The sequence below is a fragment of the Lathyrus oleraceus genome, chromosome 7 (genome assembly GCF_024323335.1).
Source record: "Lathyrus oleraceus cultivar Zhongwan6 chromosome 7, CAAS_Psat_ZW6_1.0, whole genome shotgun sequence".
NCBI lineage: Eukaryota > Viridiplantae > Streptophyta > Magnoliopsida > Fabales > Fabaceae > Lathyrus > Lathyrus oleraceus.
Genome location: NC_066585.1, coordinates 173941957 through 174002904, shown reverse-complemented (window position 1 = coordinate 174002904; position 60948 = coordinate 173941957). Strand labels below are relative to the sequence as shown.

The following is a 60948-nucleotide window of genomic DNA, read 5'->3' as shown; positions in this document are numbered from 1 at the left end:
AAGAGGAGAAAGGCACTTGAGTTCCAAGAGGGAGATCATGTGTTCTTGAGAGTTACTCCGACGACAGGTGTGGGTAGAGCTTTAAAGTCTAAAAAGCTTACTCCGAGGTTTGTGGGTCCGTATCAGATTTTGAAAAGGGTTGGGGAAGTGGCGTATCGGATAGCTTTACCGCCGTCGCTTTCTAATCTGCATGATGTGTTTCATGTATCTCAGTTGAGAAAATATATTGCGGATCCTTCGCATGTTGTTCAGTTGGATGATATCCAGGTGAGGGATAATTTGACCGTTGAGGTGTTGCCAATTCGGATAGATGACCGAGAAGAGAAGACCCTGAGAGGTAAGAAGATTGCTCTAGTGAAAGTTGTTTGGGGAGGTCCAGCTGGTGAGAGCTTGACTTGGGAGCGTGAAGATCAGATGAAGGAGTCGTATCCGGCTCTATTTGCTTGAGGTATGTTTTCGAGGACGAAAACTTCTAAAGTGGGGGAGAGTTGTAACACCCCGAATATTGTTAGATTAATTTAAATATTATTTTAATATGATTATTTGAAGGTAAAATGAATTATTAAATAATATTGGGAATTATTATTATTATTATAGATGTTATTTATTTTAATAATAATTAAATAAATAAAATAAATGGAATCTGAAGAGTGGAAGGGTAAAAGTGGAATTTGATAAAAGAGGCCAAAGTGAGAACTCAGAGTGTTTTTCACGTATTTTTGCCTCAGAGTCAGAGAAAGGGAGAAACGCTGAAGAGAAAGAGAAGGAAGAGGAAAAGGCCAAAGATTGCTCAGAACTTCCTTCAATCCAAAGAGGTAAGGGGTCTGAACCTTATTAAACGATAATATGCGAGCAAATTCATGATATATGTTGGATTGTTGATGGATTTTGGGGATTTTAGGGAGATTGGGAAAGTTGGGGTTTTGATGGAAATTCTCCGATCTGTGAGTTTTGTTGAGTTATATGCATTATAATCGAAGTATGTTGTGTATATATGACTATTAAATGTTGATATTGGGTTGTTAGCTGTGGGGTATGAGTTATGGCGAGTAGAGAAGCAAAGCTGCGCTGGTTTCCGTAGCAGATGGCTTCTGTTCGCGCGCGATTCGCGGCGCGAAGCCCAGTTCGCGGCGCGAACTGGGCAGGATTCAGAGGAGTTTTGTAACGCATCGTTCGCGGCGCGAACCCTGCTGCGCGGCGCGTACTGAAGCGAATTAATTGTTCGCGACGCGATCCTTCGTTCGCGGCGCGTCCTGGAGTGATGGAGGAGTTCGCGGCGCGTCCCTATGTTGGCGGCGCGAACTGTGCTGTGAAGCTAATGTTGGTGAGTTTTTGAGTACGTTGAGTTGCGAGACTCTTAGTAAGTCGCTGTAATTGTATTATAAACAATTAACAGTGATTATATGATTGTGTATGAGGTGTTTATGATGATGAGATGTTGAATTTACGTGTTTAGTTATAAATGTGTTATGTAACGATGTGATATCGTTGTAATGTTGTTGTTGTTTTATTGAGTTGTATGTCATGCTATTAATGATGATGATAACATGACTATATGATGCTGTGGTTGCTATGTTGATTATGATGCATGTTTGGTGTGCATGCATTCATGAAAGGCCGATGCCTAGTGATGAACGGACTGAGTTCCAATGATGTTGTTGACTCCGGGCTTGTTGAGAGGCTTGGTTCCTTGCGGGGAACTCGGATTCTATGGTGATGAATCTGGGAGTGGTGATCCTGTAGTTGGTCACAAAATGGGTATACCGAGTCGTGTTGAGTCATGCATGGGTGTGTGCATTGCATTTGATATGTTGTTTTGTTGATGTTCATGAGTATGTTGATTATGATGATTATGATGAGCTGTGTTGGCATATGTGAAATATATTTATGTTTATATTTCTGTCGTTATATTATTATTTAATAATGTAATTCTCACCCCTTCTGCATGTGTTTATGTTCATCTATGATGAGCAATGTGCAGATAAAGAGGAGTAGCTATTGTTGAGGTTTGAAGAATAAGTGTAGAGTTATTCTACAGAGTCGAGTCAAATGCTCTGGTCATGTGACACCGGGGTTATGGGATTCGATAGATAATTGGTTATTATTTACATTGTTTATGATGACTAATATGTTGAGATGCTTTGTTGAGATAATGTTGAAACATTATTATGAATTGTTATATGATGAATGATAATATTTGTGTTGTTGTCCGCTGCGAAGTTTTAATAAAATAAATAATATGTTTTATGTTGTGATGCGATAAGTGTTATGTTGTAACAAATGTAAACTCTTCTACATGTTGTACTCTGATAATCTATTTAAATATGTCGTTTGGGTAGAAGGGTGTTACAGTGCCCGTTTTCAAGAATCCTGAGAGAGTGGTGATTCAATACGACAACAATAACAGTAACAGCGTCAGCAACAGATCAGTATCATCGTTGGTCATACGGCTAGCGGGGTCCAGTCCCGTATTCATCTGATAAAGTTGTTCCGTATCCGTATAATGCTACCATGATGAATGATGGTCAAGAGGTACCATTGCCTACGACCAGTTCTGTAGTGACCATTGTTGATGTTACCAAGGTGACCCGCAGTGGTCGTGTGTTTGGGCCGGTGTTCCCAAAAGATAAAGGAGAATCAGTTGTCAGTAAGAAGGTAGAAGTGCTTATTGTGGATCCAGTTAGTGCTTCAAAGGGTAAGTCTAGTGAATCCAGCGATTTGAAGACTAATGATGATGATGAGGTACTCCGGTTAGTAAAGAAGAGTGAGTTTAGTATGGTGGAGCAACTGCTCTAAACCCCCTCAAAGATTTCAGTGTTGTCTCTGCTAATGAATTCAGAAGCGCACAGAGAAGCACTGCAAAAAGTTCTTGAGCAAGCCTTTGTGGAACATGATGTTACGGTGGATCAGTTTGATCATATAATAGCTAATATCACTTCCTGCAACAATCTCAACTTTTGTGATGAAGAACTCCCTAAGGAGGGTAGGAATCATAATTTGCCTTTGCATATCTCCATGAATTGCAAAGAGGATGCATTGTGTGTTGCTTGATTCTAAATGTCCAAGGGAATTTGGGTTTCTATATGACATTCTTGTCTATTGGATTGCTACCCATTGGTCAGATCTTTTCAACTCTTAACTTTTAATTTTTTGCATAAGATTAGTCTCTTCATATCTTCCCCATTTCTTTAATTTCAAAATCTCTCCCTCCTTTTAAAAATCTACTTTCATTGAACTCATTTTGTTCTAAACTTTGACCACTTTGCAAACTAGAAACTTTAACCTTATGCCATTGCATTTTTAAACTTCTTTTCTTAATCAAACTTGTAAATAGATTTAATTATACTTGACTTAAACTTTCAAAAAGCCAAAAAGAACTAACTCATTCAAACCATTTTTAGGCCTTTGTGCCTTTCAAACTTAATTTTTTGATTAAAAGCAATGCCTCCACTTTGAAATTTGTATCACGAACTACGAGGTTTTGATCCCTCATTTTTATGTTGGTATGTAGGCACCAGTCCGAAGGTCTTGTCAAACACAAAAATATAATTAATGAATTCTTTTCTCATCCCCCCATTCTATTTGTTTGTATACATCCTTTTGTACAAAATACATATGCATACAAGAAAGGGCTCCCTAGGAATACCTAAGACACTTTGGGTTCTAACACCTTCCCTCTGTGTAACCAACCCCCTTATCTGAAATCTCTGACATTTTATTAGTTTTGCTTTGAAAACTTCTTACTTTTGGGTTATGTTCGTACTTTTCCCTTTTCCCTTGGAAATAATAAAAGCGCAGTGGTGACTCTGGTTTTATTGATCTCTAACTCATCCATAGCTTGATGATCATGAATTTACCGCTACATGAGGAACTTAAGCAGAATTCCCTCAGGAGTTTTCTTAAACAACTATGAACCTAAAAGAACACAACTCAATGCTCATTAGCTGGTTTTTCAATCAGTAGACGTTGTTGGATTCTGCAGATACACCACTATTGGCCTTTTCCAGTCTTCATCTGCCAAATTGTCTATTGCCAATATTTCGAAATTTCCTTCATCAGCATACCCTAGCTTCGTGTTTTCTAAATCTAATTGCGTTAATATGGTTTCCACGAATTTTCCCCTGACTTCAACGACTTTGTGCAACTTTTCCTTTAAAATTTTGTACCCGGATGCAATCTGAGTTAAATCGTTAGCTACCTTGTTTTCTATTCGCGGTATATGTCGAATATAAACCATTTCGAAATTTTTTAATAGTCGACTGGTGATTATGAAATACATGATCAAATTCTCCTTAACACATCTATATTCCTTTATGATCTGTTTTATGACCAAATCCAAGTCTCCCATTATCTCAACTCGAGTTGCCCCTAATTCCATCAACATTTCAAGTCCTGTTATGAGGGCTTCGTATTCAGCCTCATTATTTGAACAAGTACCTTCTACTTTGTACTGGAATTTTGTTAGAATTTTATTAGGAGAAATAATTACAACCCCGATGCCCGTTCCATCTTTTTGACTAGATCCGTTGAAGTACAACTTCCGCGGTCGCAATTCGACATAGTTCAATGCGTTGGCGTCAATGGAGTGATCGACTATGAAGTCCGTTACCACTTGTCCTTTAACAGCTCTTAATGGCATGCATGTTAAATAGAGTCCAGTTAATGCTAATGCACGTTTCCCAATTCGACTATGCAAAGTTGGTTGGATAACATATGTTTAATAACGTCATAATAAGATGAAACATACACGTCAACAAGTTTGATATAATGTTTCAACTTTGTACAAGAGAAATATAAGCATAAACATAATTTTTTGATCATGCTATACCTAGTTTCTACATCGTTTAAAACTCTACTAAGGTAGTAAATGGCTATTTTGACACCATTATCATCCTCCTGGGCTAACATGCTCCCTAAGGTTTTGTCAGATACAGATATGTACAATCTCATACTTTTATTTCTGCAAGGTGGTGTTAAGATTGATGGATGGCTCAAGTATGCTTTAATCTTATCGAACGCTTCTTGTTGAGTCTGCCCCCATTCAAACACTTCATTGTTGAGTCGAAGCAAAGGTGAGAATGCTTGCGTCTTCCCACTAAGGTTTGAGATGAACCTCCTTAGGAAATTGATCTTGCCTAGCAGCGACTGCAAACCTTTCTTCGTCGATGGCCCTTTCACTTCCATGATGGCCTTGGTCTTATTCTGGTTTATTTCGATCCCCTTTTTGTGGACGACGAAACCTAGAAAATCCCCATCCTGCACACAAAAAACGCATTTTACAGGGTTCATGTTAGACCATATTTCTCATTCTCTCGAAAGTTACTCGAAGATGGTCTACATGACTCCTCGCTGAAACAGACTTAACAACAATATCGCCTATATAAAATTGCATAAAAGTTTCTATGAAATCATGGAAGATCGAGTTCATCGCTCTTTGGTAGGTCGCCCCGGCATTTTTCAAACCCAAAGGCATCATTACCCATTCGTAGGTGCCTAAGGCTCCGGGGCAACGAAATGCTATTTTTGGGACATCCTCTTCGGCAATAAATATTTGATTATACCCAGAATACCCATCAAGCATACTTAAATATTCATAGCCTGCAGCAGAATCGACTAACATTTCCGCCACTGGCATCGAATATTCATCTTTTGGGGTTGCAGTATTTAAATCTCTAAAATCTATGCAAACTCTTAAAGTACCATTCTTCTTTAGAACTGGCACAATGTTAACTAACCATTCGACATACCTGGCCGTGCGAATGAAATTACAATGGAGAAGCCTTTCAACCTCCTCTTTGATCTTCAGCAGTATTGCTGGAACAAATTGTCTTGGGTTCTGCTTCACAGGCTTCTTTCCAGGCTTGACCGGCAGTTTCAATTTGACCAGCTCCCTGCTTAAACCAGGCATTTCGTCATAGTCCCATGCGAAACAGTCTTTAAACTCTCTCAGCAACTGGACCACTTCAATCTTGAGTTGAGGATGAATGTTGGCACTGATGTAAGTCGGCCTTTTTATTACCCCCTCTCCCAAGTCCACTTCTTCAAGGGGATCCTGAGCTAGCATCTTAATGTTTGTTGCTACCAGATCCTTCTCAAAACTAAAGGTTCATCGTCGTATATCGAATCGAGCCTCTGGTCTTGCCCTTCATCCTGACATTTATCAGGTGGCATTGGGTCAAAGTCCTTCCCGGGACCTATTGATGAAGAAATTTTACTAGTTTCAACAGCTATATTTTTGACCTCGGTCTCTAAGGCCAATTGTTTCTTGCTTTCAGCTATGTAAGCTGAAATCCTCTTTAAAGTTGTAAACTCAATCATTATTACTGAATTCACTTCCCCATCCTGTGGGGTAGACTCAAGATACTCCCAAACATTTGAAGTTATCTTCACCTATTATCTCTCTATCCCACCGAAAACCATAGTAAGGGTGTAATGACAAGGAACAATAGGCGTTTTCATTAGGGGTAAACGCAAACTCAGCCGAGTCACAAGGAGCTTTAGTGGCTAAGTTTTTGTCAAACTGGCGCCTATCGACATGATTGATAGGGGTTTTAAAGTACCCCTGATCCGCCTCAATATTTTCGACGATGCCACCTGGGCGCCAAATTATTATCCTCTGGTGCATTGAAGATGGGACAACCCCGACCCCATGGATCCATTCTCTTCCAATCAAAAGATTGTAGTTAGCCTTTGTTTCCACAATCATAAACATTATGGACATAGTGATTGTCCCCACGGTTAATTCCACTTGGATAGCCCCTAGGGTGGAACCTACTTTACCTTCGTAGTTGGTTAACAGCATATTATGAGGTTTGGAAATAGTATCATATTTGCCAATTTTCCTCAGCATGATGTGAGGCATCAAGTTCACAATCATTCCATAATCCACCAATATTTTATTAACCGGGATGTCTTCGAATTTTCCAGTGATGGAGAGGAGTTTCAGGTGGCTCTTCATGGCTTCACCGGGCCTTTTGAAAAAAGCATTTTGCTCTTCAGCACAGCCGTTGTTCATTACATAGTAACATACTAGCTTGTGAGCAGCCATCTCCTTCTCGGTGATAATGTCATTGTCTTCGACTTCAGTACATATACCATTCCGACTAAGATGTATAAGGAAGCCTCCGAACCAGAGTCGAAGTTGTCAGTCAACAACTCATCTTCGGCGGCCACCTGATTGTATTTTTCTCCGGCCGTCTTACCTGAAATATTGGGATTTATTTTAGTGAAGTTTGGGCCATCTCTTTTCTTCACAATCACGTTGGTACTCGACTCAGCCTTATCCCTCTCACCAGCTTCTCTTTAGGCTTTTCGCCTTCTTTGTTCTATTCTCCATTGAGATCTCGTCATAGGGGTTTTCCCTTATAATTCTCGGACACATGTGAGGTCCTTTTGTTGGACCGAAATTCTTGGTGGTAAGCCAGCGACGAACCTCTTTCAACCTCGAAGTTCTGCCACTTTCCATGATCGCGTTTCTTTCCATCAGTTTGCTTGACCCAATTTCCATTTGATCCCTCGATGCTTGGCTTGAAGGTCATGGGTTTGTAATTTTGCCCTGCTTGCTTGGTTTCGCTTAGCTTCACCATGGGGTGTATAGGATCAAGATATCTCCTGGGATCAAAAGCCCTTTCTGGCTTACCCATTTGATGAATTTGGATGGCTTTATGGCCATCGTGGTGTTTTACTCTCCTAACCCCTTCAAGATTCTGAGTTTCCTTCTTGTCGAAAACAACACTACACCTAGGGCATAACATAACTTCTGACTTCTTTTTCTAACACCTTTGGAGGAAGTCTGACAATGTTTCTTCATCTAGAGGGAAAGCGACCTTGTTATACTTCTCCTGTCGACATTCATCATCGACCTCCATAGAGGTTTCTTGAGATAACTCCACCATATTAACCTCCATGTGGATATCCTCAGTAATATCCAACCTTTGGAATTATTTTTGAAGGCCATAAGTGGCCTTGTCCATCTGGACGAAATTATCAGTGGTTTCTTTAGTAATCATCATTAACTTTGAACTCCCAGCGTCTCGACATTTGAGACTTCAAGGTTTTCCTTTTTGACATCCCCTGTATCCTTTTGGGAGAAATCATCAAAAGGTGCTTGCTCGAAGTACTCATGAACCCTAGCCATAACAGGTCCATTGACAAAGTCTTCAGTGACTTCGGTCATGTAGAAATCATCAGCGACTTCAATAAGGTTCACTTTCTCTGGCTCAGTATAATGAGCATCAACTATCTATAGAGGATCAGAGTCAATCTTCATCTGGCTCCGTGTTTTGTCTCTGAACTTAAGTCTTCCTTCCTAGATGGCACTCTGCACAAGGTCCCTTAAAAGAAAACATTGAGACGTCTTATAACCCAAAAAACCATGGTATTTGCAAAATCCTCTTTTCTTTCTTTGTTCTAAAAGGGGTACTTTGCACCCGAAGGTACTATCATCTGACCATCTTTGACTAGTAGGTCAAAAACTTCATCACATTTTGAAACGTCGAACGTATATGTTTTCTTTGGAAATCTATCATTCTTTTCAGGTTCGACATGATTTTTTCCGTTTGAAGGGGCTAAAACTTTGCACGCATATGGTGTCCCTTGTGTCAATTCAGCAAGTTCGATCTCATTATCGTCGAAGTTTGAAACTTCATGACATGAACCTTCGTCAACATTCCTGAAATTGACATAGGCTACCCTTTTACCTTTGTTCACCCTAGCCTTTTCTTCCTTTAAACGTTCTAACTATCGAACTCTGTCAGCCAATTGGGCCATATCCCTTAGGTATTGAGTATATAATTTCTTTCTAATCGAATAGTCAAGGCCCCAAGTGGCCATTTCGACCAGTTCATGCTCTGGTATTTGCGTAAAACACCTGGCTTTGAGTAGTCGAAATCTGTTCAGATACTCATCAATTGGCTCAGTGAACTTTCGTCTGACACTAGCCAAATCTTTCAAACTTATCTTCGTTTGACCCATATAGAACTACTCATGGAACATTCTTTCCAGTTGGTTCCATGTCTGGATCAAATTTTGGGGCAAGGTTGTGAACGATGTGAAAGCATTCTTTGTGAGAGAACTTGGAAAAAAATTCATCCTAAGGCTCTCGTTATTTGACATATCTCCAGCCTCAATTAAATATCTCGACACGTGTTCAACAGTAGACTCAGTAGTATCCCTGACAAACTTGGTGAATTTGGGGATTTTGGTCCTGAGGGGTGCTTCCGCTTGTAAGATATATTCTTCTAAAGGCGACGTATAGTTTGGCCTTCTAAGGCCAAAATTTACCCCGTTTCGAACCATAACTATTTCGACTATAGCTACTAGGTTATTGTCTGCTGCCACATAATCATGTCGAACTTGACGTATGATATCATCACCATTTTGGTTTCTATTTACCATTAACAGCCTCGGTTCCCTGGGTTACATGTGGTTCGATCCTAGGGGGTACTACTACTCCCCCTTAGTTTTGTGGGATGTGGTTAATGGTGAGGTCTTCCTCAAACGTGGCCTATTAATTATCTCTTACCCAATCCCTAGGAAGAGAATGCTGGTGCTGAGGTATACCAAGAAACTTAGACATTTGAGCCACCCGTGTTTTTATCTGTTGATTTGACTGAGTCGTATTCTGGATCAGAGGATTTAGCACAGTGGTCAAAGTCTGAGTCAACATTTAGACCATTTCATGATTGCTTTCGCCCATCTGTTGCCTTCATACCTCCGCAGAGTTATTAGCAAGCGTAGGTGGTTGTGTTAGGTGTCTCAAACCTATAGATTGGTTGGTTCGACCCATGTTAATCCCAGACCCTTGCACTGGCGAATTTATGTTGACCACCGGTTCCGAAAAAGTAGAACCCGTATTCTGCAGATTAGCCATCACTGAAGTTGGCATTCCATATGGCTGCTCTGGAATACCAAATAGTATTGAGAAACCGGGGGGTACCAATGACTTATTCGGAATATCTCTAATTGGTGAGGGAGTGTGAGGAGGTCCCCTAGGCCCAATGTAGGTTAAAATTGGTTCAGTATGGGAGATCGAATGCGTAGGCATCGAACTCACCATACACTGAACTACTTCGAACGCATGCGTTGTAGCTGTGTTTGCCCCTATCAAAGTAGGAAGGGGCGTTATGTTACTAGTCGATGGGTTTTGAGAGTTTTAGATGTCTGGCGGATTCACATTCTCCATTCTCGTATGAGATTCTCTCCCTGTTCTTCGTTCGTCATTTATGGCTATTTTACCACTTCTTAAAAGCATACAACGAATCTTCCCCCAAACAAAAATTTAACAACCCGAGCTACACTCAATACATAACGTTAGCACTGGTCCCACTGGGCGTGCCAATTTGTTTACCTAAAAAATTGGTAAACAACCGCTGATCTTCCAAATTTCTAAATTTGGTTACTCGTAGGATCGATCAGATTGATCCTAGGACATGTGCTAAGTGTTTTAGAAATGTGGTAGTAACGAATAGTCAAGGCTAAGCATAAAATCAGAGTTTAAAAGAACACTAACAACAAAGGATTAGTCAAATGAAAGAAATCTTAAATCAACGTTTGAAAACTAACAAAAAAGAGTGAAGTAAACGACATAAATCATAAGGGATTTAGAAATGACAAAGTAAATTTTGTAAGTACAGGAATCTTAAGACTGTAAAGTAAGTGTTGAATGTAGGGAAAGAACGAAGAAATCTTAAAACTGCAAATGACAAAGTAAAAGGAAGGTGTTTGAAAGGAAGAAGTGAGAAGTATATTTCTGGAAAAAGTAAAGACAACTTTATATTGCTTTGAAATAACCAACAATGGTGTAGGCAACGTACATTTTGTGCTTTACAATTCTTCTTCACACGAATACTTAGTAAATTTACAGGTTTTGCACACAATTTGACACACACTTTTCTAACATTAAGACCCTATATTTATACTGGATCGAGATAACCGCTTTGATGGTTCTTCAATCATGTCGAGACACATGGCACCTTGTATGCGCGCATTCATTCACCATGCTACACGTGTGTTCTCACGGTTTCTGACAAAGGCGAAATTGCCTCCTTTATTTAAATTTTGAATCTTTGATCGAAAACCGTTTTCAACCGCTTCTCTACAGAACCGCTCTGAAGTCTCAGCTGTGAACTTGATCTTTATCCCCTTAGCCAAGTCGACTCACCTCCAGCTGGTTGAATACTACTTTTTGTTCGAAACCTGCTCTGCATATTTTTTTTTCCAATTTTTGAAATTCTTGATGGGCGTCGAAAATATGAGCTAGCAGACACGTATACTATCTCACCAGTACTAAAAGAACAAGTTCATGGATGTACAAGATAAAATAAAATAAAATGTTGTAGTCTCACATCGAGCATAATAAAGTTAGACTTGTCAACTTCCTTTGTATTGCAAATTGGTTGAGAGAAAAACTTCATCGTCCGAGTCCACTATTTCATTACCCTTCCTTAAAAAAAACTAATAATAAATAACTAATGTATACTTAACTCTCTTATATCAGCTAAGAAAATCTTTAATTTGAGTTGGTATTTTCAATAGTTTTCACTTTCATTAATGTGATAATGACCTCTCCATAATTAAGGAAATAGTTAAAAGAGATAGCCTCAGGTATATGTTCAATCAGATCAGTTGGGAGCAGTTCTCAGTTGATAGACAAGACACCTACGAGAATATCACCTTAGAGTTCCCCAATTCCATCTATTATTTTCCTCACATAAGAGTAGGCAAGGACAGAGATGGGACTATCTTTATACTATTTGGGCATGATTACACTTTCAATCATAATGAGATAGGAAAGATGTTAGGATTTCATACCAGCCAAGATGCCTTTACTAAAGTTCCAGGAGATAAGTTTATGCAGTATGAACTCAATAGTTTCTGGGATAACATTACAATTGAAACCCCACCTAACTATGGGAGGATAAATGCTACCATCATCCATAATCCAGCAATCAGATACTTCCATATGGTCCTAGCACAAACTTTCTTCAGAAAGAGTGAAGCCACTGACATGTTAGTAAAGAAGAATTGTTCATCATGTTTAGTGTCTTCCAATTCCATCCAATTCATTCTGCAACATTACAGCTTGCTAACCTGAATACTATAGCTAATTCAGTAAGATGATACATTCATGTTGGCGGGATCGTCACCTCCATAGCCATTATTTTGGGACTCCAGAACCAAGTGACTCATCTAACCCCGAATCGTAAGCAAACTAGCATCCACAACCGTGAAAACTGGCTGTACAGATTAGAGGGCCAATGAGAGACACCTCAGACCCCTTCCAAGTTTGAATGCTTCTCCATCAAATATATATTCATCATCCTCTTCTGCAGGTCTTCCTAATCAACAAGAGCGTAATATTGACTATGAGCTTAACACCCTTAGACATGAAGTCACAACTATTCTCTAGACACTTCAAGATCAAACTGACAGAATGGCAGAGCAAATGGATCACCTATTTCAAGAGATTTATTCTTTACGTAGAGCAATAGGTCCTACAACTAGGTACCGTGGTACCTGATAATTTTCATTTGTCTATCCTTTCCTACCTCTTTCAATGAAACATTGAGGCCAATGTTTTGTTTAAGTGTAGGGGATGATATATTTTCTTCTTGTTAATTTTATTTCATTTTATGCAATTACATTTCAACTTTTAGTTATCGAGTTCTCAACGTTAAACAAAGCACTGCGTGGGAGGTAACCCATAGAAATTTTATCATTCTTTCAAATCAATTCAATTTAAAAGTTTTATTCATATAAGTCTTGAGTTATTTTTCACTTTTTATTAGTTTATCCATTTAATTTGTTTTCCAAATTATGCTCTTTTAACCCTTAAGTAGGTCCAAAATTATTTAAATGCCCCAAATATGACTATAAAAACGTAGCAAATTGGTCCATGGCGTTCCCCATGTACTCATGGCGTTCCCCATGGCCTTCAAAAGTGTATAATCCCAATTATAAACCTCATGGCATTCGTCACACACCTCATGGCGTTCACCACAAATCTAAAACGCACAGAAGTTAGAATTTAACCCTTTTTTGCCTTTCAAACTTCATTTTCTCATCTTCTAGCTACCCATTTTCATTATTTCATTACTCCACTCACATTTACTACTTCCTATTCCCAAAAAAAGACTTCAAACTTCATCTTTCCCTTTTCTAAGCTTCACTCACCCATTCTTATATAAAACTCATCTCATAATAAACTTCTACCTCCACCATTCTTACTTACAGTTTTGTGCATGAAAAGTTCCTACTTATGTTAGACTAACTTTAGAATTTCTTAGCTCTCTGGTGTACACCTCATAGAGTTGGACTGCTAGCACTGTTAGTTTCTGCATGTTTAACAAAGAATATCAGTTTAATCTGAATCAAATTGCTGAGTTGTTACAATTTCCGTATGGTGAGGGTGTTATTTGTGAGACCCATTTAGACACTGATTGGGTGCACGAGTTTGGTCAATTATGGAAGCAATTAACTGGAAACCTTGCTGATAACTTTGAGGGTAATAATGTGACTCATGTCCATAACCCGACCACATGTTATTTTCTCCAATTTTTGACACACACTATTTTTAGTTAGGAGAACAAGAGTAGAATTAATTCTAAAAAGTTATTTTATATCCATTCCGTTTTTTAGTCTACACGGGTTAATTCAACCTCATTCATGTTGGCCCACATGCAAGAGGTGGCTCAAGGAGGTGTTGACTTTAATGGTATTATGTTTCGGGACGGGAGAGACGGTGAAAAATAGAGAAGGAAACGTGAAGCTCTTTTGAACCGGGAAATTGTCCCGATAAGGTACACAAATTATTATTGTTTACGTACTTTAGAACTGTAGGAAAGTGTGCATCGGATGCTAGGAAGGTTAGGTTTGACACATTTTTGTGCACGAAGAGACCCTACTTATGTTAGATTAACTTTAGAATTTCTTAGCTCTCTAGTTTACACAACACAAAGTTGGACTGCTAGCACTATTAGTTTTTACATGTTTAATAAAGAATACCAGTTTAATCTGAAACGAAGTGCTGAGTTGTTACAATTTCTGTATGGTGAGGGTGTTATTTGTGAGACCCCTTTAGACACTGATTGGGTGCACGAGTTTCAAACCTAACCTTCCTAGCATCCAATTCACACTGTCATACAGTCCTAAAGTACATAAACAAGAATCAACTGCGTACCTTTTCGGGACAATTTCCCGGTTCAGAAGAGCTTCATATTTCCTTCTTTGTTTTTCACCGTCTCTTCCGTCCCGAAACACAATGTCATTAAAGTCAGCACCTGCTTGAGCCTTTGTTGAGAAATTGGAGAAATATAAAGTGTATTCAAAAAAGGGATTGAGTTTGTGTAAGTAAGAATGATGGAGATGGAGGTTTATTATGAGATGGGTTTTATATAAGAGTGGGTGAGTGGAGTTTGGAAGAGGGAAAGATGAAGTTTAAAGGTTTTTTTTGGGGGGGAATAAGAAGTAGTAAATGCGAGTGGAGTAATGAAAGAACGAAAGTAGGTAGTTAGAAGTTGAGAAGATAAAGTTTGAAAGACAAAAAGGGGTTAAATTTTCACTTCTGCACGTTTTAGGTTCGTGGCGAACATCATGAGGTTTGGAATTGGGCTTCTACACTTTTGAAGCCCATGGGAAACACCATGAGTACATGGGGAACGCCATGGCCCTACATTTTATAGTGATATTTGGGGCATTTAAATATTTTTGGACCTACTTAAGGGTTAAAAGAGCATAATTTGGAAAAAAATTAAACGGATAAATTAATATAAAGTGAAACATAACTCAAGACTTAAATGAATAAATTTTTTAAATTGAATTGATATGAAAGAATGATAAAATTTCAATGGGTTGCCTCCCGCGCACCACTTTGTTTGACGCCGATAGCTCGATAACTGAAAGTTGAAATGTAATTGCATAAAACGAACTAAAATGACATGCATATCGAGTCGGAAACGTGATACATTTCATGGTTATTAAACTCCCTCATACTCGAATCTTTATTTGTCCTCAAGCAAGCTGCTACACACATGCAAAGCTTTGAAAAATGAAGCATTTCTAATGTAAAGACAAAAAAATAATGGCATTCAATTACTCATACTTGGCTACAAACTCTATTTTGGTTAAGATCGCCTTGATATGTACTAATTTTGCCCAGTAAGGGCATCGTAAGACACGATTCCACAATTGTGCGGTCAAAAGCCTCCCTCTTACACAAATCAATCCAGATCATGCAATTATGCTCAAGTCTAACTTACTCATTCTCTTTTTCATCCTTTTTCATTCTAGCGCAATCACAGTAAGTCTGTTATCCTTTCACACTCATAGTAGGAAAATCTGTTAGTGACTATAATCTTATTTTTTACATTATCTTTTTCGCACATTTTGGTTCTAATTATTAACAAATAGAAGGATTATATATTGTTGGACTAAATGACCGGGTGAAGGTCATCTAACTTAGAAGGAAAACTCTTTTTTATTATTTTTTTCTTTCAAGCTCATGATCATTCACTTATTTGCATCAACTTCCCTACGTAGTGTGTACTTAGGATGATGTTAACTACTAGATAAACTACTTAAGGACTATTAAAGAATGGGAATTCAAGAATATGAGCATAATAAGTACTCAAAATTGATCTCCATATTCATGAAATTTTAGATGTTAAAACGATATCGATCTTATTTACACTCTACATGTCTTTCCAAGACAACCTTAAAGATCTTCTACCTAAAAAGGTGAACAACAATAACTTTGAAAATATAATTTTTAAATTAAAGATAATAGGGAGAGTCTTGTAAAAACTACAATTTTTTTGTATTTATTAATTTGTATATATCCACACCTTTAGTAAATTAATCAATTTTTTTAGGCTAGAATAATCTATATGTTGAAATGAATGCTTGTAGATTATTTCTACATTAACATATATTATTCATAGTTTACAAAATGGTTTCTCTTCGGACAAAATTAATCGTAGGATATTATGCCGTTATTTTATGCATACTGTTGTGGGAAATAATATATTTTTGTTTATCCTAGCCTATTTGTAATAGAGATTAATTACTATACACTGTTAGTGTAAAATATTTTACACAATCGATTCATCACCATCACCCGTTTGCATTACTTTTTAGATTTTTAAAATAAAAGTCAAATTTGTTTCAATATTACTTTTTAAATATTGACGATATAGTCATATGAGCTAATGAGAAGCCAACAAGTCTAACCACAAAATGCTTTAGTCAAAGTGAAACATGGGAAGTTGAACCAACTAAATTTTCTCCAAACTACCCTCCATCAAATCTCTCTTACCCTATATAAGACCATTGATCATCCCTTTGTTCCTCATCAAATACCAAAGCAACTTCTCTCAATATAGAAAGTTATCAATGGCATCAACCAAATCCTTTGTTACTGCTTTACTTCTTGTTGCAACAATGTCAAGCACGATCCTAGAAGCTCGCCAACTTTTGCAAACAACCTCACAACAACCTAATTTTCCTACCATTCCCTCTTTACCAACAACATTACCACCTTTGCCTTCAATTCCAACATTGCCTAAAGCAAGTCTTCCTCCATTGCCTACTAACATTCCATCTCTTCCTAAACTCACCATACCACCTCTTCCTAGCATTCCTACAAATATTCCAACTCTCAACATTCCACCACCATTGCCAACAATCACTTCACTTCCCAACATTCCCACCTCAATCCCGACCACTTTCCCCTCCATCCCATTTCTCACCCCACCACCTTCTTCAGCCTCTAGCCCTTAAACACTTCTTTATAAGCTACATAATGTAATCAACTAAATATTTGCATTATGGACATTATTGTTTCATTTTTTTTATTGTGCGTGATGAAATAGTAGGAGGTTATAATGATAGTAGTATCTTTGTTGTATAGTATTGTATGTTGTGAAAAAGTCTTTGTATTTTCTCTTCTTTTTTTTATCAGTTTGGCACTATATATGTTTTGTATTTTTGAATTTAATTGATGTTGGATTACACATTTAGATACAACTATGATGACTTCTTTCTTCTTTTAATTAACGTTCGGATTCTTATCATCTTTTCTTAATTTCATAATAACTGAGAAACGAGTTAGTCACCTTAATTTCATATAGTTGTACACCTCTACTCTATCATTAGTACTAGAATATAAAATAAAATTAAATCAAATTAAAACCTACTTGGAGTGAAGGTGGTATACGCTGAAGTCAATATCATGAAAGATAGGTTAGAATTCTTCAACTTCCGACATGTTGTTGGTCCTCTACTCCCCATCTAAGAACTGTGCTAATTCCTGATATTGGTGGTGAGTGAATGCCTCTCTATTGTGCCGAACTGCTCATAGATGGAGGTGGGCTGTGTTGACGTTGTTGTTGAGCTGCCTGCCTGCCTGATAGCTGAGTCATGATCGATATATAAATTGGAAAAGTGCCGAGAAAGAATGACATATTGTGGTTCATCTAGCTCAGTGGTTCATCTAACAATGACATCCATAAGAAATAGAAAACTACTCTACATAATATTTTAAAATAGATAACAATATAGTTTGTAAGAAAATTACACTTAAGAAAAAACAAATTTATACCTCTCAAATAATTTGAGATGGAAAATTTTGGAGATGACGAATTTGTCTCTAAATACCGTCTCCAATTTCCAATATTTAGTTTCGGTCTCACATTGTTATATTCCATCTCAATTTCCGTTTCTGCTTGAAAATGAATAATTTCCATCTTTAAATTTCGTTAGTATTTTAGGTTTTTTTTAGGAGTGTCTATAAAGGGTGAATTTAGAATTGTGTCAGGTTATCACGAGTGAGAAGCATTCACGTTGTGTCGAACACTCACCTGAAAGTCAAAGACTCATCCAAACAAGTGAGAAAGACATCATATATTCACCAAAAATCTTAAGGTGATAGGTGTATGTGTATGTGTCTTCTAACTTATAAAATGTTCAACCTCCACTTTTTTAAGTAATGTGGAAGAATAAACCACAGTCGTGTCAAACAACAACCAAGTAATAACACTATGTGAAAATAGTTATAACACATTATATACCCTCAACCTCCCATAGTCCCCAGTACACCGACACTCCCCCAAAATTAATATTTAACTACATCTCACAACACTTTAACATAAGAGCACGAGAGAAAAGAAAAAGTCAAATACAAACTTAAAGTGTTTTTTACTGGTGCATCTTGTAATGAAGAAATTGAATCCGATATTAGTCTTTGACTCCCTCTTCCTTCACAAAACTAAGCGATGTGGAACTTTGAAGAACTTGAATCCTATATATAGCCTTGTAATCCCTCTTCCTTCACAAAATTAAGCGATGTGGGACTTCTTCAACATGTATATTTTCAACCAACCCCAACAATCTCCACATTGATTGAAAATAATACATTAACTTTTATTGACTTAACCGACAATCATACTCCACCACAAGGTGTATTGCCACTTGAAGCTACTTAAGTACAAGAATTTTCACCTTGTCTTCACCGACAATCCTACTCCCCCACAATGAGTATAGTCACTTGAATCTACATCATTCCAAGAATTTTCATATTGTCTTCAACGAAAATCATAGTTCAAAAATTTTCATACTCCACCATGAAAAATGTATTTTACTTGAAGATAAATCACTCCAAGAATTTTACCTTGTCAACACCAATAATTATATATTCTATCATGAAAAATATATTTCACTTGAAGCTAAACTACTCCTTGAACTTGACATGTCGACAACCAGGTTTAAAATTTATGGGGGAACTTCCATGTTTTCAGGAAGCTCTTCAACCACTGATATAATCTCACACCTTATATAATCTTGATTGTATCAACACATCTCTAACTTGGACTTTTCACATGTCAAAAACAATTCTTCCATTAATTTTCTCTATCCCAAACTACACAACAGAATTTGTGACTGCAACTCAACACCTCTTTCACAACACCGTCATTATTTTTTATGATGTGGAAGATCAAACAAAACTATACTAAGAACTCTTATCTCCAGATCAAACTAAATACTAGTTGTTGGGAAACACAAAGCATGGAGAAAAAAGATGAACATAATAACAACATAAGAGATTAACGTGGAAACTCCAAAATAGCAGAAAAAAACCACGGTCGTTGTCAAATGACAACCAGAGAATAATATTATGGAAAAATTGTTACAACACATAATATATCCTCAACCACCCCACACCATAGATGTATAAGTGTTGTCCCTTCTCTCGCGGGTAGGCGTTTGAGAAAAACTCCATTGTGGAACTTGATTGGAATATTTGATTAGACCATTAAGATGATCCCAACCACGTCTACACAACTCTTAAGTGATTTTGGGAGAATGAAACTCCTAAAACCCAAGCCTCTTTCATCATTAAACTTGTATTTTAGGAAATACTTATAATCACTACGCCAAAAACTGGAATAGACAGCGCCCCTTAGAGGGCGCTTTATTACAAAAGCGCACTCTAAAGTGAAGAGAAAAAATAAGGAGCGAACAACTTGAATAGACAGCGCACTTTAGAGGGCGCTTTTGTAACAAAGCGCCCTCTAAAGTGAAGCGAAAAAATAATGAGGAAATGAAGGGACACCAATAGAGGACGCTTTATTGAAAGCGCCCTCTAAGGGTAACCTTAGAGGGCGCTTCTAAAAAAGCGCTCTCTATGTCCATGTACATTTCCAGTTTATAAGGCGCTTTTTGGAAAGCCTTAGAGAGCGCTTTTAGAAGCGCCCTCTTAGGCCCCCTTTAGAGGGCGCTTTTGTCACTAAGCGCCCTCTAAAGTGAAGCCAAAAAAAAAATGGAGGGACAACAATAGAGGGCGCTTTTGTGAAAGTGCCCTCTAAGGTTACCCTTAGAGGGCGCTTTTGAAAAAGCGCTCTCTAAGTCCATGTACATTTCCAGTTTAGAAGGCGCTTTTGGAAAGCCTTAGAGAGCGCTTTCAGAAGCGCCCTCTTAGGCCCCCTTTAGAGGGCGCTTTTTTTAAAAAAGCGCCCTCTAAGGTCCCCTTTAGTAAACATTAAAATTATAACATATACTGCATGTCTCTTTATTTTCCCTCTCTATAAGCTATTTCGTTTACGTAACTGGGTTTTCTCTCAACTGCGATTACTCTCTACTGCGATTACTCTCGTCCTCCGTTCGTTCTCCCTCCCTCACCGTCATCGTCGCCGTTCGTTCTCCCTCCCTCACCGTTCACGTTCACTGCGTTAACCTCTTCCACCGTCACTGTTCACTTTCTTCTCCATCGTTACCGTCACCTTTAAGGTATTTCTCTTCTCCATCGTTACCGTTCACTTTCTTCATGTGTTTGATTAGGGCATTTTCTAAACTTAGTTTTTCATTTTGTGCATTATGTTGATTAATGTTGTTTAGGGCAAACTGAGTTTTTTATTTCTGATTGAAAACTGATATATTTGAAGTGTGTTTGAGCTTGTGCTTGGAAGTTTGATGATTATGGATGCAAGTTTGTTCATGTTCCAAACACCATAAGTTTGCATTGGTCTTTTGCATGCAGTAGGTGTGTGTGAGTAAATGTGTATGCAGTAAGTTTGTGCATGCAGTAAATGTGTTCACGTATTGAATCATTGTCTTACTTGGGTCTTATTGAATCATTTCTATATTACAGATAAAATGGCTAACCAAGACGATACCCATGCCGCGAATGAATCACGTAATAATGTTGAAAAAGAAATCAAACGAGGATTGACTGTTATGAAGTCAATCATTCGTGCAAGAGACAAGGGTGTAAAATTTGAAGTACATTGGAGTGCTGAAGACCAACTAATTGAGCCTAACGGTTCAATGTTGGCAAGTTACATTGGTTTCCTTGTTCGCCAACATATTCCGATTACATGTGATAATTGGAGAAGTCCGGACTTGAAGGTTGGCAAGGAAAAAATATGGTCGGAGATACAGGTACTTACCATATATTGTTATATGTTTTTTTTGTTGACTATTTGTTAACCATATATTGTTATAATATTACTTTATAATAACACACTCCATTTGTATGTTTTTTAGAGATCCTTTCACATCGATGAAAGCCGGCAAAAATATTGTATTCAATTGGCCGGAAAAAGACTCCGAGGATTTCGATCCTTTTTGTGCAACAAATTTCTCAAGGATGAGGAAGGAAAATTTGTTGAAGGAGAACGGCCAATGAAGTATGCCGAGATTATTTCAGCCGATGAATGGGATAACTTTGTCGCCAAACGAAGAAACGAAAAATTCCATGTAATGTCTATTAATTATGGTATTATACAATTGTTAAGTTACTTGGTTCTAATATGCCTTAAACTTTTTGATCCAGGAAATAAGCGACATAAATAGGAAAAGGGCATCAAAACCCGCGTATCCGTACAAAAAAGGGCGTACGGGTTATGCACGGTTACAACAAAGAATTGTGAGTATATTCAAATGCTATGAGCTTATACATTGTCACAATATGTTATAATTGATGATCTTATAATCTAATTCAATGTGTAGCTAGCCGAGGAGAAAAGTGACGCAACATCTCTTCCGGACCACGTATTATGGAAGGCTGCTCGGGTTGGGAAGGATGGGGCTGTCGTTGAAGCGGTCCAAAATGTTTATGACGAATGTGTAAGTATATGTAACATTATTTCTTTAATTATATCGAAAATTTTGTTAGACATATAATTCATTTTTAATCTCCTCTAATAATATTTCAGGAGACTTTATCCCAAACCCCTTCAACCGAGGTCCAGGATTGCAGGAGCGTACTTAGTCGAGTACTAAATGTTCCTGAGTATTCCGGTCGTGTGAGGGGTAAGGGTTTTGGTGTGACTCCGTCGTCATTTTATAAAAAAAACAAAAACAAAAAATCCTACCAACAAAGAGGTGATGGAGACCTTGGCGGAGTTAAGGGCACAAGTACTCCAACTGCAAAACGAGAATGCAAGGTATAGAGAGGAAAGGTGCGCTTCCGAGGCAAAAGATACTAGTGACCGAGCTAGTATCAATCATCAACCGAAATTTCCCGAGGTAATTATATATGTTATTATGAAATTAAAATAGCACTTTTTTACTTGACACATATACAAGTTAACAATAACATTTATTATTGGTTTAGGGCATTTCACCTTGTCAGCTGTATCTATCGTCACCAACTTATCGCATGGTTGGCAAGGGAAAAGTGCACAATACTTCGGGTGAATTACTTCACCATAATCCCCTCCCGGTGGGATTTATGAAAGTTTCGGTTGACCTCGTATTAGATACGGACGCCCGTCTACCATTACCCGACGTTGTTTCAGAGACAACGTTGATGCGAGATGCAGTCGGATCCTTTGTTGGTTGGCCGTCAGATCTAATTTTCCCTGATGCCGAGGTATATATGTTCTAAATGATTATGAATATTTAGAATTCACATTTCAATTTAGCTACAATTATGATATTTAATCAATCCTTATTACATGGTAATGTTAGACTCCTACAAGACCCACCCCTAAAGCTGGTAAAGGGATTTCAAGACGCATCGAGTCGGTTGCATCTCAAAAAGAGGTACAAATATATATACCCATTGAATTATATACACAACGATTCTTTTGCATCACAAAAAGTAATGATTTATTTTATATGAATTTTTAGGTTCCCGGTCGAAAGTTGAAAAGCGATGGTAAGGATATTCCAACGAAGGATATTCCAACGAAGGATATTCCAACGAAGGATATTCCAACGACGGCCGGGACAAAATCTCAAATTATGATGCGTCTTGAGAAAATGGTGGAAGAGTCCGATATTATGGACGGGTCCATTCGTAGTATAGATTTTGATGAAGGTGTTTTCGGAAAAGCTCATTTCGAAATAATTGGAAAGGAGGACATGCAACAACTTTTTGAGCACGACGAATTGGGCATCGCTATCATTCATACATACATATGGTACTCCGATCAATCTATAATTTACTTAGTTGAACAATTTATTTACACATTTCAATGAGTAGTCTAATATTTATTATGTTTCTATTTAAGGTATATGTATGACAAATTGATGCGGGGAACTGAATTGTGTAACCGTTTCAATTTTATTGCTGCTTCCCGTGTCAACGCAACGTTAATATCGAAAAATCCAACATCCGTAAAGAATGATCTAGTCGATAGATTCATGGCGGCCGGCGATAATACTACACGCAGTTTGTTTTTTTTACCGTTTAATTCTGGCAACGGGTTAGATTTTCTTTCTAATAATTTCATTCTAATCTATGTATATCTTTTACGTAGAAAATTTTCATTCATCTAAATTTTTGTTTTATTTTACAGTGGCCACTGGGTGTTGGTTGCTATGGATCTTTCGAGACTAATAGTGTATTATCTCGATTCGTTATCGGGTGATTGGAGTAAATATCCGGGTTTGAAGAAGACGGTTGACACGTAAGTGAAATTCCCCTAAATATTCCTGTGTATTTCTATATTTAATTATGTCTGTCAGATTGATCTCAATATACGTTTTTATTTTGTTAGGGCAATACTAAAATTTAGATCGAAAAAGAATTACCGCATTAGGAAGGACATTACCTGGGTCAGAGTTCAGGTATATATTAAGTATCTTATTTTTGCTTATAATAGTGTTTGTTTTTTTGCTTATAATAGTGTTTGTAAGAAATTAACTATATATATATTGTTTGTTTTTCTATGTAGTGTCCTCAGCAAAATAATTCGGTCGATTGCGGATTTTTTGTATTGAGATTTATGAGAGATATCATTGCATTGAATCGTATAGACATCCCAAAAATGGTATGGAATAATAACTTAGGGTTTATTTTAATATTATCGGATAACTAATCTAATTTGTTACTAAATCATGAATATGTTTTATTCTCTTAATTGTAGTACTTTGAGGAATACAAATCTTACTCAAGAGCTCATTTGGATGAAATGAAGGATGAATTGTGTCAATTCATTGTTGATCAAAGAATCATATAGCTAGGTTGTATATTGTTGTACATATATGTATGGAATGTTGTTGTCGTATGCTGTTGTTGTATATATGTTGTATATTGTTGTTGTACTTTTACTAAATCATGAATATGTTGTTGTATATTGTTGATCAAAGAATCATATATTAATGTTGTATATATGGAGGATTAATGTTGTATATAAATGGATTCATGTTGTATATATCAATGGATTAATGGTGTATAACATTGGATTAAAGGATGAAATCAATATGAATTTTACACTTTTGCAGCATGCGAACAGGTTACCAATTAAATATCCACTGTTTTTCAAACAAATTTTTTTAAAATAACTAACACTTTAGAGGGCGCTTTCTGTAGGAAGCGCCCTCTAAACACTTTACATTGAGAACTTTAGAGGGCGCTTTGTCCAGAAAGCGCCCTCTAAACACTTTACATTGACAACTTTAGAGGGCGCTTTCTGCAGAAAGCGCCCTCTAAAGTGTTAGTTATTTTAAAAAAATAAGCGCCCTCTAAACACTTTACATTGACAACTTTAGAGGGCGCTTTTTCCAGAAAGCGCCCTCTAAACACTTTACATTGACAACTTTAGAGGGCGCTTTTTCCAGAAAGCGCCCTCTAAACACTTTACATTGACAACTTTAGAGGGCGCTTTTTCCAGAAAGCGCCCTCTAAGGTGTCCCTTTATGGACCACTCCAGAGGGCGCTTTTTTCATAAAGCGCACTATAATGTGGGTCTTTAGACAGCGCTTTCTCCAGGAAAACAAAGCGCTGTCTTTACCTATGCCAGCGCCAGATTAGAGGGCGCTTAAAAGCGCTGTTATAGGCCAAAATAAGCGCCCTCTTTTCCCTTATTTGGCGTAGTGAATGCTTGTAGTACAGCAAACTAATGAACCTGATTGGTTCAAATAATGCACTTTAAGGATGTTTGGCATTGAGTGGTGATTCTCGAGACTGATAACGTGAAACTATATCGTTTATTTAACTCGATTCAAATTCACTTTAGTATAATTATTTGTACATTTTTATTGTATTATGTTGGTGTTGTTGCCATGTTTCAAGTACTTGTCAATGCAGAACTCACGTGTGAGAAAGAGATAAAGAAAAGAGAAGAAATGAAGAAAACGACTGAAATTATAGGTTCTGGGTCTGTGGCGTTCTCCACGCCCCCCTGCCACGTCCCTTCAAAGTTTAAGTACCATGGTGTTCGCCACAAATCATTGTTTTTCACATCATCTTTTTAATATGATTTATAGTCATTTGAGTTGATTTTTACTCGTAACTCATTTTTTTTAAGGATTTAATAAAGATTTCTAAGTGTGGAAAAGACCAATTTAAGCCTAAATCATTATAACCATACAAATTTTATGGTATATTACCGTGTAAGTTTTGATGACAAGCAATGAGAGAACTACTACACGAGAAATGAAAGGAAAAGAAAAGAAATTAGAAAAAGAATCAAAGAACATGTCATTAATGAGGATGTTAGCTATGAAAAATTGGAGTGAGACCAATTAAATTCTAAATGATGTATAGTTCAGGATCAAAAAACTGGTTTTTAAAATGGAGGTTTAAAAGTTAAAAACTATCAAAGTAAGGAGACCAAAAATGCACTTAAACCGTGTTTTTTTAGTGCAATTATTACAACTTAAAAGAGTAAAAAATAAAGTGTAATATGCATATCTAGTGTTAAAGTAAAGTTTATGGTTAAGGCTAGGGGTGTTCGAGGTGAAGTTTGAGCAGTTTTGAAGATAAAAATCATCTGAACCGCAAGAGAAAAAACACGCAGTTTCGTTTGATTTCGTTGACTTTTAGAAATAAAACCAAACCAAAACAATACGGTTTGGGTTGGTTCGGTTGGTTTAGTTTTTTACAAAAAATTTATTGTGTCATTTATGCACCTGTAGAGAAGAACATAACTTTGTGTTTAGTTATTCATACATTACCAAATAACATCAAAACTCATCATATTTAAACAAAATTTTCTCATTCAATATACAAAAAATAGACTAGAAAAAAAAGTGGAATAAAAAACATAAAATAGTAGCATAAAATAATATCAAAGACATTATAATAAAACATAAAAAATAAATGAGAAGAGAAATTAGAGAAGAAGAAGAAGAAAAAAGAATAGAAGAGATGCGTGATTAAAGAAGAAAAGTGTGATAAAAACATAATTGGAAGAGAAAACAGTAGCATAAAAATGATAAGATGAAAAAGAAAGAACATAAGAGATGAAAGATTAGAGTAGAAAAGGCGAGACGTAGATGACAAAGAAGATGAGAAGAATACGCGATACTACTATGAGAGATTGGAAAAGCTTGAAACTGAAATCCAAAATGCGAGTAAGAGAAAATTGTTCGTAATTGTAAGGTTAAGACATGATAGCTTTGAGTTTTGGGTTGGATGGAATAAGTGAAGTTTAGGTTGTAACATAAAGCGGTTTGGTTTGGTTTATTTCGGTTTGCAAAATACAAGCCACAAACCCAACCGAACCGCACAGTTTTGTTAAAAAATGACCCAAATAAATTTGAACCAAATGTGGTTTTTATAGGTTTCGATTTGGTTTGATTTGGTTTGTGATTTTCTATTGGGTTGGTTTGATTTTGAACACCCCTAGTTAAGGCATGACGCATATGTAAACTTATACACTTAAAAATATGGGTGACAAAACGGGCCATGGCCTACCAAACCGGCTCGCGCACTCGCCAAAAAAGACAGGTTGAGTTAGAATTTTGTGCTGCCTACCCGCTCCATCCGCCCCACCGTAAACCCGCTAAAAAAGAGGGCGTGTTGGTCCGCCAGTCCGCCAACCTAGTTATCAAACATTCAAAATATTTATTTTGGTTGATTGAACATTAATATTTGAACTATAATTTTGATATACTTGTTGATGAATCTATTTTATATATTTATTTATAAAGATACGGAATTTTTTTTTTAATTAAATTTTAAAATAATAAAATTTTATTGTGATAATAAATCTATTACTAGCGTATCCTATAACCTAGGGCAAAACATAGTGATCTTATTTGCCCTTCATATATGTCTTTCCAAAAACAAGCTTATAGATCTTCTACCTAAAAAGTGGAACAATAAAAACTTTTAAAAATAACTTTTAAATTGAAGATGATAGATATTTGTTCACTAGTTTAATGGAGAGTCTTTGTATTTAATTTAATTTACTATTTTTTTTTATATTATTAATTTATATTCAGACCTTCATATTGTCTTCAACGAAAATCATAGTTCAAAAATTTTCATACTCCACCATGAAAAATGTATTTTACTTGAAGATAAATCACTCCAAGAATTTTACATTGTCAACACCAATAATCATATACTCTATCATGAAGAATATATTTCACTTGAAGCTAAACTACTCCTTGAACTTGACATGTCAAAAACCAGGTTTAAAATTTATGGGGCAACTTCCATGTTTCCAGGAAGCTCTTCAACCACTAATATAATCTCACACCTTATATAATCTTGACTGTATTAACACATCTCTGACTTGGACTTTTCACAGGTCAAAAACAATTCTTCCATCAATTTTCTCTATCCTAAACTGCACAACAGAATTTGTGACTGCAACTCAACACCTCTTTCACAACACCGTCATTATTTTTTATGATGTGTAAGATCAAACAAAACTATACTAAGAACTCTTATCTCCATATCAAACTAAAATCTCTAATACTAGTTGTTTGGAAACACAAAGCATGGAGAAAAAAGATGGACATAATAACAACACAAGAGATTAACGTGGAAACTCCAAAATAGCAGGGAAAAAACCATGGTCGTTGTCAAATGACAACCAGAGAATAATATTATGGAAAAATTGTTACAACACATAATATATCTTCAACTACCCCACACCATAGATGTATACGTGTTGTCCCTTCTCTCACGGGTAGGCGTTTGAGAAAAACTCCATTGTGGAACTTGATTGGAATATTTGATTAGACCATTAAGATGATCCCAACCACGTCTACACAACTCTTAAGTGATTTTGGGAGAATGAAACTCTTAAAACCAAAGCCTCTTTCATCATTAAACTTGTATTTTAGGAAATACTTATAATGCTTGTAGTACCACTACGCCAAATAAGGGAAAAGAGGGCGCTTTTTTTGGCCTATAACAGCGCTTTAAAGCGCCCTCTAATCTGGCGCTGGCATAGGTAAAGACATCGCTTTTTTTCCTGGTGAAAGCGCTCTCTAAAGTGGCTCTTTAAGCCCTTTAAGGGCCACTTTAGAGGGCGCTTTTTAAAGAAAGCGTCCTCTAAAGTGGAAACTTTTAAGGGTTTAGAGGGCGCTTTTACTGGAAAGCGCCCTCTAAAGTGGAAACTTTTAAGGGTTTAGAGGGCGCTTTTACTGGAAAGCGCCCTCTAAAGTGGAAATTTAAAGGGTTTAGAGGGCGCTTATTTTGGAAAGCGCCCTCTAAAGTGGGTGGTTATTTAAATTTTTTTTTTAAAAAGCGCTATATTTTTTTATTTATTTTAGACAACCTGTATATTGAAGCAGTACACCTAAAACTGTATAATTTGAAGCCCTTTTTCACACATTGCATTCTACAAGCCTTATATACAACAATCCATACATATACAACAATCCACTGATATATAATCGTTTAACTTCTAAAGATTCAAAATATACAACCAATTCATAACTTAAAAAGAAATAAAACTAAGTAGCAAAGGCATCTCTGAGATGTATGTTTTTTTTTGCTAGCCGCAGTCTTCTTAGCAACAACCTCTTTTTGTTCAATATCAATAGCATGAACCTAAAATATCATAAAATTAGTTAGGTGAAGTATAAGATCAAGAATTAACATTTTCTATGCATAAATATCATATAATTGTGTTTATACCTTTTTTTTTGATGCAACTGACTCGATTTGCTGTAATAAAAGCCATTTTACCTGTAATAAAGAAAACAATTAAAATCATTTGACCTGTACCTTTTTCACTAAGTTCTCTTTCTTTTCTTGGTTGGAATATGTTCTACATGTCTCTTAACAACACGGACGGTTGGATTGATCCAAATACCCTCATTATGATCATTTCTAATATATGAATCATTTGATATAATATTCTCATCTTGATCATTTATGGTAAACGATTCAATCTCAACATCAATATCACCTTGATCTCCAGTGTTTTCATCAATTACTTTGTTGGAAAAAAGAACTATAGACCATTTCGTACTTTTCGGATCATTGACATAGAACACTTGTCTAGCTTGAGAGGCTAGAATAAAAGACTCATCTTTGTATCCCACCCTATTAAGATCCACTTGCAAAAATCCTGACTTATCCATTTGAATGTCGTTATTATTTTCAACCCAGTTGCAACCATTTAGGACACTCATTTAACGATGCATACTCATTTCGAAACAAAACACAATCGTTTGGACATGCATGTATCTTATCATAGCTCATGCCAATAGAGCACAACATCTTTTTGGTCTCATATGTTCGATTGGGAAGAACATTATCCTCAGGAAGCATATCTTTCAAAAGGGCTAATAACTCTGTGAAACTTTTATCCGACCATCCATTGCCCGCCTTTAAGTTGTACAACTTTAATACCGCAGACAATCCTGTGAATTTAGTGCAACCATCATACAAAGGTTTCTCTGCATCACTTACCAACCTCTCAAACATTTCGGGACAATCCTTAAGATCTCCTTCAAGTGCTTCTGCAATCTCTTCAACTTGATCACAATCGTATGTATCTGCGCCACTATAGTTTGAGGCATAGGTCGTACTATCCCCCGATTCAACATTCTCGTTACTTTTCTCACCATGCAAATTCCAACATGTATAACTTCGATCAATTCCATGCCTCATTAGATGCGATGTCAACTGAACTGCGTCAACCCGTTTCCCATAACAACAACCCAAGCAAGGACATATCATTCTACTGGGGTCTTCGGCGTGCGCAACGACAAACTTAACAAATTCTGATACCCCATTCTCGTACTCTCTCGACAATCGATTGGAAGACATCCATGTATTATCCATTACTAATTAGAATAAACAAAAAACAATTTCAGAAGAGAAACCAAAAATGGGATGAGACAAAACAATTTCGCTTTATTGAGTTAGTCTCTGTGCAAGGCATTCATGTCTCCAACAACAACCCAAAACCAAAACAATTTTGGTTTATTGAGTTAGTTTCTCAACATTTTCAGATATCTCTGACTTCAATAGCATGAGAATGTATGAACCATGCATTAAGCATTAGTGGTATGCACTAATTTGTAGCATAGTTATATATCATCATATAGTTTTTACAAAAGATAAACATTGACTAGAAAATATATATGTAGAATTGTATAATGGTCTAACTGAAAGCTAACAGAAGAATAGTCGACTCTAATTTACTCTATCAAATACCATCCATACCTAAACTTCTTAAGTTACTAGCTACGCTATGTATGCTAGAATAAATACACTCATAAGCTGCATAGTGTACCTTTGATTGGTAGAAGGTGTTTTAGATATTGCTGCCTCCTTTTTCTACATCGAGAAACAAATGGAACAGTTGGTGAAATTTAACCCATAATGCCTAGTCTCCATTGCTAGCATTGCAACACAATAATTATTGTTGAGAATACTCAATAAATGTATGAACCAAGAAAAATGAAACCAAAAATGAACAATAGCGAACATTAGAAGAGAAACCAAGTAATATGAAGATTAGAAAAATACCTATGGTGTCAAAATCGAATAGCTAACAACAAATTAATAGAAGGAGGAAACGTCGTAGATCTAACAGAGGTGGAAGGAGAACGCCTTAGAAGTAGCGAAAATCGTAGCAGTGAGAACCCTAACGTGAAAAAGAACGAAAATAACAGAGAGTGAAATAACAAAACGCGCAGTATGTTATAATTTTAATGTTTACTAAAGGGGACCTTAGAGGGCGCTTGTGGAAAAAAAGCGCCCTCTAAAGGGGGCCTAAGAGGGCGCTTATGAAAGCGCTCTCTAAGGCTTTCCAAAAGCGCTTTATAAACTGGAAATGCACATGGACTTATAGAGCACTTTTTTAAAAGCGCCCTCTAAGGGTAACCTTAGAGGGCGCTTTCTAAAAAGCGCCCTGTATTGTTGTCCCTCTATCTCCTCCTTATTTTTTCGCTTCACCTTAGAGGGCGCTTTATTACAAAAGCGCCCTCTAAAGTGCGCTGTCTATTCCAGTTGTTCGCTCCTTATTTTTTCGCTTCACTTTAGAGTGCGCTTTTGTAATAAAGCGCCCTCTAAGGTGCGCTGTCTATTCCAGTTTTTGGCGTAGTGTACAACAAACTAATGAACCTGATGGTTCAAATAATGCACTTTAAGGATGTTTGGCATTGAATGGTGATTCTCTTGACTGATAACGTGAAACTATATCGTTTATTTGACTCGATTCAAATGCACTTTATTATAATTTTTTGTACGTTTTTATTGTATTATGCTGGTGTTGTTGCCCTGGTTCAAGTACTTGTCAATGCAGAACTCACGTGTGAGAAAGAGAAAGAAAAGAGAAGAAATGAAGAAAACGACTGAAATTGCAGGTTCTAGGTCTGTGGCGTTCTCCACGTCCCTTCAAAGTTTAAGTACCATGGCGTTCACCATAGCTCTGTGGCGTTCGCCATAAGCACCCAGTGCATTTTTTCAGGAACTGCACAAAGCGTGGTCAAGAGCTCCCCTATATTTCCCCAACCTCTTCTACATGATTTTAGGGAAGTTCAACTCCTTTTACCGGTATAAGAAGGTAGTTTCAAAGATAAAAAAAGGCATTCAAGTTTTATCGTATAATTTTAATTCTTAGTCTTAAGAAGAAATACCTTAAAAGTGATAGTTATTCCACATCGGGAAGCTATTGCACCTTAGTTCTTAAGTTTACTTGTTGCTTGGATCAAGCGTGTCGATATCTTTATATTTCCAGTTTGTTATTTGTACTCGAAGAATTCTCCGAAGTTTAATCCAGTTTTTTATTCATCAGGTTCTTTTAATTGCATATTCCTTTAGTTTTCATTTTCATTTGGCCTAATTGCATAATATTATTTGTATGTTTGAAATTCTGAATTTTAATGATGATTATCTGTATGTTCAATAATTATAACTGCATGATTAAGTTTAAAATTATGTATGGCTAAACTTTTTGACATCGGTATGTAAGGACCGTCGTTCCGGCAGGATTCAGTAATAATTAATGTTAATTTTTATAATTTATTTTTCTGGTTGTGGTTTGCAATTCTAAATAAAAAAAAAGTTTTTGCACGAGATTGAAAAGTCATTAAGGTTATAAATCAACAGAGTGAGAGTTTGAGATTTTAATCGGGTAGTGGTTTCTAGGCATTAATCCTAAACACAGTGAGAGCGTTTTAGGATTAATTAGGATTTATCAATTTCCAAAAATTACTTTTAATTCAGGTGAGTGAGCGAGAGCAAAATATTTTGGTTTAAGAGTATAACCTAAGTCAATAACACGAGAGTGTGAGACAAAGTCTTTTAATTTGGTATTTCCTACTGAAAAGTAATTTACCTTATTTCATGTTAATTATTTACCGAATCCTCGAAGAATGATATGATTTACATACAAATGTCTCTTTATTGAATATTTTCATTATATTATTATTTCTCGTTCAATTTTATTTCAAGTTTCCCATAATCTTAAAAAGAAAACAATCATTGGCCTTAACTTTACATAGTAACTTTAGATAACGATAGTTTGATTTTTGGTCATTTAGGTTCAATATCTTTTTACAACTACGTGATACGATTGTACACTTGCAGTTAGTCATTTCGATAGACACACTAAGTCACGATCATACACCTTTGGAATTTGCCCATGATACAATTGCAATGTAAAATTATAAAATATAAGTATGAAAAGTAGAAAATAAGATGGAATGAGAAAAAAATTATACCGCGATCACTAATTTATAGAAAACAAGAAAATGCACTATGATGATTGTTCTTCACATCATCTTTTTAATATGATTTATAGTCATATGAGTTGATTTTTACTCGTAACTCATTTTTTTAAAGGATTTAATAAAGATTTCTAAGTGTGGAAAAGACCAATTTAAGCCTAAATCAATATAACCATACAAATATTATGGTATATTAGCGTGTAAGTTTTGATGACAAAGCAATGAGAGAACTACTACACGAGAAATGAAAGGAAAAGAAAAGAAATTAGAAAAAGAATCAAAGAACATGTCATTAATGAGGATGTTAGCTATGAAAAATTGGAGTGAGACCAATTAAATTCTAAATGATGTATAGTTCAGGATCAAAAAACTGGTTTTTAAAATGGAGGTTTAAAAGTTAAAAACTATCAAAGTAAGGAGATCAAAAATGCATTTAAACTGTATTTTTCGAGGTGAAGTTTGAGCAGTTTTGAAGATAAAAATCATCTGTACCGCAAGAGAAAAACATGCGGTTTCATTTGATTTCGTTGACTTTTAGAAATAAAACCAAATCAAAACAATACGGTTTGGGTTGGTTCAGTTATTTACAAAAAACTTATTGAGTCATTTATACACCTATAGAGAACAACATAACTTTGTGTTTAGTTATTCATACATTACCAAATAACATCAAAACTCATCATATTTAAACAAAAAATTCTCATTCAATATACAAAAAATAGACTAGAAAAAAAGTGAAATAAAAAACATAAAATAGTAGCATAAAATAATATCAAAGACATTATAATAAAACATAAAAAATAAATGAGAAGAGAAATCAGAGAAGAAGAAGAAAAAAGAATAGAAGAGATGCGTGATTAAAGAAGAAAAGTGTGATAAAAACATAATTGGAAGAGAAAACAGTACCATAAAAATGATAAGATGAAAAAGAAAGAACATAAGAGATGAAAGATTAGAGTAGAAAAGACGAGACGTAGATGACAAAGAAGATGAGAAGAATACGCGATACTACTATGAGAGATTGAAGAAGTTTGAAACTGAAATCCAAAAAGCGAGTAAGAGAAAATTGTTCGTAATTGTAAGGTTAAGTCATGATAGATTTGAGTTTTGGGTTGGATGGGATAAGTGAAGTTTATGTTGTAACATAAAGCGGTTTGGTTTGGTTTATTTCGGTTTGCAAAATACAAACCACAAACCCAACCGAACCGCACAGTTTTGTTAAAAAATAACCCAAATACATTTGAACCAAATGTGGTTTTTTTCGGTTTCGATTTGGTTTGATTTGGTTTGTAATTTTCTATTGGGTTGATTCGATTTTGAACACCCTAGTTAAGGCATGACGCATATGTAAACTACTACACTTAAAAATATGGGTGACAAAAGGGGTCATGGCCCGCCAAACCGGCTCGCGCACTCGCCGAAAAAGACAGGTTGAGTTGGAATTTTGTGTCGCCCTACCCACTCTATCCGCCCCGCTTTAAGTCCGCCCACCTTAAACCCACTAAAAAAGGGGGCGAGTTGGTCCGCAAATCCGCCATCCTAGTTATCAAGCATTCAAAATATTTATTTTGGTTGGTTGAACATTATAATATTTGAACTATAATTTTGATATACTTATTGATGAATCTATTATATATATTTACTTATAATCATACGCAATATTTTTTTTAATTAAATTTTAAAAATAAAATTTTATTGTGATAATAAATCTATTCCTAGCCTATCCTATAACCTAGGGCAAAACATAGTGATCTTATTTGCCCTTTATATATGTCTTTCCAAAACAAACTTATAGATCTTCTACCTAAAACGTGGAACAATAAAAACTTTTAAAAATAGCTTTTAAATTGAAGATGATAGATATTTGTTCACTAATTTAATGGAGAGTCTTTGTATTTAATTTAATTTTACTAATTTTTTTGATATTATTAATTTATATTCAGACCTTCAGTAAACTAATCAAATATTTTTTAGAATAATCTATACTTAGAAATCAACGCTTGTACATTATTTATACATTAGCATATATTATTCAGATTTTACAAAATGGTTTCTCTTGGGACAAAATTGATCATAGGACATTATGCCGTTATTTTATGCATATACTATTGAACGAAACTATATTTATTTATTCAGCCTATTTGTAATATTGATGTATGTTGTTTATTATTTGTAGAGTATCTTGCTGTGGATATTAATTAAGGATTGTGGTAGATCACCTAAATTATCGTTTGAGCATGTTGAAAGGATTTATAGGTGCCTTGAAAGTACCAACAACAATCAACATATTTTAGTTGTTTAAATATTGACGGTATAGTCATGAGATAATTGAGAAGTCAAGTCTAACCACAAAATGCATTAGTCAAAATAAAACATTGGAAGTTCAACTAACTAAATACTCCCCTCCATCGAATTTCTCTTACTCTGTATAAGACCATCAATCATCCCTTTGTTCCTCATCAAATATCAAACCAACTTCTCTCAATACAGAAAGTTATCAATGGCATCAACCAAATCAATCATCACTGCTTTATTTCTTGTTGTAACAATGTCAAGCATGATCCTGGAAGCTCGCCAACTTTTACAAACAACCACACAACCAAATTTTCCCGGCATTCCAATTTTCCCAAAGCCAACAACATTGCCACCTCTGCCTTCAATTCCAACATTTTCTCAAGCAAGTCTTCCTCCATTACCTACTACCATTCCATCTCTTCCTAAACTCACTATGCCACCACTTCCTCCCTTTCCTACCAATATTCCAACTCTCAACATTCCACCATTGCCAACCGTCACTTCACTTTCCAATATTCCCACCTCAATCCCAACCACTTTCCCCTCCATCCCATTTCTCTCCCCACCACCTTCTTCAACCTCTAGCCCTTAAACATTTCTTTACAAGTTGCATAATGTAATCAGCTAAATGTTTGCAATATGGACATTATTGCTTCATTTCTTTATTGTGCGTGATGAAATAATAGGAGGTTATAATATAGCAATATCGTATGGTGTGAAAAAGTCTTTGTATTTTCTCTTTTCTTTTACGAGTTTAGCACTATATATGTTTTGTATTTTTGAATTTAATTGATGTTGGACCACACATTTAGATACAACTATGATGATTTCTTTCTTATATCTATTATCGTTCAGATTCTAATTAACTTTTCATAATTTCATAATAAGTGATAAAAGTATTTCAGTTAAGAAAGAGTGATGTTTAATGTTCATCCTAAAGAAAAACGTTAATAAACTTGTTTATTCTCTACGGTTTTGCCCAACAAATCCTATCCGACTTTTAGAAATGGATCACATGAGGATCCGACCTATGGAGGTCGATCTTTACCATATGGTTAGATTAACATTTTGTTGTTTGGCCTGGGTTTCATCCAAAACCTCGGATTGAACCTTTTTCTAAACTTGCAGTAAATTTCGCAAGTATACCTGCGCATTTTCCTAGTATTTCTTAAAATGATTATAGTGTTAAGAAAAAACTCGATAGAAATACCTGCGGATTTTGCTGCATAAATCACATTTTCAACCTGCAAATGTTGCAGCAGAAATCACATTTTCAATCTGCAGATGTTGCTGCAGAAATCACATTTTCAACCAAACTAATCTCCGTTATGAAATCTAAGGAAATTCCGCATGAAACTTATCTGTGGATTTTCTTATATATAAAAATAAAATAATATTTTTTATTTTAAAATAAAAGAATTTTTTTATAAAATAAATACAAATATTTTCTAAAAATAATAATAATCTTTGTTTAAAATTTACCAACAATTATTTTTTATTGATTTTTTAGTTTTAAATTGGATGCGGCACATTAATTTTCTCAAAGTGAATTGCAATTATGATGAAATGATCTTCTCAGACGACTCTACCCTCTTATAACCGGTCTGACTAACGATTAAGATCGAGTTTTAAAACACGGATAAAAACTACTTTCTACATTTTGGAACATTAAGATTCTATTTGTTTCAACTTTAAAAAAACTGAATTTTTTCTTTGTATTTTTAAAAATGAATTTTATAAAATTGTTTTTCAAAATATTATAAATTTTATATATTCGTTTTTTGTAAATTTAAAAATTAATTTTGAAATTACTAAAGTTCGACCATCTTCTATTTCTTCTAAGAGTTTTATTGATATTTTTCCCTTACTTCTTTAGAATAAATAAGGTTCGGTGACACCTCTGTTCAATCATTCTGCGATCTCGTGAACGCTCGCGAGATTGTATTTTTTGAGATGCGAAATAATGCAAGAACAACCTCAATCTATTGAATCTCAAACTGATATTGATCCTGAGTCTGAAATGCTTGTTGCAAATCTTGCAGCAGCATATGAGGCAACACAACCTTAACCAAATGTGAATGATGTTACATCGCAAACTGCTTAAACTACACTTGTCCCAACTGCTCAAACTGCATCTGTTCTAATTGCTCAATTTGAATATGTTTCTACTGGTGCACATGACTCTGGTATAACTCGTTCTGCACTTGATTATATGTTATCCGCACCTGTTCCAACTATTGAACATGATGTACCTGACGTAGTTGTTTCTGTAACTCCTCCAACTCTTAAACCATTTGAGTTTCTTAAACCAGTTAAGCTCTTCCAATTATTATATCAAAATGTTCCTCTAATATTTTAGTGTCTGTGTTATGCAGAAAAAGAAAACCAAACCAAAAGTTGCTTGGAAATTGAAGTTAAGGAGAGTGATAAAACAATGGTCCTCAAATGCAAAAACCTCAAGGGAGAAGGAATTGATCCAACACAACCTTTGGATTTTTAGACATTAAACATCCTAGTGAATTTTTCTTATGGTTTGGTTATGATGTACTTTGAGACTTTGTTATGCCTTTTGGATTTGTAGACATGAACCAACCTATTGATTTAGTTATGATGTATTTTTGTTGTAGTTTTACACATAACAAAGTTGTATTTTAAGACTAGTTCATATGCCTTTTGGGCTACATGTATTTTGGTTATTTAAGAATACGTTATTAGTTTGTTTAAATCTCGATTTTAGTTCATTAAGACACATGGATAAAAACAAAAAAAAAATCACAAACTTACAGGGATGAAAATCATTAAATTCAAAACTTCGTCTTCATTCATTAAGTAACCATGACAAGGAAGGAAGTCATAAATTGTTATTGTTAGAGGGATGCAAATAATTTTTTTTACAGAATTACTAAAATGACATTCAACACCATTTCTGGTAAGCAATGAACAACTCCATGAAATGTTTAACAAAAACTTAAACAAGTTGCCTTTTTTTTTCTTTTGTTTTCCAACTTCATATTCATGTTCTCTTTTATCCTAGACTCAGGGTCTTTATTCATCCAACCTAAATCTTTCACAACCTTTGAGCACTTGCATCTGCTTGAATTTTTGGGTTGACTCACTACTACACAAAAAAAAATCACCATGGTTGGAAAATGGATACCATCACGCCGATCAATTATGGTAAAGTAGGGTGTGGTTGTAAATTTCCTACTTTCAACCACTGGCATCCAACTGTTATGGTAAACTATGTATCGCGATACCTATCACATCGGTTGACTTAAACAATTGTTGTCATAAATATAAAGTTATGGGTTCGATACTCAACTACAACCAAATTAAAGCCCATAAAAAATAACATTTCACCACGGTTATATTTTCCAACAGTAGTGATATGTGTAAGAGTTTATCATAAAATATGAGATTTCTTATTTTCCCTTCCACTCATTAACCATATACAACCATTCAAATAGATTTTTGATAATCAGAAAAGTTAAATTATTCTTGATAAACAACTTAAACGGTCAAATATATTCTAATTTCATGCATCTTGTAATTTATGTTTTCCTCATTAACCCATATAATTTGATTCAATCCCAAATTCTACAAAATAATGATGATGAATGAATATCTTCTAAGTCTTTCACACAAAATTTGATTCCTCTTTTTTTTCTAGTTTATTTTGCAAACATTACATTTTGTGTGAAAGACTCAGAATGTCATCCATTTATCATCATTGTTTTGAAGAATTTATGGTATTGTATCAAATCTTATATGCTAAAGAGGAAATTATGAATTATAAGATGAATGTAATTCGATGAACATTGGATGATAATTAAATTTTTCTAATCATTATCTCAAAAATCTATTTAAATGAATGCAAGTTCAATCAGGGATTAGTAAAACAAGCAGTCACATATGATATAACAAACTCACTAACAACATTTATAAATAAAAAAAATCAATTAATTAACATAGATTTGGAGAACTTGATAACTAATCATTCATGTAAACTATGAAGAGGATAAAGTAGAAAGTGTTAGACGATAGACTTAGATCTAGAGGGAGTGAATAGATCCCAAGTTAAAAATTTATTCTAAAATTTGACTTAGAAAAGTTTATGGCACGAAAGTAAGTTTCAAATATTTCTCGGATCAAAATCGTCTAACCGAACCTTGTAATGAATAACCCAAATATGCGTAAAAGTGTCAATGTTATGATAATAATTCATTAGTCAATCAACAACAATTAATCACAACTAATTGAATACTCTAGAATAGTAAAACTCTATCTCCAATGGTATCCACACAAAAAAACTAAGTCAAACAATTTATCGAACACTTGGTGTGCGAAAAATAAAGTTTAGAATTTTATATTGTGTTTTTTGTTCGAAGAAATCCAATCACAACCAAATGGTTAGTGATCAAGACAACAAACACAAGATTCAAAATGTAATCAAAATTATGATCCAAACTATGTTGACCTGGTGATCAAAATAATCGACAATTTGTGAATCAAAAAATAAAAGATATATGAGAGAGAGAGAGAGAGTATACAAAGATTTGTTTTGTCAGTTCCCCAATCGACCATGTACATCTTCTCTCAATTCGAATTCGAATTGACATATTATTATAATAAATCATACTTTGTAAATGTATGTATATAAGAGATGAGAGATCAAATCCACAAACCCAAGGTTGTTTCTTGACTCTAACACCTTCAAAACCCTTGATCAAAGATTGATCAAGACACCAACAATGTCGCTTCAATTCACATGTTATTACTACTTCCTTTCACGACCTTCCTGTCTCAAGGATTTCACCCGGCTGAATTAATCCCACACGCACACTTGCCAAACCTAAAATTTGTCAACACGGTCCACCGTTTCACGCAAGTCCCTTGCATGACACACCTAGTCATAAGGCTTTCACTCGATCGAATCCAAATTGCACAATCTTGTGCAAAATCTTTAAACCCTAAAGATCTTGAAGGAAAATTCCACCTCGGTTTTTTATTTGAATCCCTCAAAGATTTCAACTCAATATTCTCGGTACAACAAACCTAATTGGACGTTATCAATCTTAATCTAGATGACACTCATTCAAAAAATGATTATGTGTATGAATAGATTGAATTGAAGATGATGAGATGCTTTGAAATCCTGAATTCATGTAGGTTTTACTCACTCTAAAAACCTTGTTAGAGAATGATGCATATATATATATATATATATATATATATATATATATATATATATATATATATATATATATATATATGCATGGGTGAATGAGAGAAAAAAGGAATGCAATGAACTTATAGAAAATATGAAAATATGCATACAAAAAATCATTGTATAGGTTGACATGCTGAAGTCATGTGTCGACCTGTACGAGGCATAGGTCGACCTATTGAAGGTCATATGTCGACCTAAAAATGTCATGTACCTCCTATGTGTCGACCTGTGCAGTCAGCACATGAAACAAAATATATAGGATTTAATACTACAATATACGTGTTGACCTATGTCATGGATGTGTCAACCTATAGTCTGAAAACTTTCATTATAGGTCGACCTGTCTTGGAATGTGTCGAACTGTCCTGCAATATTTTTATAAAACTTGATTTTTCATGCATGTTTAATGCATGAGACCTTTTAAATGATGTTTCCAAATACTTGTATGCTTCATAATGCTGAAATGGACATAGAGAATAAAAGAATACCTTACAATTTACATAAATGCTAAAAAATTCTAGTTTTGACATCATACAAAATACTCCTAACATAAGTTAACGGAAGATGTACTCAGATACTCCCCATTTTATATGATGGCAAAACTTGAGGCAATGCGTAAGTAATAAATACCTACTCCCTTTGAATATATGCATTCTCAAACTTCATCTTGCTTCTTCTCCCCCTTTGACAACATCAAAAGAAACAAAGAAAATGTTAAAGCACACATAAACAAATATAAAACACACAGAGGCGAAATGCAAAGATAAGAGAAACAATACGATAGAACTCACAGAGAATTATTTTCATATTGAATAACAATGCCTAAACATAAATAAAAGAAAATAAGACAAGAATAGAATATAATCGCTACATCAAGTGCTTAAAAATAAACAAAACACAAGCATGAATAATCAATAATACAAAGTGAACACAAAATACTTGACATGCTACAAAAGCGACACGATTACGTGACATATGCCTTTGGTGCTCCCAAAATGTTGCACACACATGTGCTCAAGCAAGGCGATAAACAAAGTACCACCACATGAACCAAAATCAGGGATGAAAACATAACACTGACACACAATCAAGAATATTGCTACCGATGTAACATATTTAATCACAATTCATGAGAGAAATAAATAACAAACTGACACACCAATCACTTTATTTCACAGAAAAGGAAGATAGTCTAAAGTCACTATAAGTGTATAAATTGACATACATCAATTGGTCATTTTTGTAAGTGAACATACATGAACTATCTAATACATCAATAACAAAATTATATAGATCATAAACAACATGCAAAATGAAACGCTTACATAAAAAAGCAAAAAATAAAACGATAGTACCTTGCTTGTGAAATGATGAGGAAGGCATCTTATGAAGTATGCCTTTTAAGGAAGGTTAAATGGACAACGTATATTCAAATTACATTAACATAAAATTTAGGCAAGTTTGAGATGTCAAGAATCCCTATTTCCTGTTGAATGCTAAAGAAGGGATCAGTCGCAAGTGGTTTCATAAAAATATCACCAAGTTAATTTTTACTATCAACATGCTCAAAAACGACGTCACCTTTCTCAACATGATCGCATAGGAAATAATTAAGAATATTAATATGCTTAGTATGAAAATGTAGCATTGGGTTCTTAGTTAGGTTAATGGCACTTGTGTCGTCGCACATAATTGGAATACGACTTAGTTTTATATCAAAATTAAGTAATATTTGTTTAAGCCACAGAATTTGAGCATAACAACTACCGGCCGCTACGTATTCCGCCTCGGCAGTTGACAATGCAACCAAAACTTGTTTCTTGCTATGCCAAATAACTAAGGAATTTTAAAATATGTGACAAGTTCGACTAGTACTTTTCCTATCCAATTTGCAACCGGAAAAAATCGGAATCAGTGTAACCAACTAAGCTACAATCACTTCCTTTGGAATACCAAAGCCCATAATTCAAAGTACCATGAATATACCTAAAAATACGTTTGACGACTTTGAGATGAAATTCCTTAGGAGCCGACTGATATCGGGAACACATACAGACACTAAACATGATATATAGCCTAGAATCAATGAGATATAGAAGCGAACAGATCATACCTCTATATTTCTTTACTTCCGCATCCTTACCATTTTTGTTTCTTTCCAAGTTACTGTTTTGTAGCCATCAGAGTGTCAATTAACTTTGCATCAACCATACTAAATCTCTTTAGAAAGTCCTTGCAATACTTGGTTTTACAAACAAACGTGCCTTTAGTAAGTTGTTTGATTTGAAGTCATATGAAGTAATTTAACTCTCAAATGAGGCTCATTTCAAACTATCCCTGCATAAGGTTAGAAAAATATTTGACAAGTTTCATATTAGTAGATCCAAAAATGATGTCATCAACATATACTTGAACAAGAAAAGTATCATTTCCGTGGCGCTTAATAAAAAGAGTAATGTCAACCTTTCCCCTTAAGTACCCTTGATTAATAAAAAACATGCTTAGTGGCTCATACCAAGCCTGAGGTGCTTCTTTGAGACTATTCAAAGCGCGTTTTAATTTGAAAACATGATTAGGATACTCATGATTTTAAAATCCGAGAGGTTGAGCAATATATAACTCCTCATTAATGTAATCATTTAGAAACGCAATTTTCACGTCCACTTTAAATAATTTGATTTTCTTAGAGCAAGCAAAGGCAAGAGGTAGGCGTATGGCCTCAAGTTAGGCGACCGGAGCATAAGTCTCCCCATAGTCAACACCTTTCTTTTGGTTGTACCCTTGAGTGACTAACCGAGACTTATTTCGGGTTATCACTCCATCTCCGTCAAGCTTGTTCCTAAAAACCCATCTTGTGCCTATTACTTGATGATGTTTTGAACGTGGGACAAGGTCCCAAACACCGTTCCTTTTGTATTGATTTAGCTCATCTTGCATCTCCATGAGTAAACGCTCATCAAGTAATGAATCTTTAGCATTTTTAGGTTGAACCTGTGACACAAAAGCGAAGTGATAACAAAAGTTACTTATCTTAGAGCGTGTTGTCATGCCTCTTGTGATATCTCAAAGAATATTATCAATAGGGTGATATTTGGATGTTCTCCAAGTCAAAGGAAGGTTTTCCATTGCAGCCAGACTTTCCTCCTGTTCCTCTTCTATATTATGAAAAGACATGCCTTTCCCAACACTTTTCGGAAAAGACTCATCAAAAGATACATGAACGGACTCCTCAACAATAAATAGCCTCTTGTTATAGACCCTATTAGCCTTACTAGGTTATGAGTATCCGGGGAAAATACCTTCATCGGCTTTAGCATCTAATTTACCTAGATTGTCATTTCCATTATTCAAAATAAAGCATTTACATCCAAAGACATGAAGTTGTGAGAGACATTAGGGTTTCTACCTCTAAGTAATTCATAAGGGGTTTTTGTTTAGAATGGGACACATCAAAATCCTATTCAAAACACAAGACATCGTGCTAATTGCATCGGCCCATAAGTACTTTGTTAAATTACCTTCATTAAGAATCGTCCTCGCTAACTCCTCTGAAACTCGGTTTTTACGCTCCACAACCCCATTTTATTGTTGAGTTCTAGGAGCTGAGAAGCTATTCTCAATACCATGTTTTTCACAATACTTTTCAAAGAGTAGATTTTCAAACTCTCCCCCATGATCACTTTGGATGGAAATGATTTTTAAGTTTATTTTATTTTGGAACAATCTAGCAAATTGTTTGAATCCGAGTAGGTTTGATTCTTACTAGACAAAAACATAACCCAACAAAATCTAAAATAATCATCAACTATAACAAATACATAATAGCTACCTAAGATTTTGTTTCTAGAAGGACCAAAAAGGGCCATATGAAGAATTTCAAGAGGTCTAGATGTTAAAACTATATTTTTCGATTTAAAATAGACCTTTGTTTGCTTCCTCATTTGACATGCTTAACATAGGTGGTCTTTTGTGAACTTCATTTTAGGAAGACCAATTACTAGATCCTTTAAGTTTTCCTTATTTAGTAAATCAAAGTTAATATAAGCTAAGAGCCCATGCCACAACCAAGAGTTTTCACTCATGGTAGCAAGGAATTTAGTACCAACTAAGAATACATCATCTAAATTTAGCATATAAGTATTATTGACTCTCAATCCCTTAAATGAACAATCCTTCTTCTCATTATGCTCAAATAAACAACAAGTATTAATTAAAGTGACTTTAAAACCTTTGTCACAAAGTTGGCTAATGCTAAGAAGATTGTGTTTAAGACCGTCAACAAGCATTACATCGGAGATAATAGTAGATGAAGGATTACCTACACTACCTTTTCCAAGAATAACTCCTTTATTGTTATCTCCATAAGTGAAGAACCCTTTTTTTCTTTGGCATAAAGTCAATGAAAAGCGGTATGTCACCCGTCATATGCCTTGAACATCCGCTATCAAGATACCACGTCTTTTTCGTAGATTTAAGACATTCAACCTATAGATTTAAACAAAGGAATTAGGTACCCCATTTTCATTGGATCCTTGGAAGTGAGTTAAATCAAGGTTTCATTTAGGTAACCATTGAGAGGCTCCTTTAGGAACTAATATCTTCCTAAATTTATATTTTTCAATCGTATGACCCTTTTTGCAACAACAATGACAAGTTAGATTACGATGAGATATGATTTTACCATTCGAATCCTTTTTGTGATTTTTATGTTTTTTGTATGAATGATTCAAAAACCTTTCATACTTAAAAGGATCAATAGCAAATTCACTCTTAGGTGGTAAGCTATTGTCTAATTTTACTCGAAGAGCATTTATTTCTTCTTGCCAATAATGACAAGATTCACAACCTATTCTAGCATACTTTTCATCCTAAATCTCGTCTCTTTGAACATCTAGCATGAATAGCTTAATTGCTTCCAACTTTCTTTCTGACTCTAAGGCCTTAGCCTCCAATTGCAAAAATATATTTTCATGTGAAGCTAATTTCTTAAAAGCATTTAATGCTTCTCTATTAAGATTATCAAAAGCATCTTGTAATTATGAATAAGATAAATCACTAGTAAGCTCTAGTTTAGAAGGACTTACTTATTTCTTCTTTCTTCCACTAGCCATAATACAAATTCGGGACGATTCTACACTTGAAGTGAAGCTTTCATCGCTCGAGGAATCACTTGCACTCTCACAAGCTACATAAGCTCTTCTAGATTTACTAGACTTCTTATGATGCCCTCTTTCTTTGTCTTTCTTAATAATGGTACATTCTGGTCTATAGTGATCAATTTCACCAAAATTATAGCAAGAGCTTATAAATTTATCTTTTCTATTTTCAGCATCTTGTGAAGACTTGGACTCCCTTCTAAATTTGGATAAGTTTCCTTCGAAGTGCTTGACTTTATTCTTCTGAATATATCTTCGGTATCTCTTGACAAATATCCCAACATCATCGTCACCAGAGTTCTTGTCATCCCTTTCTCCATACTCACTAGGCTCATTATTTAAGGACTTGAAACTAGAAGGCTTTAGAGTAATGGACTTATTCACCTCTTCCTTGCCTTTACCTTTCTCTTTATTCATCTTCTTTTCGTACTCTTTTTCATGTTTCTACAAGCAACTGAATTCTTGATCATGTTCTTACAATTTACCAAACAAGGTAGTGAGATCAAGTGCTTTAAGATCATTCACCTCTTTAATCGCGGTGACCTTGGGTTTCCATTCCCTATTAAGACATCTTAAAACCTTGTTAGTAGCAATAACATTGAAGATAGTTTTACCTAGAGCATTTAATCTATAAATAACATGTGTGAATCTCTTTTACATGTCAGAATGGTTTTACCATGCTTCATATGAAAGAGTTCAAACTCTTGGTTTAATGTGTTAATTCTAGATTTGACCTCATTAGTTCCCTCATGGGACTCTTCTAATGCGTCCCACATAGCTTTGGCAGTTTCACAATGAGAAACATGATAATACTTATCAACACCCAATGCAGATATTAGAATATTTTTGCTTTCTAATCATGAGACCATAACTTCCTATCATTATCACTCCATTGAATTTCCGGTTTTAGTATGGTGACACCTTCACCATTGGTTATATTAATTTCATTTGGACCAGTGATGATTGCATTCTATACAACCTTGTCAACAGAGTTGACATGTATGCACATACAAGCTTTCTAATGGCCATAATTTCCTCCGGTGAAAATAGGTTCTCTATTATACGCCCCTTTAGGTTCGGTAGCCATTATCTAATAAGAAAATCTTAAGACCGGAAACAACTGGAGCTCGTGATACCACTTGTTATAATAAATCTTACTTTGCAAATGTATGTATACAAGAGATAAGAGATCAAATCCCACAAACCCTAAGTTTGTGCTTGACTCTAACACAACCAAAATCCTTGATCAAAGATTGATTAAGACACCAATAATGTTGCTTCAATTCACCTGTTGTTGCTACTTCCTTACACGACCTCCTTGTCTCATAGCTTTCACCAGACTAGATTAATCCCAAGATTTGTCAACACGATCCACCATTTCACTCTACTCCCTTGCATGACACACCTAGTCCAAAAGCTTTCACTCGATCGGTCTGAATTACACAATCTTGTCCAAAACCTTCAAACCCTAAAGATCTTGAAGGAAAACCTCACCTCGGTTTTCTGATTTGAATCCCTCAAATATCTCAACTCAATATTCTCGGTACAACAAACCTAATTTAACGTTATCATTCCTAATCTAGATGGCACCCAATAAAAAAATGATTATGTGTAGTTTGATTGTGTGTATGCATAAATTGAATTAAAGATAATGAGATGCTTTGAAATCCTGGATTCATGTAGGTTTTACTCACTCTAGAAACTTTGTTAGAGAATGATGCAGGTATGAAGTATATATATGTATGGGTGAGTGAGAGAAAAAAGGAATGCAATGAGCAAAAAGGAATGCAATAAACTTTGAGAAAATATGAAAGTATGCAAAAAAGAATCATCGTATAGGTCAACCTGTTGAAGTCGTGTGTCGACCTATATGGGGCATATGTCGACCTGTTGAAGGTCATGTGTCGACCTATAAATGTCATGTGACTCCTATGAGTCGACATGTGGAGTCAACACGTGAAATAGAAGTTATAGTCTTTAACACTGTAGTATACGTATTGACCTATGGCACAGATGTCTCGACCTATAGCTCGTAAAGTTTCACTATAGGTCGACCTTTATTAGAATGTGTCGACCTGTCCTGCAATATTTTTATGAAACTTGATTTTTCATGCATGTTTAATGCATGAGACCTTTTCAAAGATGTTTCCAAAGACTTGTATGCTTCCTAATTCTGAATGCACATATAGAATAGGAGAATATCGTTCAATGTACATAAACGCTAAAGAATCCTTGTTTCGACATCATACAAAACACTCATAACAAAATTTAACAGAAGATGCACTCACAGAAGGGAAAGTAGAAAACATGTGTTCACTATGGGAATATTATATGAAAGGCTCATATAATATTTCCACAACGAACACATGTTCGCAACTCTCTTATATCCCTGTTCACACAACCAGAGGCATCAGTAATAAGTTAAGAACCATAACCACTTGCTAGTTGCACATAAAAAAACCATTTATTAAAACAAACAAAACAAAACAACATTTATCAACAACATACATACCTTAAATTGAAAAATTAAGACAAACCATCATGTGAACCACACCTATAGTATGCAAACTTGTAAATTGAAAGAAGGATGAAACTGAGGAGAAAGCTGCAAACTTGTGTTAAATTTGAATGAATGCCATTTTAGGTCTATCACACAAGTTTGCATCTTTCACTTCAGTTTCATCATCTCTTGTATTTTTTCTTCATATCAACACAAATCAATTGTATTCCTATAAACAACATGAAAAAAACAGCATGTTAACATAAACTAGTAGTACATTGTAATCCAACAAAAATTATCAACATACATAACAATAACATCAACATAACAACAACATAAACAAATAAGAGAGAAGATGGAAAAAGATTTGTCAACAACAACAAAAAACAAAATATGTGAAACCGAAGTAAATAATATGAAAATCATGTCAACTAACATTTATCTACATTTATCAACAACAATAACAACATACAACTACCAAAAAACCACAAATTCTCAAACAAGATGAAAATCATGTGAAAATCATGTGAAACATAACAACATATGCGAAAATGATAAGGAAGAAGAAGTATACATTTATGTATAACGAACAAGATTGAGGATGTACTGTAGAATATGAAAGATAATGATGAAGAATAAGAGAAAAAATGCATGATAGGATTTTGCTGTGAGAGATACGATAATACTGTCAAGAAGCGAGTGTTAATTCTTTTATATTTGTAAATATTTCACAACGGTCGTATTCAAAAACCGCGATGAAATATAATGTCTTTCACAACGGCTGGCATTACCAACTGTAGTGATAATTATTTTAAGGACAACACTCACTGTAACGAAAAATAGAAAACTCTTTGAGCTGAGAATCAAACTCTGTCACTCCATGAATACATAATCATGGTTAATTGTTTTGACCATGCAATGTCTTTTCATAAATATAAAAAAAACAAAACACGTCATAAAATTAGGTATTACCACAATTAATTGTCAGACTGTTGAAATTTTGTGTTACCAAAGGTATATTTTGGAGTAATAACTTGATATGTTGTGTTCAAGTTCATCATCCCATATGAACAATTTGCAACTTGACGATGGCTACGAATGTTGGACAATGAACTAAATCAGATAAATAATAAAAAAATCAACAATGGACATTACCCTTGAATTCGTTCATTTCCAATATCTCCTTTTATAATTTTCATTGAAATTTGAAATTTATACCCTTATTGATTTATTATAGTCACATACTGAAATTTGAAACGAAGTAGAGTTTACAACTGAGAACGTAGTCATGCTTCATTCATTGTACAGATATGGATGGCAACTTGTAACAAGACAGATTTCAACAAAGGAAGAAGAAGTTCAATTTAAAAAGTCATTTCCATTTGGGATTTAGTTATCCTTTTTAAAACCATTATAATGTATTTTCCATGTTATAAAGTGTTAGAAAAAAATATTAAAAATTTAATTTCACATCATCAATGTTAACTATATCACTTTTTCTAACATTTATTTTAACAAAAATTTAACGTTAGAGACTACTAAAAAAATCAATAATTAGAAAAAGAATGAAAGATTTAAGGATTAAAATAAAAAATACACTAACACGGATTAATATGTTATTTAAATTTATTAATTTTTTTCTAGACCTTTAGTAAATTTAATCAAATATTTTAGTTTAGAATAATATATATGTAGAAGTTAATCCTTGTACATTATTTATACGTTAACATATATTTAGATTATACAAAATGGTTTCTCTTCAGACAAAATTAACCGTAGGACATTATGCCGTTGTTTTATGCATACAATTGAGGGAAAAAATATATTTTGTTTATCTTAGCCTATTTGTAATATTTTGTTTTGTACTGTGTTATTTATTATTTGTAAAGTATCTTAATGTGGATTTAGCCTATTTATTTTAGTATGTTGTTTTTTATTTTGTTTTGTAGTGTGTTATTTATTATTTGTAAAGTATCTTAATGTGGATTTAGCCTATTTATTTTAGTATGTTGTTTTTTAATATGTCAGAAAAATATAATTATAAATAAATACGTCTACCGTAAATTTTTAATAATAATAATATTCTAATAATAACATTAATATATTCTAATACATTCCCGTAGTCAAAATGGGAGGCTGACGAATGTCGAGACTATCACAAAAATTATCAAAGAGTTATAACGAAAGCCCTTTGGTGAAGATGTCAGCAATATGGTAACGTGAAGGGGCATGTAAGACTGATACTTGGTCGGGAACAACATTTTCATGCAAAAAGTGCATATCAATCTCGATGTGTTTGGTGCACTGATGTTGAACCGGGTTGTCGGATAAATAGACATCACTCACATTGTCACAAACAAGATTCAGATATTACATTAGCGACTCCGCATACCCAACTTCTGCACTGGACCAAGAAAGGGTGTGATTGCGTTTGGCAGACAATGAGATTAAATTGTCACCTTGATATACACAATAACCAGAGGTGGATCATCTGGTGTCTGGGCAAGCAACCCAATTTTCATCAATGTAAGAAATCAATTTGCTGACAGATGAAGGGTATAAGTGAAGGCTGAAATCAATAATGCATTGAATATACCAAATTATACGCTTCAATGCTGACATATGTTCAGATTTAGAGCCATGCATGAATAGGCATACCTATCGTACGACATAAGAGGTATCAGATCTTCTGACACTTAAATATTACAATGCTTCTGCAAGACTCTAATATTCAGTTGGGTCATGATATGGATTACTAGAAGATCCATTGAGTTTTTCCTTGGTGTCGATTGTGGTGGGTGATGACTTCGAATAGGACATGAATGCTCGTTTTATAAGTTCCTATGCATATTTTCTTTGAGACAATAAAATACCACATGTATGTTTAGTGGCAGATATTCCAAGAAAAATACTCAGAGGACCAAAATACTTCATGGCAAATTCATATCTAAGTTTAGACATAACATAGTCATAAAGAGAATCAGAAGAAATAGTGATAGTTATATCATCCACATATAGAAGGATATAAACATAATCAATATTGTGATGATAGATGAATAAAGAGTGACCAGGGATGATGTGATAGAAACACAATATGGTAACATAGTCAAGAGATGATGTTATAGAAACCCAATATGGTAACATAGTCAGTGAATCTTTGGTATCAAACACGAGGTGCTTGTTTGAGACCATAGATGGACTTCTTTATAATATAGACATGCTCAGGATGTTGTGAATCACGGAATCCAGGAGGCTGGTACATATACATGGTTTCATCAAGATTTCAATGCAAAAAGGAATTCTTGACATCTAGATGATGGAGACACCGTGACTTGGATAATGTAATGCTAAGTACCATGCGAATAATGGTCGGTTTCACTATAGGGATGGAAGTTTCACCATAATCGACGTCTGATTGTAGATTATCACTATTACCTATAAGAAGAGGTTTGTATTGCTCAAAAGAACCGTCAACTTTCTTCTTGTGGTTGAAAATTTACAAACTTTGTATAACATTAACATTAGAGGGACGAGAAACTAATTCCTACATCTTATTTTAAATAAGAGCATCATATTCATCTTTCACGTCCATTTTCCAATTATGATCATTTAATGCATCAATGGGATTTGTAGGTATGGAGAGATAGATTGGTGGATGGATGTTTGTAGGTTGAAAATTTTACGGGGTTTGACAATTTCATGTTGTACTCAGATTGTCATTTGAGGTGAATGACATGCAGGAGGGGAAATTAGTGGATGAATAGGTGGAGAGGAGGTGATCGGTGTTGTCTGTGTATACGAGGTCGTTGTTTGGGAGGCAGGAGGTGTTTGAGTCGTAGGTGTAAGTTGTTGGGCTGACGGGGTTATTGAGGTGGGAGATGTTGTTTGCTTTGTGGTTTGAGAGGGATGAGTATGTTGGGATGTTGGTGATGGTGGTTAGGTTACTATTATGTTAGGAGAGGAGGTTGCGTGGAGGTATGGTGTACACTTGTGAGGTCAGAAATGGGATTATGTCATCATCTAAGAAGTTATAGTTAGTCGATGTGACAACATTATTGGTGGAAAAGGGAAATGTGTTTTCCTAAAAAATAACATGCCGAGAGATAATGATTTTGAGACTTGACAATATAACCTCTATTATTAAATGGATATCCTAAAAAGACACATGGTGTAGACCGAGGTTGGAGTTTATTCCTAGTGATGGAAGGAATTAATGAATAACAAAGGCATTCGAATACTAGGAGGTGTGAATAGGTCGGGTTTTTTTGATAGAGAATATTTGTTACATATTTACAAATAGAAGGAAGGAATTAATGGATATCAAATTCCCATCCCATTTGATTTCTCTCGTGACATTTTTACAAGTTTGTTGAGTATGATGCAAATTTATGCATTTTTTTGGACAAGTTGATATGGACATTTCTTACTACACTGCAAGGTTTATTTTATTTCTCATCTAGTGGACTTGTGCTCGAGTTTGGTTTTATACTACATTTGTTTCTAATTCTGAGTCATTAACCAAGGTGTGTGTCAATAGAGGTCTAAACATCACCTCCCTACAAAAATAATAATTATATTTTTCTGACATATTAAAAAACAACATACTAAAAAAAAAGAGGCTAAATCCACATTAATATACTTTACAAATAATGAACAACATACTCACAACAAAATAATACAAATAGGCTAACATAAACAAAATATATTTTTCCCCCCAATTATATGCATAAAACAACGGCATAATGTCCTACGGTTAATTTTGTCGGAAGAGAAACCATTTTGTAAAATGTATATATATATATATATATATATATATATATATATATATATATATATATATATATCATTCGAAAATCAATAGTAAGACACATTTTATGATTCGTAATCATCTTCAATCTAAAAATTAAAATACATATATTAAGTTTTATAATATAGTTTTTAATCATTAATTATATTATTTATTATATATTTTATCAATATTTAAAATAACAGTAATATCAATAAAAAAGATCGTGCAAAATCATGGGTATTTGTCTAGTTTGCCGATGGAAAAACCAAACGATATTGATCTTTACTTATAGGTCTAGAGACAAGTCTTAGATATTTCAAACTGTTTGCAACTACATTTTTTTTTTCTCGGTCACCAAATTATAAAAATTAATATATTTATCTCTTTGGCAAAAGAGTTGGTCATCACACATTTGAATGTTTTGAGTAGCCAACAAATCTAACCATAAAATGGTTTAGTCAAAGTGAAACATTGGAAGTTCAACTAAATGAAGATTCGAAAAGTTTTTATTTTTCTCCAAACTACCCTCCACCAAATCTCTCTAACTCTATATAACTCCATCAATCATCCCTTTGTTCCTCATCAAATCCCAAAGTACTTCTCTCAATACAGAAATACTCATTATGTCCTAAAATACAGAAAGTTATCAATGACATCAACCAAATCTTTCATCACTGCTTTCCTTCTTGTTGTAACAACGTCAAGCATGATCCTAGAAGCTCGCCAACACTACGCCAAACAAGACCTTAGACAGCGCTTTTTTTAGCCTTAGACAGCGCTTTAAAGCGCTGTCTAAACCTCCGCTGCTAAAGGTTTAGACAGCGCTTTTTGAAATCTTAAAAGCGCTGTCTAAGCCCCCCCCTTAGATAGCGCTTTGGCCTAAAGCGCTTTCTAAGACCCTCCTATTTTAATTTTTTTAGGTATACCTTAGACAGCGCTTTTGGCAAAAGCGCTGTCTAAGGTATACCTAAAAAAATTAAAATAGGGGGGCTTAGACAGCGCTTTTTGAAAAGCGCTGTCTAAGCCCCCCTATTTTAATTTTTTTAGGTATACCTTAGACAGCGCTTTAGGCAAAAGCGCTGTCTAAGGGGGGGGGGGGGGGCTTAGACAGCGCTTTTCATAAAGCGCTGTCTAAGCCCCCCCCTTAGACAGCGCTTTTGCCTAAAGCGCTTTCTAAGCCCCCCTTAGACAGCGCTTTTTCCAAAAGCGCTGTCTAATGTATACGAAAATTTTTGTAGCTTTTGTTTTAAACCACATTTTTTCCAGGTTTATAAACCAGAATTTCTACCTGTTTTCAACCAGATTTTGACAGACAGAATCACATTTTATACATGCCATTTTGGCCTTTTTTCTACCAATTTTTGGCTAACAAATATATATATACCAATTCAAACCAATTTTGCCTTAAATGTATCAAAATATATACAAATTTATGTACACATTTACAAGTCATTACCTATACTCGAAATTTATGTACACATTTACAAGTCATTACATATATTACAAATATACTACAAAATTACACAAATTTATGAAAAAACTTTGAGCTCTATCATGAATTGACACCACTCCTCTTTGATTTCGTCCACTTGATCCTTTGTATAAAATGCACACTTGAATTCCTCAAAGTACTACATATGAAGCAAAAAATATTTTGAATTAATTTCAACTATTTAATTATATGAGATATGTGTAAATATAAAATTAACTCATAAGTTAGTAATACATACATCGGTGGGAATCACTAATCGGCCCAAAGCAAGAGTATCCCGCATAAACCTCAACACGAAATACCCGCAATCTATTTGATTACGTTGTTGAGGACACTACATGAAAAAAAAATATGGATTATAAATCCTAAGTTTTATCAAGTGTCATCACTAATATAATAAAAAATGTGGTAATTAAAAATATACCGCCACTTTAATCCATGTAATGCGGTTGGCGCCCCTCCTTGAGGTTTGGATATCTCGTTGGGCCCGAAAAGCTTGTAGGATGCTAATAAAATAAAAATGAAGCAATTAGAACAATTAACATAAACTAAGAAAAATTTTGAACATTCTCACTTACGTGTCAATTAGGCGCTTCATATCCGGGTATGTTGTCCAATCATTTCCTAACGAGTCAAGATAATACACAATTTCTCGGATAGGATTGATTGCGAGCAACAACCAATGTCCACTGTAATGATTAGGCAAATGTTAGATGGTAACTTGGAAAATAATTATAATATATGAATTTAGAATGAAATGCTAACCCGGTATTAAACGGTATAAAAAACAACTTCTCCGCATTTTTATTGTCATTGAGGATCCGAAGAACGTACTCCGTCACGGAATCCGGGTTATTTAAGATTGCACCTAAGTTGATGCTCGCTGGTGCTAAGAATCCGAATGACTGGTCCAAATCATTGGGGCGCATCATTTTGTCATACAAAAACCTAATATAAAAACATCATTAACACCTCTTTTGAAACATAAAGTAAACCGGATTAACATAAAGTAAACCGAATTAATAAAACAAAGTAGACCGGATTTACCTAATATATGTATTGACAACGTTGACGCCGATTTCTTCATGACCAAAAACTTGCATGAAGTCTTCATTACCAATCATTTGGTCGTGAGCAAAGCCGAAAATCCCTTCCTCCATATGTATAGTCCGAACACCTCCGGTCGGTATATCGGTCATCTCTATAAATGTCCTGAGGCACGACCTATACTTGGTGGTAGGTTTTTTCCTAGCTACGGTCTTCTTAGCACCAGAACTTTTTACCCGTGCGGAGGCGTTCTTAACCTCCTTTATTTGTTGTGCGGAGGCATTGCTAACCTCATTTTCTTGAACCTACATGTCATATAAATAGTTAGATCAAATTAAGAATGTAACAACTTCCATGAATATATGTCATATAATTGTATATTACCTCTTTTCTTGATTTGGATTTTGTGGGAGTCTATTTAACATAATCAAGGAAAATATGTAAGTAAAATTTTAAGCATAAATTTTAAACTTTGAATATACACATTAAAGTTAACATAAGTTTTAAGCATACCTCATATCCTACGCATATGAGGTTTGTCGGCCATGCAACAAACGAACCTACTGCTTCGTGCACCGTTGTTGCATCCGAATCATCGCTAGGATATGGTAATAATGCATTCGGGTCAACTGCAATATCAACTGATACCTTCAAACATCCAGCAGGGAGCTCTCTAGTGTGGAGTAATACTCCGCTAACGTTATGCACTTTTCCCTTGCCAACCATCCGATAGTGTGGTGACGACAAATACAGCTGACAATGGGAAATGCCCTAAAACCAATAATAACAAGAAATCGTTAATGTGTATATATGTCAAATACATAATTTAAGCAAACAGTTCAATTTAAGACAATTATATGTAATTACCTCTGGAATGTTCGGCTGAAAGGTACAGTTGATACTGTTTTTGTCCGAAGCATCTCTGTATACCGTTGAGGCGCTAGCCTCTCTTTCTCTCCTCAGTGCATCAATCTCAGCTTGCATGGCTTCCAATCTTGCATGAAGCTCCCGATTACTAGGAGCCTTTCCTTTTCTAACACTGAGGGAGGTCGGAGTGACTCCAAATCCCTTACCCCTCACCCGACCAGAATACTCAGGGACATCTAATGCCCGACTAAGTATGTTCTTAGTATCATCGGGAGATAGAGTCTGAGATAGCTCCTCCTGAAAAATCAGATGAATACCGTATACTTGTCAAATATTTGTGTATAAAAATGTTATTCAATTAATGAAAAAATGTTATACTTACACATTTCTGGTATACGTTTAAAACGTCTTCTTGAGGAACTCCGGATTTGCCCACACGGGCTTCCTTCTCCTTTCTAGATAAAGTAAAAGCAGCAGGTGGTAGATATGTTCGTCTTCCTTTCTTCACGGGTGCTAATTCAGTTCTCATTCCCATTTTTAACATGTCCTCCCTTGCTTTAAGGCCATCCTTAGACTTGCCTTTTATATTGAGTAATGTACCGATAACACTTTCAAATACGTTTTTTTCAATATGCATAACATCGAGAAAATGTCTCACGTACAAAGACTTCCAATATGGCAATTCAAAAAATATCGACCTTTTCTTCCACCCACCTTTCACAATCTTATGTGCAAAAGGCTTGCCAAACTCAGTACGCACATCTTTCACCTTTTCAAAAACTTGTTCACCTGACAATGCGGGTGGAGCTCTACGATGTTCGGTGTCTCCATTGAATGCTTTTCTCCACCCACGGTAGTGATGTTTAGAATGTAAGAATCTACGATGACCGAGAAACACATTCTTCTGGCAAAGTTCCAATCGAATCGTATCGGTTCCGTCTTCACAAACAGGACACGCACGTTGACCTTTAATGCTATACCCAGATAGATTCCCGTATGCTGGAAAATCATTAATTGTGCCAAACAACATCGCCCTCAAATTGAAACTTTCTTTCCTATATCCATCATAAACCTCCACACCGTTCTCCCACAAAATCTTTAAATCTTCGATCAGAGGTGTCAAGTATACGTCAATGTCATTCCCTGGTTGTTTAGGCCCAGAGATTAACATAGATAACATCATGTACTTACGCTTCATACATAGCCACGGAGGTAGGTTATAAATCATAAGAATCACAGGCCATGTGGTATGTGAGATACTTTGAAGACCATGTGGGTTCATTCCATCAGTAGATAATGCCAATCGAAGGTTTCTTGCTTCTGATCCAAACTCAGGATAATCATTATCAATCTTCGACCACTGTGGTGAATCAGCCGGATGCCGATACATTCCATCAATAATTCTTTCATCTGCATGCCAAGTAAGATGTCTTGCATCGGTTTCACTACGAAACATGCGCCTAAATCTCGGAATTATCGGAAAATACCATAAGACTTTTGCGGGAGATAATCTTTTCTTATATCGAGACAAACCGCATTTAGGGCACTCAGTTAACATTGCATATTCGTTACGAAACAAAATGCAATCGTTAGGACAAGCATGTATCTTATCATAGCTCATGCCAATAGAGCACAACATTTTTTTTGCCTCATAGGTTCGATTAGGAAGAACATTATCATCCGGTAGCATTTCTCTCATAAGGGCCAACAACTCTGTGAAACTTTTATCCGACCATCCATTACCCGCCTTTAAGTTGTACAACTTTAATACCGCAGAAAGTCTTGAGAATTTAGTGCAACCTTTGTACAACGGTTTCTCAGCATCGCTTACCATCCTCTCAAACATTTCAGGACAATCATGAAGATCTTCTTCCAGTGCTTCTACAATCTCTTCAACTCGATCACAATCGTATGTTTCCGTGTCTTTGTCGTATGAAGCATAGGTCGTACTACTTTTTCCACTCGATTCAACATTCTCGTTAATTTTCTCACCATGAAATATCCAACACTGATAACTTTGATCAATTCCATGCCTCAGCAAATGCGATTTCAATCCATGTGCGTCAACCTTACCAATATAACAACAACGCAAGCAAGGACAATGCATTCGTCTGGGGTTTTCAGCGTGTTGAACAGCATACTTAACGAATTCCAAAACCCCACTCTCGTACTCTTTGGTCATTCGATCGGCACAGATCCATGTTTTATCCATGGTTTTCCTACTTTAGACAGAAAGTGAGATGAACAACACTTTCACAGTTAAAAAGAAAAAAAACTACCTATTCAAATGCAAGAAAACATCACCTCTTCAACAAAAAATCAAAATTGGACATGGGGTTGCATATTCTTGCTTGGACATTGTTTATCATGGGCCGGTTGGATAGTTTTTCAGGTATAATTATCAATAATCATACACCGGGAAATACCTAAAGTTTAAACCCTAAACATTTTCAATTATCAATTTTCAATTGTCAATCAATAGAAGAGCTTTCTACCATCCTATATGCTGTAATAATCCTCACTTTAATTCTCAAATATTTGATTTAGACTCTATATCCAATAAATAAGTACTTAAGGCATAAGCACTTATTATACTCTATGCAAATAAATAAGCTGAAAACAACTTATGGACATGTTATAACTTATAAGTTGTTTCCATAAGTTCTTTAAAAAGTCTCACAAGTGCGCATGCAAATAAATAAACTGCCTGCAAAAACTTTAAACCTAAGGAGGCTCCAAACAATTTAGAAATTGAACATGGTACTGATAGAATCACCCTAGCTCAGAAAAAACACACAAACACAAGAAAAACAATAAAAACGAAAAAGAAGTATCTTGAAACAGGGCAGCCATACACATACGTTCAGCCATTCAAGCAGAGCAATTAACATAGGCAAAATACGTTCAGCCATGGATCTAATTGCACACATACAAGGCTATAATAAACAACAACGGGTCCATTCAAGCAGAGCAATTAACATAGGCAAAACATACAACTGCAAGAAGTATAAAAGAAAGAAACTATTGCAGTAACAAATCCAAGAACACTCCAACATTCTAACTTCATTCTATGACAGAAATCCCACTGAGTTCATTAATTTTTCTTATTGTAATTGACAATGGAAGAAGAGGAAGTACATTAGAGCAGAACGTACCGTTGAAGGCAGAAACTAGGGTTTTCGGAAGTTGAGAGGCGAGTGCGGCGGGTGACGGCGGGTGACGGCGGAGGAACCCTTGAAGGCAGAAACTAGGGTTTTCGGAAGTTGAAGGAAAATAGGGTGATATGCGTGATGTCGTGTTTTGGAGAAGAAGGTTATGGCTGTTGGAGACTGAGGAGAAGAAGGTTACGACTGCGTGAGTGAAGAAGAGGGAAAACAAATGAACAGACAACGAAAGCGCTAAGGTCTGAAATTTTATTTTTATTAGACCTTAGACAGCGCTTTTGTGGAAAGCGCTTTCTAAGGTATGCCTTAGACAGCGCTTTCAAAAAGCGCTTTCTAAACCCCACCTTAGACAGCGCTTTTGTTTTTTAATTTTTTTTTAATTTAAAGACTTTAGACAGCGCTTTATCAAAAGCGCTGTCTAAGGTCTATATTAAAAAGCGCTTTTTAAAAGCGCTGTCTAAGGGGGGGTCTTAGACAGCGCTTTTAAAAAGCGCTGTCTAAGACCCCCCCTTAGACAGCGCTTTCTTTATTTTCTTGGAACATTTTCAGCGCTTTATTTTAATTTTAACTTTAGACAGCGCTTTCTTTTAAAAGCGCTGTCTAAGATGCGCTGTTAAAAGTCATTTTTGGCGTAGTGCAACTTTTGGAAACAACCCCACAACCAAATTTGCCTGGCATTCCAACTTTGCCAAAGCCAATAACATTGCCACCTTTACCTTCAATTCCAACATTGCCTCAAGCAAGTCTTCCTCCATTACCTACTAACATTCCATCTCTTCCTAAGCTCATTATGCCACCAATTCCTATCTTTCCTACAAATATTCCATCTCTCAACATTCCGCCTTTGCGAGCAATCACTTCACTTCCCAACATTCCCACCTCAATCCCAATCACTTTTCCTTCCATTCCATTTCTTTTCCCGCCACCTTCTTCAACCTCTAGCCCTTAAACACTTACTTACAAGGTGCATAAAGTAATCAGCTAAATGTTTGTAATATGGATAATATTGCATTATTTCTTTATTGTGTATGATGAAATAATATGAGGTTATAATGATAGTAATATCTCTACTGTATTGTATATGGTGTGAAAAAGTCTTTGTATTTTTCTCTTTTTTCTTACTAGTTGAGCACTATGTTTCTTTATTTGAATTTATTCAATTGACGATGAATTACACATTCAGATACAACTATGATGACTTCTTTCTTATATTAATTAATGTTAGGATTCTTATTATCTTTTCATAATTTCATAATAAGTGAGAAACAAGAGGGCGATTTGAGTATTAGAAGAAGTAGATACCTCAATTATTTTAAATTACAGTTGCAATTGCAGCAGTAGTGATTCCAAGTGTTGCGATTGTGATTATTGCCATTGTTGTGATGCACATTATGGCCATTGCGGCGCAAATTTTGATTGAGTGGTATTTGAAATACAAGGTAAACAAACACTTAATCATTAAGATTTTTCATTATATCTACATGGTTAAATTGAGTTTTTTGTTTCTAAAAATTCGATATTTGATGAAAATACTTGA

The 60948-nt window shown here is 35.1% G+C and overlaps 3 protein-coding genes across 3 annotated transcripts; 2 read left to right on the top strand and 1 right to left on the bottom strand.

The window, feature by feature from the left end:
- Positions 1-3952: 3952 nt before the first annotated feature.
- Positions 3953-6064, bottom strand: LOC127102699 (uncharacterized). Its single transcript, XM_051040046.1, has 4 exons — positions 5701-6064; positions 5480-5598; positions 4829-5256; positions 3953-4688 (listed from the first exon to the last, which is right to left on the bottom strand). Exons 1-4 carry the CDS (start codon positions 6062-6064, stop codon positions 3953-3955), a joined length of 1647 nt encoding a protein of 548 aa, XP_050896003.1.
- A 10297-nt stretch (positions 6065-16361) lies between these two features.
- Positions 16362-16869, top strand: LOC127101768 (U1 small nuclear ribonucleoprotein C). The gene has a single exon (XM_051039214.1). It carries the CDS (start codon positions 16390-16392, stop codon positions 16774-16776), a length of 387 nt encoding a protein of 128 aa, XP_050895171.1. The 5' UTR covers positions 16362-16389; the 3' UTR covers positions 16777-16869.
- Positions 16870-35345: 18476 nt separating this feature from the next.
- LOC127101767 (proline-rich receptor-like protein kinase PERK2) lies at positions 35346-35969 on the top strand. Its single transcript, XM_051039213.1, has one exon. It carries the CDS (start codon positions 35372-35374, stop codon positions 35756-35758), a length of 387 nt encoding a protein of 128 aa, XP_050895170.1. The 5' UTR covers positions 35346-35371; the 3' UTR covers positions 35759-35969.
- The last annotated feature ends 24979 nt before the right edge of the window (positions 35970-60948 follow it).

Coding starts and splice junctions, on each gene's coding strand:
- LOC127101768 (XM_051039214.1), top strand. CDS start 16,390: ATGGCATCAACCAAATCCTTTGTTACTGCTTTACTTCTTGTTGCAACA.
- LOC127102699 (XM_051040046.1), bottom strand. CDS start 6,064: ATGCTAGCTCAGGATCCCCTTGAAGAAGTGGACTTGGGAGAGGGGGTA. Junction 5,599..5,700: donor GCCAGTTCTAAAGAAGAATG/GTACTTTAAGAG, acceptor ATTCTGCTGCAG/GCTATGAATATTTAAGTATG. Junction 4,689..4,828: donor TTAAACGATGTAGAAACTAG/GTATAGCATGAT, acceptor AACTTTGCATAG/TCGAATTGGGAAACGTGCAT.
- LOC127101767 (XM_051039213.1), top strand. CDS start 35,372: ATGGCATCAACCAAATCAATCATCACTGCTTTATTTCTTGTTGTAACA.